We start from the raw sequence: 72089 nt of genomic DNA, 5'->3' as shown, positions 1-72089 counted from the left end.
GGGTGCTTCTTCTGACCCACTGGGGCCAGCAAGTGTGTCTTCTTCATCAGACGACTCCCCCTCTGACTTGACCCATCTGTGAGCTTTCTCCATTATGCTAACAGGAGATGAAGGCTCACTCTTGGACACTCCTTTAACAACCTGTGGAGACGCCCAACCCTGTTCCTGACCCTGATCATGGACCTGGTCCTCACCAACAGGTTCAGCCTCTGGCTCTCCCTCCTCCTCAGATTCAGACAGACAATCTGAGTGAACGTCAGGGCTCGCTTTGCGCCTTACCCAACCATCCTGCTCACAGAACTCAGCATGTTTACTGATCAGAAGCTTGGTCTGATCACCTTCTGGATATGCGAACCTCCACCCCTTTGTCGCAGGTTCATACCCACAGAAGATCATTTCCTGGTACCTTGGGCCACCCTCCTTCTGCTGAAACTTTGGTACAGGCACCAAGGCTTTCGCACCAAACGCACGGAGGAAATGCACCTGCGGTTTCTGTCCGTGGAGTGCAAAATACGGGGTTTCACCTACCACTGCATTTTAGCACCTGTTCATCGTGAAATTTGCAGATTTAATCGATTCAGCCCAAAACCTCTGAGGCAAACCAGAGTCACACAGCTGAATCTCTGATTCTTGAACCAGAGCTTTACTCCTAAGCTCTGCCACGCCCCTCTCCTGAGGAGAAGTCACCTTGTGATGTATCCCTCTCTGGTGAAAAAAACTCTTTAGAGCAGACCCAGTGACCTCTGTACCTCGGTCACACTTGAACCCTTGCACCTTGGTGGAGAACCGTAGTTCCACCTCTGCAATCCAATCTTTGATCAGTTGCGTTGCGTCCTCCTTCGTTCTCAGCGTGAACGCCCATGCGTTCTGAGTAAAATCATCTGACAGCGTCAGCAGAAACCTGGCCCTGCCCAGACTTGGCTGTGGCATGGGACCAAAAAGGTCTGCGTGCACAAGCTCAAAAGGTTTTGTGGTTACTCTCTCCACCCTGGGATAACTGTATCCCTTGGTCTTGGCTTTCCTGCAAGCCCTGCAATTTAGGGGTTTACCACATTCCTTTACTTTGCACCCTTTAGTGCACTCCGGTAACATCTGGATGTCTTCACAAGAACCATGTGACATTCTCTTGTGCCACACGCAAGCACATGAAACATGAGTGTGAACGGTGGCTTTCCCAGCATTCCCTTCACCCTCCAGAGGTGTTTCCAGAACAAAGAGGTTGTTCTGATTTCTCTCAATGCTTACTAGTTGCTTCCCCCCTCTGGAAATTGTACAGACATTCTCTTCAAAACAAACCTTATACCCCTCCTGTAAGAGACAAGGTACAGATAAAAGACAATGTTTTATCCCTGGCGACACGTAGACTTCCAGCTGCACCTGCAAAACAGAAACATAAACATTTCCAACATCAGACAATGGCTTTTGTAAACCATCTGCAAAGCACACTGATTTCCCAGCTGAAACAGGTTTGCAGTTCCACATCTTGACACCAGGTGTCTCAGTTATGAGATGCCTATTGGCAGCAGAGTCCACAATCCAATGCATCACTTTGTCTTCACTGGAGCTGTCCTTCATTGTTGCCTTAGCAACAGACTTCCCGCTGCCCCCGTCCTTGGGGCCTTGGCAGGTGTCCTCTAAAACCGCCAGGGATGCAGATAGCTGATAAGCGCCGTCTTCTCCCTCTGAGCCACGTACTCTCTGCGTCTTCCCACGCCTGCCTCCCTTGCTGGACTGGTTGCCATGGAAACCCAACTGGTTCCCATGGGAAGCGACCTTGGAAACATCCTGCCCTGTCTCCCTTGCTCTCTGGGGGCAGTAGCGACGCAGATGGTCAGGAGAATTGCAAATAAAGCAACGACGAGTGGAAAAAACCTGAACTGTGCCTTCCGCTGGCCTGCCCCCCCCCCCCGCAACTGGATGGGCTCCCTGTGCCAGCTCGGCCCCCTCTTAGGCGGTGTTCCTCCTCGTCACACAAACAACCGGTGGAAAACTTTGCAAACTTGCCTTTGGTCTTCTCTGCCCCCCCCCAACCTTGCCAGCAGCTCTCCTTGAGGCTGTACTGCATCTGGGGATGTGGCTTTTGGCTTCCGCTGTGGTTTCTCGGCAAACCCTCTCCAGCACCTGCCAAACAGCCTGAGCACTATCAAGACCCTCTACCAAAGGTAGCTGTGAGGCCTCCAAACTGAGCACTATAGCTTCCAGGGCTTTCTGGTTCCTCCTCTGCGACGCGTGTGCGTTTGCAACATCTGCTGCCGAATCTCCGGCCGCCGCTTGCTGTGGAGGCCCTCGGACCGCCTCCCACAGACCCTTGGCTACCAGCCATGCCTTCAGCTTCCTGCTCCACTCCTCCCAGTTCTCTCCGTCCAATTTTTCAAATGGGACTGCGTACGATTCATGGCTGTCTGCCATCTTCTCCCCCGGGGCCCAGCGTACTCACGTAACAGCAGTAGCTTCCCAGCTCCCGGTTCAGCAGAGCAGCTCTTCTCCAGCGAGTTCCTCCGCCCTCAGACCCTTGGCAGGACTCCAGCTGGCTTCAGCGTTTCTCCAGCGTCTAGCACACACCGGCAACACACAAACTGCTTCAAAGCGTTTGCGGACCACCCATAACCTATGGAATGTTTGATTTGTAGCTTTTCTTTCTGGAGCCCACACGCTTCCACTCAGCGCTCTGCTTCCAGGACTTCCCACAGCGACTTGTAGCAGAGTGTACGCAGCGTAGAAACTGTTGCTGTGTGTGTGCGTGTAATAAATCAGGCTTAACGCACGGTGCCTTCCTTATCTTCTAATAGTCTTTATTCGTGTAGAAAACCAACTCAGAACCCTCCTGGTGACAGAGCACTCATTTTTGCCCGTCTCTCCTCCAGTAACGGAACAACACACTGAGACACAGGAAAACACTCCCCTCAGTATACTAAACCACGCCTCAGAATGTGAGACGTCACTCAGAACTTCTTAACCCTGTGAGTTCTGATTCTCTCCACAGATTAACCCTCTCCGTCTGGCCATCTGTTTGAGGGTGGTATACGGAAGAGAGGCACCTCTCAATACCCAGTCCCTTAAGGAAGGCTGCCCAGAACCGGGACGTGAACTGGGGACCCCTATCGGAGATCACTGCATCCGGGAGCCCCAGGGGTCTCTGCCGCGGCACCTTGGTCTGAGCATAAGTCTCACAGGACTGCATGTACTTTTTTAATATATATATAAAATTTTTATTAGTTTTTCAACATATAATATAAGACAATACAAACAACAAACACTGACAAACAAACATATAAACATGTATAATTTCATAAATTTTTTTCGTATACCCAATTTCAACGACTTCCCCATGCCTCCCTTTTCTGCATCCCTGTTTTAAACTTTTTTCAGCAACCCCTGGTCTGAATTACTTATAAATTCCTTTCTATAACCCTTTTCTTTCCTCTTATCCAATCATATCGCTATCGCTGCAAATCTGCTATTCTTTACCCATGACATTTTAACACTCAGTAATTTTGCAAGAATTTTTAAGATAAAATTTAAATTTCTTCCAGTCTTCCTCCACCGTCTCTTTCCCTTGGTCATGGATTCTGCTCGTCATCTCTGCTAGTCCCATATATTCAATCACCTTCGTCTGCCACTCTTCCAGCGTGGGTAGTTCTTGTATCTTCCAATACTTAGCTAGTAGAACTCTTGCTGCTGTTGTAGCATACATAAAGAATGTCCTGTCTTTCTTTGACACCAATTGGCCTACTATGCCCAGGAGGAAAGCCTCTGGTTTTTTGTGAAAGGTACACTTAAGCACCTTCTTAATTTCATTATATATCGTTTCCCAGAAGACCTTAATCCTTGGGCACGTCCACCAAAGGTGGTAGAAAGTACCTTCAGTTTCATTACATTTCCAGCATTTGTTATTGGGCAAATGATAAATTTTTGCAAGCTTGACTGGGGTCATGTACCACCTATAAATCATTTTCATAATATTCTCTCTTAAGGCATTACATGCCGTAAATTTTATACCGGTGGTCCATAACTGTTCCCAGTCAGCAAACATAATGTCATGACCAATGTCCTGTGCCCATTTAATCATAGCTGATTTAACCGTTTCATCCTGTGTATTCCATTTCAGCAACAAATTGTACGTTCTAGACAGATTCTTAGTATTGGGTTCTAACAATTCTGTTTCTAACTTTGACTTCTCCACCTGGAAGCCGATTTTCCTGTCCTGTTTAAAAACTTCATTTATCTGGTAATAATGAAGCCAGTCTCTTACTTTAAACTTCAATTTCTCATAACTCTGTAATTTCACATTTCCACCTTCTTGTTCTACAATTTCCCAGTATTTTGGCCATTTAGATTCCATATTAAGTTTTTTAACTTCCTTGGCCTCCATTGGTGACAACCACCTAGGGGTTTTATTTTCCAACAGATCTTTATAACGAATCCAAACATTGTATAATGCTTTCCTAACAATATGGTTTTTGAAACTTTTATGAATTTTTACCTTGTCATACCATATATATGCATGCCAACCAAACCTATTATTGAACCCTTCTAAGTCCAAAATGTCTGTGTTCTCAAGAAGTAGCCAGTCTTTCAGCCAGCAAAAAGCTGCTGCTTCATAGTACAGTTTTAAGTCCGGCAGGGCAAACCCCCCTCTTTCTTTTGCATCAGTTAATATCTTAAATTTTATTCTGGGCTTTTTGCCCTGCCAGACAAATCTCGTTATGTCTTTCTGCCACTTCTTGAAACAGTCCATTCTGTCCACAATCTGCAATGTTTGAAACAAAAACAGCATTCTTGGCAAAACATTCATCTTAATAACAGCAATTCGGCCTAACAAGGAAAGTCTCAAATTCGACCATATTTCCAAATCTTTCTTAATTTCTGTCCAACATTTCTCATAGTTGTCTTTAAATAAGTTCACATTCTTAGTTGTTAAATTAACCCCTAGATATTTCACTTTATTTGCTACCATTAATCCAGTTTCACTCTGAAACTTCTCTCTTTCCTCCACTGTTAATTTTTTCCCCAGTACCTTTGTTTTTTGTTTATTTAGCTTAAAACCTGCTACTCGACCAAAAACTTGTATTATCTCCAAAACTCTTTTAGTACTAGTGTCTGGCTCTTGCAAAGTTAAAACTAAATCATCTGCAAACGCTCTCAACTTATATTGTTTAGCTCCGACCTGAATCCCTTTTACCAGCTGGTCCCCTCTAATCATATTTAATAACACCTCCAGAACAGATATGAAAAGTAATGGGGATATTGGGCACCCCTGTCGTGTCCCTTTTTCAATAGCAATTTCCTCAGTAACCACATTATTTACAATTAGTTTTGCTTTTTGTTCAGAATAAATTGCACCTATACCATTCTCAAAGCCCTGGCCTACCCCCATTCCTTTGAGATTCTTTTTCATAAAACTCCAAGAGATATTGTCAAAGGCTTTCTCAGCGTCCACAAATATTAATGCTGCCTTCGTATTAATATTGTTCTCAAGCAACTCCATAATATCTATTATATTTCTCACATTGTCAGATAAGTGTCTTCCCGGGAGAAAGCCAGCCTGGTCTTTATGAATCTCACCCACCAAAACCCTCTTCAATCTTTTTGCCAAAATGTCTGCAAAAATTTTGTAATCCACATTAAGCAATGATATAGGGCGGTAGTTCTTAATCTGGTTCTTATCAGTCTCAGATTTTGGTATAAGTGTAATGTATGCTTCTTTCCACGATTCAGGTGCCTTCTTCCCCTCTAAAATTTCATTGCAGACTTCCTTAAACGGTTGAATCAACCAAACTTTCAAAACTTTGTAGTATCTGGAAGTCAAGCCATCTGGTCCTGGAGATTTTCCCAATTTCATATTTTGAATGGCTCCCTCTATCTCTTGCTCAGTTATTTTCTGGTTCAAAGTCACTTTACTTTGTTCAGATATTTTTTGTAATCCATATTTTTTAAGAAATTCTTCTATCTCTTTTTCGTCCACCGGCCCTTGTGCATAAAGTTTTCTGAAATAACTCTGAAAGCAGTTTCTAATCTCGTTTGGCCTGAAAATGTTCTTTCCTTCAACCTCTAAGCTTGTAACCATATTCAACTTTTGCCTTTTCTTCAATTGCCATGCCAGAAGTTTCCCACATTTATCTGCCGATTCAAATGTCTTTTGTCTCATTTGTTTTATTTTCCATTCTATCTCCTGGTTCATCAATTCCATATATTGTCTCTGATAAAACTTTATTTCTCTTAAAATTTCATGAGACTTTGGCTTTGATCTCAATTTCTTTTCACCTTCTTTTATTTTTTCCAAAATCTTATCTTTCTTTTCATTCTGTCTCTTCTTTTTTAAAGTATTCTGCTGTATCAAGAATCCTCTCATAACGGCTTTACTTGCGTCCCAAATTGTTCTTTTCTCCACCTCTGTTTTCAGATTTATCTCAAAACAGTCCTTAATAGTTTTCTGGGCCTTTCTGTACACCTCTTCATCTCTAAATAGGGAGTCATTCATCCTCCATCTGAAGGAACCAGCTGTTGTTGTGTTCATTTCCATCTTTACAGCGTTATGGTCGGAGCAAGTCTTTGGGCAGATTTCCACTTTTTTTATCTTGGGTGCCATCCCACTAGTTACCCAAATTTGGTCGATTCTGGTCCAAGTCATTTTTGCTTCAGAGAAAAAAGTTCCCTCTCTCTCCAGAGGGTTTCTTGTTCTCCAAATGTCGATCAAGTCCATATTATCTGTCATTTCAAAAAAAGTCTTAGGTAGTCTCCCATCCTTAGAAACCACCTGTCTTAGTGCTTTGTCCATATTTGTAGAGACCACTCCATTCATGTCTCCCATCATAATTACATTGTAATCCAAATAGTCCATTAATGTCCCATGTAGTTTCTTGAAGAACTCTGACTTCCCTTCATTCGGAGCGTAAATCCCAATTATCAATAATTTTTCTCCTTGGACTTGTATTTCAATTGCCAGGTATCTTCCTTGTTCGTCTTTAAACATCAACTTAGGGGCCAATTTTCCCTTGGCATAAATCACCACTCCTCTTTTTTTCACTTTGTCTGATGAGATAAATTCCTGTCCCAGTCTTTTGTTGACAAGTAATTTTCTATGTATTCTAGTCACGTGGGTTTCTTGCAAACAAATCAAGTCCAGTTGTTCTTTTTTTAGAATATGAAAAACCTCACGTCTTTTTCTGGGAAGGTTCAAACCGTTACAATTCCAACTTAAAAATTGTAGGGCCATCTTGTTGTTTACTTGGTTGCTCCTCCAACAGCCCCCAGCAGTTGTTCTTCCTTTGTTGGAGTTTGAAGTCCAAATGTCAAGTTCGAAATATCCGCTAAGTCCTTTGCCTCAGTAGTCAGGTCCACCACTTCCTTCACGAGGTCCTCTTGGTTTCTTTCCAGAAACTGTTCTTTATCTTGCACTGTTTTTATTTTGGTTTTTTTCCCTTTGTAATTAAAAGACAAGCCTTGTGGGTACTCCCATCTGTATATTATGTTATTCTTCTTCAACAAAGTGGTCAGGTCCTTGTAGTAAGTTCTCGCTTCCAAGATATATTTAGGAATATCCTTGTAGATCTGCACAAAGGAATTTTCAATCTCCAGAGATCTTTGATATTGTAAATTTAATATTTTGTCTCTCTCCTCCTTAGATCTCAAAGTTATCAGGCAATCCCTTGGATTCTTTCTATTTTGTCTTCTGCCCAGTCTGAAGGCCGTACCTATCTTGAATTCCTCCTCTTTCAAATTTACTTGCCAAAATTCCGAGAATTCTTTTGTGAGGAACTCTGCCAAATTGTCCTGTTCACTTTCTGGGACAGTTCTCAATCTCAGATTCCTCTCCTTTCTCTGAAGTTCCATTAAAGACAGGGCCGCCTCATGCTCCTCCAGTTTTTTACAAACTGGTTCTAACTTTACTTGTGTGGATTCTGCTATGGTTTTTGCCTCTTCAGCAGTCTTACGAATTGCAACATTTTCTTCAATTAATTTATTTATAGTCTCTGTATTGGATGCAACACTTTTAGTATTCAAATCTAGCTTCTCTGATAGCTCTGTTAATTGTTTGGAATTTTCTGTGCCTTGCTTAGTCAAAGCTTCTAAGGACTCATTAATTTTTAATAATGCTTGTGTCACTGTTTCCATCCCTTTTTCCTGCCCTTCTACACCTGCAAGGGCTAAGCCTGATATAGAACCTCTTTTCCTTTGTGCAATTTTTGTTTTAGCTCTTGTTTTTATCTCATCTTCTTGGCCACTCATGTCCCAAGGTCGTTCCCACAGGAATTATTTCCAGATGGAAAACTCCACTGACTTGCTCTTTACACACTTAAATTTTCCCTCAACCCTCTAGAGGGAGCAGCTCACAGTTCAAGGTACAGAGAAACAAAGAAAAAAAAGATGGCTACAACTCTTCCAGTAACTTTCCACTAAAAGAGCTGTCAGTTTGTATCCTCAACCAAACTCCCAACAATAGCAAATAAAGTCCCAACTTTGTATCGAACTCACAATGCACCAACTTTGTATCTAATCTCAGATGACAGTTTCCAGTCCCGGTGACTTGCTCTTCTTTTAAAGCAGTCCTTTCCCAAGGGTTTAAAACAGCAGAAAAATCTTTTTCCTTCCACCTCTTTCCGACAGGTAATACAAGTTCAAATTCTTCCCCCCCGCTCCTGCTGCTAAGGGGGGAGGTTCAAATTCAATGTCTGGGTTAAATAGTAGTAAAATTATCTTCCGTCCAATTGCAGCTTGTATGTCATTGCTTTAGCTGTCATGCAGTCCGGGAAAGGCAGACTTCCTTATTTTAGCTCTTTCCCGTTTTCGGCCAAATTTTTGACTTTCTTGCTTTAAATCCCGAAAGTTTCCCAATCCTACTCACGGGTAATTTGTAAATCCAAATGCCAGGAAGGAATCGGCGCTCTCCGTTATGGCGACGCGGCTTCACTCCACGGGCTGGGTAGCGACTCTCAGCACCGCGCTCTCACCCGATGCCGCTCCGGAGCCTTTAAAAAGGCTCCTTCACAGTAACGGGGGGCGCTTCAGGTGCCCACCGAGTCTCCTTGTTCACAGGCTTCCCCGCCTGTGATTTTAGGGGTCCCCGCTTCGCCGTAGCGGTCGGACCCGAACTCGCGGAGTAGTCTCCCTGAGCGGAGCTCAGCAGGAGACCGCCATTAAACGCTGGTGCCGACCGGAAGTCTCAGGACTGCATGTACTTCTTAATGTCCACCCAAACCCCTGGCCACCAGAAAGCTCAGGCCAGTAGCTGCAGTGTCTTCGCGTATCCCCCATGTCCGGCGGTTCACGTGTCATGGCACTGCTCAAGGACCTAGGTCCGGAGCGGCCCCTCCGGAATGTAGAGCCGGCTGCGATGGTACACACACCCATCCCAGACATCAAGTGGCGCACCCCCTGGTCCCAAAGGCACCGGGACAGTATCCAACCAGTCCTTGGTGAACAGATCCTGTCGAACAGCCAGGCGAATCTGTGCCTGAAAGTCCTGCTCCCAGGTTCCCTGGAGAAAATTGGTCGAGGTCAACATGGGTGCTGGCTCTGAACCGTCATCCCCAGAGTCCGAGTCCCTCCAGGAAAGAGCGTTGGCTTTCTGTTCTGGGTGCCAGGGCAATAGGCGATCTGGAAATTAAAACATGTGAAGAACAAAGCCCACCGTGCTTAAGGCATTTAATGGCTTGGAAATATTCGAGGTTCCGATGATCCGTGAGGACCTGAACCGGGTGCACCTGAAGCAGGTGGCACCATTCCTCGAACGCCACTTTAATGGCAAGGAGTTCACTATCCCAAATATCATCATTCCGCTCCGCATAAGTAAGCTGGCGGGAAAAGAAGGCACAGGGGTGAAGCGACTGCTGTGGCCCCTGTCTTTGAGACAGCACTGTTGGGATACTGCCAGGGAGACGGGGGCATCAGGCAGGCCCCCAACTGGCTCCGGACAATCACCGGTCTCCCGTGGAACAGCATCAGTCAATTAGCGACACGAGCCTCAGATACGTTCTGAGACTCGTGCACACTCTTCGTCAGAATATGTAAATCATCCACAACGGAAGAGGCAGACAGAGAGAGCATATTTACAGCTTTTTTCAGCGTAGTCAGGAACAAAGGAAAAACATGACTGCTTGCCTTCGTCTCCGGGAAAAACAGCAGTAATACAAAAGCAACATGCAATGAAAGTTCCCAGAGAGAGCTGGAAGTAAACAGGCATGTGATACACAAACCGTTGGTGTGTCTGCTGGGTTTGCATCAACCAAATTCAGCCTGGTTAATACATCAGCAATGTTCTGTGTTTGGTGTACCAGAAAATTACCTGCTTGGTCCTTCTCCACCTGCAGAGAAAGATAGTTGGATACCTCACCAAGTTCCTTCATGTCAAAGTGCTCCTTCAGCTGAGCTACGGTGCTTTGGTACAAAGCCTGATTCTTCCAAAACAAAAGAAGATCATCAACAAAACATAAACAATACAGTTTGTTTTGCCCCTCCTCTTTGACAAACACACATGGATCAGCTTTACCTTGGTGAAAACCTAGAGAAAGCAATGTCTCAGTGAGTTTCATGTTCCAACACCTGGCACTCTGCTTGAGACCATATAGGGATTTCCGTAGTTTACAGACTATTCCCTTCTGTACCTCCACTCCATCAGGTGGAAGCATATACAGCTCCCCCCCCCAAATCCCGTACAAAAAAGCTGTGTTCACATTGTGTTGAGAAATGTGCAGTTTATCTTCTGCAGCAATCTTGAGCATTAGCCTAATGCTCTCATACTTGATGGTGGGTGAGTAGGTCTCATAGAAATCCTGTCCTGGTGCCTGTGAAAAACCTCTTGCGACCAATCTGGCTTTGTGCCTGGCAACCTTGCCAGTCTGGTCTGTCTTGGCCTTGAAGACCCATTTGCTGCCAACCAGACTCATTCCTGGCACTACTGGGACTAGCTCCCAGGTTTGGTTCCTATTCAAGGAATCAACTTCAGCCTTCATGGCATTAAGCCAGGGCTCATCATCTTTAGAGGTTAACTCCTGTACATCTTTGAAGCTTGCAGGTTCCCACACCTTCTCTGAGCTACCAAGAACAGCAGTTGCTGTCTTAGCAAACTCATCAGCAAATCTCTTTGGAGGTTTGCCATTTGTGGCCATTTCAGATCTGCGTACTAGATGCAAGTCTTCTGCACTCATCTCCTCTTTCTTAGGAGAAAAGTAGCCAATGGTGAACAGTGGTTCTTCCAGTTCAGTGTCAGACGCATCAGATGGTCTGATTGAGGCCTTTGCGCTCTTGTAGTCTGCTGTGTCATCACTGTCGCTGACCACAGCAGCAGCGCCGCCCACTGAGCAGGAATCCGAACTCTGATCAGCTTCCCCTTCTTCCTCATCATCTTCATTCTCCTGTGAGTGACTCTGGAAAATTCCCACATTCCCCCCCCCCCCACTTAGGATTGTACTCAACACTCTTTGTGAAGCTAATGGACTTTGAGTCAGTCATGAATACCCTGTATGCACCCCATGAACAAACCATGTGCCCCATGCTTCCCAGGCTTGCTGCTCTGTGGAGTGTGTACCCACATGTCAGAACCAAAGATTCTCATGTGCTTGATGTAAGGTTTCTTACCAAACATTTTCTCATAGGGAGTACAACCAATAGGTGATGACAGTCTCCTGTTGTATGAATAAACAAAAGTATTCAAAGACTCCGCCCAATAGTTCTCAGGGAGATTGGCATCATGCAACAAGGTTTTTAGTCCTTGCAGCAAAGTTTGACTTGCCCGCTCGCAAAGTCCATTCTCCCACGGAGGTCTGGGACTTGAGAGGTCGTGCTGGATTCCCTTCTCAGTCAGGAAAGCTTCAAACTGTTGAGAAGTGAATTCACCGCCTTGATCTGTAAACAAACAGCTAATGCGTTTACTGTGGGCATTTTCCAACCAAGCACAGAACGCCTTGAACCTAGGAAATGCTTCTGACTTCTGCTGGAACATAAACACATGAATGTACCTGGAAAAATAATCAATTAAAACCATTAAGTACCTCGCTCCACCCAAAGAGGGCGCAAGTGTACCAACCAGGTCTGCGTAGACTAGCTGATAGGGTTTGGAAGCCTGTCGGCTAGACACTTTGCCTTTCGGAGCAAACTTCACCTTGTTTTCTGCGCAAGATACACATTTTATGTGAAACTTACAGGGCTTGATGTCCAAACCTGAACCAACCCAGGCATCTTGGCCAGTGCCTGCCAAGATAAATGACCAAATTTTCGATGCACTTCAAATTTTGTGGCACTTCAGGAGAGAGGCTGTAATCTTCCAGAGGAGGAAAAGGTCTGCAATATTCTAAGTTCTCTCCCTGATAGCTGGGACAATCTCGTTCTCACGCTGGAAGCTATGCGTGAAGAAGATCTGACTCTGGATTATGTTACTGGCAGGCTGCTGGAGGAATGGCAGAGGCGTGACAGAAAGGAGTTGTCAGCTTCAAGTGCTTCGTCAGGCAATCGGCTTGTGAGGAGTGCAGGCAGCATTTCTGAGGAGAAGCAGCCAAAACAACGTACCCGAGCTACGGCTGGCAAAGAGGCTGTGTTTGCTGTTCGGCGTTGTTACCAGTGTGGTTCTACTCGGCATCTGAGGAAGCAGTGTCCGGAGGAGCCCAAAGCAGCGCAAGCAGCAGAAGAAGTTTGCAAAGAAGAAGCAGACGGCGCAACTTGTGATGGCCGTGGTCGAGTGTCCTGATGAGCGGCGAAACACCTGGATTATTGATTCAGGGAGTTCCCGGCATATTGTTGTTTCAGAGGCGTTTTTTGCCAAGAAAGTTGCTACACCACGGAGCCTGGTGGTGTTGGGATATTTCCGTTCCACCTTAAAAGGGAGCAGGCTTTGTGAGTCACAGAGTCTGCGTATTTCCTGTTCACAGGATGTTTATGTTTTCAGTTGCTTTCGTTTCCTTCTTCTTGCCTGAACATACCGATGCAGGCGGTCATGGTTTCTTTGTTCTGACCAACGCTGAATAAACTGTAAATATGCTCTCCTGCTGTGCATCTTTTGCTGTGTGAATTCTGCTGATAGAGTGTGCACCAGCCTAAGAATGTGGCAATCTATTCTTGAGGCTTCGTGTCGCTAATTGCTGATATTGCCTGTCTATGGGAGATCGATGGATCGTCCGGCAACCAAGCTTGGGGGCTCAGATGGACTTTGTCTCCCTGCAGTATCCCAACAACAGGTTTCGGGTCCAGATTCACGGCACTTACAGGAGAGTAAGACTGCGACAGACTGCTGAAAGGTATGTGTTGGAAAAGCGAAAGCAGAGGCTTTTCTGTTTGCCGCGGAAAAGGTCTTTGAACTCCGGCAGACTAATGGGTCTGGGAGCCGAGCCAGAGAATTCGTGATTAATGGGCTGCCGAGATAAGACGTCTTTGAAGGCATAAAGGCTCACGGCTAAAGGAAAAAGCTGGAATGGAGTTTTTCCAAGCTTCTGAGGCCACTGAGTGCCCAAAGTTAAATCGGCACAATTATCAGACCTGGGCAAAATGGTGTGAGAGTTTGCTGCGTCAGTTTGGAGTGTGGCATACTGTGTCTGAAGCCCCTCCAGTTCCTCTGCCAGAGAAATGGAGAGCCCAGAATTCAAGGGCCATAGACGTAATAGTCTTGTCCGTCTCTCTGGAGGAATTAAAGACGCTAGCTGAAAATACGACGGCACGTAAGATGTGGAATGCTTTGAAAAAAGCCCATCTGCCAATCATCCCAGCCCAGAGTTTGAATGCATCGGAGGTCCTGGCTGTTTCCCAGAATGCGAGTGAATGCAGGGATGCTGAGGGCACCGGTTGCAAGCTGCAAGGGGAGCAGACTGTCACGTCATCCCAGGCAGCATTCCAGCCTCCAGGGGGAGCAGAGAAGTCGGCTGCTGAGAGCTCTGTTTCTCGTGAGAACCAAGGTCATCGCCTTAGCAGAGGCCGGAAGGCCAGAGGTAAACAGAGCAAGATGCCTGCAGATGGCCAGAAGCAGAGGGAGGGTGAAGAGCCCATGCCAGTGGAAAACAAGGCTTTGTTTGCTGGCACAGCTTCACCAAAGGCTAAAGGCACGTCTGATGGCCAGGAGCAGGGGGGTGGAAAGCCCAAGCCAGGGAAAAACAAGGCTTTGTTTGTTGGCACAGCTTCACCAAAGGCTAAAGGCTAGCTGCAAAAGCCCACGCCGGTGGGAAACAAGGTTTTACTTGCTGGAAAACCTGCTCCAAAGGCCAAGGCCAGGTTTGTTGTTGACTCTGGTGCCAGTTGCCATCTTTCAAAGGACCGCCATCTGTTTATCTCCTTCACACCTCAAGATGGTGAGATCCACCTGGCTGATGGAAGGACTTTGCAAGTTGCAGGAGTTGGGACTGTGAAACTTGCAAGTCTGCAAACTACCATCAGAGATGTACTTTTTGTTCCAGGAGCTGCGGGCAATTTGCTTAGTGTCCCACAGCTTACTGGGCGTGGTTTTGAGATATCCTTCAAGAGGAGCGTCTGTGTCATCAGGAAAGGCAAAGAGGACATTTTGCATGCAAAGTTTATGGATGGCTTATTCTGTATAACTTATGATAACAATGCTGTTGCTGTCTCAAATGTTGATTCTTGTTGTGTTGCACAAACTAACAAGGTTCTTCATGCAGGATGTATTCACGATGCACATCGAAGATTTTGTCACATGTCTTGGCAAGCGCTGGCTTCCAAACCCTACCAGCTAGTGCACGCAGACCTGGTTGGTCCTCTTGCGCCCTGTTTGGGAGGAGCAAGGTACTTCATGGTTCTAATTGATTCTTTTTCTAGGTACATTCATGTGTTTATGCTCGAGCAGAAATCGCAAGCTTTTCCTAGGTTCAAGGCATTCTGTGCTTGGTTGGAGAATGCTCACGGTAAACGTATCGGGTGTTTGTTTACTGATCGAGGCGGGGAGTTCACTTCTCAGCAGTTTGAAGCTTTCCTGACTGAGAAGGGAATCCAGCATGACTTGTCAACGCCTAGATCGCCATGGATGAATGGGCTTGCGAAGCGAGCAAATCAAACATTGTTGCAAGGACTAAAAGCCTTGTTGCATGATGCCAACCTCCCTGAGAAGTTTTGGGGGGAGGCTCTCTCGTATTTTGTTTATTCTTTTAAAAGGAGACTGTCATCACCTATTGGTTGTACTCCCTATGAGAAGATGTTTGGTAAGAAACCTAACGTCAAGCACATGAGAATCTTTGGTTCTGACATGTGGGTACACACCCCACAAAGCAACAAGCTTGGGAAGCGTGGGGCACATGGTTTGTTCATGGGGTACGAAAAAGGTGCATACAGGGTATGGATGACTAACTCTAAGTCCATTAAGTTCACAAGGAGTGTTGAGTACAATCCTAAGTGGGGGGGAAATGTGGGAATTTTCCAGAGTTACCCAGAGGAAGATGTAGGGGATGTGAAAAAAGCAGATCATGCTGAGAAAGCTGAGGATGAGGATGATGATGATCAGAGTTCGGATTCCAGTTCAGTGGGCGGCGCTGCTGCTGGTGTCAGTGACAGTGATGACACAGCAGACTACAAGAGCGCAAAGGCCTCGGTCAGACCATCTGATGCGTCTGACAATGAACTAGAAGAACCACTGTTCACCATTGGTCATTTTTCTCCTAAGAAGGAGGAGATGAGTCCAGAAGACTTGCGTCTGGTTCACAGGTCTGATACGGCGACCAAAGGCAGACCTCCGAAGAGATTTGCTGATGAGTTTGCTAAGACGGCAACTGCTGTTCTTAGTAGCTCAGAGAAGGTGTGGGAACCTTCAAGCTTCAAAGAGGTTCAAGAGTTAACCTCTAAAGATGCTGAGCCTTGGCTAAATGCCTTGAAGGCTGAAGTTGATTCCTTGAACAGGAACCAAACTTGGGAGCTGGTACCGGCAGTCCCAGGGATGAGACTGGTTGGCAGCAAATGGGTCTTCAAGGCCAAGACAGACCAGAATGGCAAGGTTGTCAGACACAAAGCCAGGTTGGTTGCCAGAGGTTTTTCACAGGTACCAGGACAGGATTACCACGAGACCTACTCGCCCACCGTCAAATATGAGAGCGTTCGGCTGATGCTCAAGATCGCTGTGGAGGAGAAACTCCATGTTACCCATCATGACATTAATACAGCTTTTTTGTACGGGATTTTGGGGGAGGAGCTGTACATGCTTCCACCTGACGGGATGCAGATACAGAAGGGAATGGTCTGTAAACTGCGGAAATCCTTATATGGTCTCAAGCAGAGTGCCAGGTGTTGGAACACAAAACTCACTGAGACGTTGCTTTCTCTAGGTTTTCACCAGGGCAAAGCTGATCCGTGTGTGTTTGTCAAGGAGGAGGGGCAAAACAAACTGTATTGTTTATGTTTTGTTGATGATCTTCTGATGTTTTTGAAGAATCAGGCTTTTTACCAAAGCACCCTAGCTCAACTGAAGGAGCACTTTGACATGAAGGATCTTGGTGAGGTATCCAACTATCTTTCTCTGCAGGTGGAGAGGGACCAAGCAGGTAATTTTCTGGTACACCAAACACAGAAAATTGCTGATGTATTAACCAGGTTGAATTTGGTTGATGCAAACCCAGCAGACACACCGATGGTGACAGCTTACCAGGTAGAAAGTACTGCTGAAGCGTTTTCTGACACTACGCTGTACAGATGCATTCTAGGCAAGTTGAATTTCATTGCTAGATGTTCAAGACCTGACATTGCTGTAAGCACTAACCTGCTTCGCAGACATGCTAACAATCCTACTGTTCAGGATTGGAAAGCTCTGAAGCGCATAGCCCGCTATTTGAAAGGGACTTTGCACTACAGGCTGAGGTTCACCAGTCAGAAGACTGGAGGTCTTGAAATCTTTGCAGATGCGAGTTTTGGAAGTGACACCACGGATGGTACAAGCACTTCTGGAGTATGCTACATGTACAACCACTGCCTGTTTGACTGGTTGTGCAAAAAGCAGACAACAGTTAGCCTAAGTTCCTGTGAAGCAGAACTCAATGCTCTGTCATTTTCACTCATGGATTGTGAATGGTTGATGCAACTGTTTAAGGACATCGGGGTTTCTGTGAAATGTCCTATACAAGTGTATCAAGACAATAGATCTTGTTTGGCTTTGCTGAACTCGGAGAGTTGCAAGCAAAGAACCAAGTACTTGCAGATTAAGCTACATTGTGCAAGAGAGTGTATTCAGAAAGGACTCATTCAGGTGTCCTACATGCCAGGAAATGAAATTCTTGCTGATCTGTTGTCTAAGGTTGTTAACAGAGAACAACTTAAGGTTTACGTACAAAGGTTGCAATTGGGTTGAACCACAGGTACTACAGGTTACACGGAAAGGGGGAGGATGTTGGGATATTTCCGTTCCACCTTAAAAGGGAGCAGGCTTTGTGAGTCACAGAGTCTGCGTATTTCCTGTTCACAGGATGTTTATGTTTTCAGTTGCTTTCGTTTCCTTCTTCTTGCCTGAACATACCGATGCAGGCGGTCATGGTTTCTTTGTTCTGACCATCGCTGAATAAACTGTAAATATGCTCTCCTGCTGTGCATCTTTTGCTGTGTGAATTCTGCTGATAGAGTGTGCACCAGCCTAAGAATGCGGCAATCTATTCTTGAGGCTTCGTGTCGCTAATTGCTGATATTGCCTGTCTATGGGAGATTGATGGATCGTCCGGCAACCGAGCTTGGGGGCTCAGATGGACTTTGTCTCCCTGGCAGTATCCCAACAGGTGGAAGGGCTTCAGACACTGTGCCACACTCCAAACTTTCTCAATTGGCCCTCGCAGTACCTTGCCCAGGTCTGATAATTGTGGCCATTAAGCTTTGGGCACAGAACCCCATCTGAGGCTTGTAAAAGCTCCATTTCAGCTCTTTACTTCAGCAGTGAGCCTCATTCCCTTCAAAGGCTCTTTATCTCTGGCAGGTCGTAAATTAAGAGGCCTGCTTCTCTCTTGGGCCTAATTACTTGGCTTGGAGTTCAAAGACTCTCTGCCGCAACACAGAAAAGCCTTGCTTTTCTCCACATACCTCTGTCGCTGCCAGGATCTCACAGGCATCAGCAGTCTTACTCTCCTGTAAGCGCCGTGATTCTGGGCCCGAAACCATGTTGTTCGGATACTGCCGGGGAGACGGGGGCATCAGGCAGACCCCCAGCTGGCTCTGGATGATCACTGGTCTCCCGTCAGTCAGCGACACGAGCCTCAGATATGTTCCGAGACTCGTGTACACTCTGTCAGCAGAGTATGTAAATCATCCACAACGGAAGAGGCAGACAGAGAGAGCATATTTACAGCTTTATTCAGCGTAGTCAGGAACAGAGGAAAAACATGACTGCTTGCCTTAGTCTCCGGGAAAAACAGCAGTAATACAAAAGCAACATGCAACAGAAGTTCCCAGCGAGAACTGGAAGTAAACAGGCATGTGATACACAAACGTCGTGCCTGTACCCTTTTAAGGTGGAATTGAACTATATCCTAACATCCACGGCCCCAATCGCCTGGTCCGAGGCGTCCACCTCGAGTATGAAAGGTAGTTGTGAGTCCAGATGGGCCAGGATGGGGGCAGAGGTAAATGCCTCCTTCAGGAACTCAAACACCTCTTGCGCTGCCGGTGTCCACTGAAACGTGGCATCCTTCCGGACGAGGGCGCAAATGGGAGCAACCACATGTGAAAATCCCTGAATGAAGTGGCGGTAGAAGTTGGCAAACCCAATGAACTGTTGTACCCCCTTTACATCCTTGGGGGGGGGGCTCCAATCCAGCACCGTCTGCACCTTTCGGGGGTCCATCTGGAGACCTGCAGGGGAGATGATGTATCCCAGGAATTCCATGCGCTCCTGGTGAAAAGCACACTTTTCCAGCTTGGCGTATGTCATGGTATTGCCAGAGAATGAAGGGGAGGAGCAGAGACAGGCAGAGGAAGGGGGGCAGGAAGTGGCGATGGAGGAAAGAAGGGAATGCCAGGAGGAAGGACAGCTCACAGATGTTGGACCAGAGCCTCAACACCACACAGGAAGTTCTGGCACAGACAGCGAAACAATGCCTATTCCGTCTGCCAAAGAAAGGAGAGTGTTAAAGAGGAGGGGACAGAGACATCACATGAAAATTCCACACCTTTTCTGTTGGAGACGGGGCGGGCGTAAGGCACTCCCAGAATCTGAGCCGGAGGATTCAGATGCATGGTTGTAACGTGCTGCTTGTACATATGTAAAATAAAGACTGTATATATGTATCTCTGAGTGAGCAGAGGCATTTCTTGCAGAGAGCGTTCACAAGCCATCTCAGCATTCTGGGAGTCTCAGTTCTCTTCGCAAGGAGAGGGAAGCTGAGCCATGCAAAACCCATCGAAAGACAAAAAAGGTACTGTCAGCGCTGCCCGAGGTCCCAGCTCACAGAAGACCAACGCTGCTTCGTTCTTTAGTATAAAAGTCTTTATTGAAGTTCAGTTTCACTTCCACACGTGCAGCGTGCAACGCTACGTCTCTGACTTTAGACCGCCGAAGCTCCGTCTGAATCTCCTCCCCCCTGACACCAGTTTAAGACTCTAGCCTTACTCCACCTCTTCCTCTGTTCCTTCCTCCTCTGGGTCCGCCTGCCCGTCGGGGTCTCACCCTTCCTAGACTCTTCTGACGCTGAGTCCCCTGACTCTTCCCCCTCCCTCCTTCGGGCTTTAGGACCTGGCTCCCAATCCGGGTTTTCTGCTGTCCCGCGCTCCTGCACATTTGAACTTGGCGCGCGCGCGCAGCCTCCCACTTTCCTTCTGACCGTTACACTTGTGTCACTGCTCCCTCCTTCGGGGAGGCTAGCTGGACCTGACCTCCCCTCCGTTTCCCCACTTTCCGACGGGGGCGTGGTCAGCCCTGACTCATCTTCTCTCCCCGCTGGAGGAGAGGCTGGTCCTGACTCATGTGACTCTGAGTGGGGGAGCTGGTCCTGATCCTCCGCTGCTCCCTTGGGAGTCCCCGCTGGCCCCTTGCTTCTGGTGCGTCCCCCCTGGGACCCCCCTTGCCCTTACCATAGGCGCCCCCTTCTGGGAATCTTCTGATTCGCTGGAGAAGCTCATGGAATCTCTCGGGTCACTGTCATACTCCCCTACGCTCCCCTCGGATTCCTCTCCTTCGCTCTCTATTTGCTCTCTCCCCTGTGCTTCTGCTCCTGAGCCCCTGACAGGTACGTCCGAACAGCCGAAGGGAGCAGCTGGGGGAGCCAGAGGAGGGTTATCGATGGAGGCGGTCTGGCAGCAGAATGTTTTGTTGCAGTCACAAGTTGCGGAACTTGCCAGCAAACTTGACTTGCAAGTTAAATTGTTGGAATCAGAGAGAGCCTCTTCAAAAGAAGGATTCTGGTTTTTCCAATTGCAAACATCCGCGCTTTTAAATGGCACATGTTGCATAGTAAAGGTGCGTGGGGGCCGGTTGCCCTCGGCGTTGAGCGGCTCCAAGGGGTCATACACCTGGCGGAGTGGGGCCACTAAAAAGTGGGGTTAGGCAATGCAGGGTATAATCCCACAGGAATGGGGTTTCCCCGCACAAGTTTTTTCCCCAAATACTTTTATTCATGCCTGAAAAATATTTTATATAACTTGCCCCCTTTCCATCAGCATGATCTTCACTGACACAAAGATGAAGTACGTTAACCAGGTAACACAGGTGATAATCTGGCATCTGAACTCATTCACACAAACAGAAAGCTTAAAAGCACATAAGTATTTGTTTGAGCTATTGTTGTCATCACAGCAAGTGTAAAGTCAGACGTAGTTTTTCTCATTTAACAGTATAAGGTCTCCCTGCTGAAAACATGTACAAGATGCTGGCTTTTCTCAAGGTTAAATGTGATTACAGCATATACACACACAAATTGCAGGCAGAGATTAAATCACAAAATAATGAGATCCTCTGGGAAGGTAGCATACTACTGTGATTATCCTACCTTTGCCTCTAAGATATGCTTCTGTTTTAAATTCTTTCTGCAGAATATTCACTGCAAAAGGGAGTTTTGTTGGGCTGCACTTGAAAGTTGATTGACTTTTTAAATAAACTGTAGGACAGTCTGACAGTTTCCCCCTATTATTATTTATCTGCAAGTAATTTTAATCTTGATATACATATTCATGTACTTAATTGACTTGGGACAGTGGTTCAGTTAAAATTAGGGCACTACAATAGGTTAAGTGCTACCTGCTGTATGGCTGAATTTTCTTATAAGAAAACATCTGATAACAGTTTGAAACGGTATTCCTATTAAACAGGAGGAATAAGCATCTAATGTTGACTTTCAGATAAGTGACATCAGAACTCAAAGAAACAGCAAAGAAAGAGCGCACACTGTATTCAGAATGTTTAAGAACCCACAATAGACACTGACTTGATGACCATGCTGAGTAAGTATAAACTCATTTCTGCATCTGAATGGCACACAGAAGGAAACAGAGTGCAACTCAACTTTTAACACCAACTTTTTGCATATTTACCGTATTTTTCATCCCATAGGACGCTCCGTCCCATAGGACGCACCTAGTTTTTTGGGGGGGAAATAAAGGAAATTCCCCCCCCTTTATTTCCCCCCCAAAAGCAGGTCAGGGAAACCGAACCAGGTCGAGGAACAGCGGGATGGCGGCGCTGCGCCTCCCTGCTGTCCCCCGAGCTTGTGGGGCTGGCCGATGTCTGCCTGGCGCGAGGGGCGCTCTGCTTCAGGGTGCCCCGTCCGCCCGGCGGCAGGCTGCTATCCGCAGCGTGGGGAGCCCTGCGGGGAACTCCTGCAGGGCTCCCCACGCTGCAGATGTCTGTGAATTTAAATGTGAGCAAAATGATGCCAGCACATACAATAAGTTGCACCTGGCACCACAACTGGGTGCAGGTGGACGTCAATTCAGGCCCAATAACTACTACTGAACCATTAGGGCCCAACTGAATGCTTTGGTAAAGGTGTGGCAGAAGATTCTTTGCTTTCTGTCAGCGCCCTCGGCTGCTGAACAAACAAACCCCTGGTGCAGTTGGTGCATGGAGGGGGCCAAATTACTCCTCCCTCCTCTTCTTCTGGAGCTGGCAGGACCGGCGGCTTACTGCTCCAGTAACAGCCAAAGTTTTAAAAACAATAAACGGCACATTTTTCCAAGAGAACATATGTCTTGGAGTTGCATATAATCCCCACCAAGTGTCAGCAACTAGCAGATATTACTCAGAAATTTCAAAATTAATGCCCAAATAGTTCAAAGGGAAAGGGGAATGGTTGCTGCTCACAATTCCTAAAGTTACTCCAAACCAATATATTTTCCTCCCCTGGGTGGCCGCAAATATAAACTTGAAAGTCTTTTGATACATTAATATAAAGGTTCGAATTGCACACCCATTTCTTTGATTTCATTTACACCTTACATACTTCAGATAAAAATAGTTCTGGGGAAAATGCAGTTACAGTCAAAACACAAAATTCTTCCTCTTCCAATTATTCACCATGGTTCAGCAGCATACAGAATCCTAGCCAGTTTTTCAAAACTTGTATAGTTTAAATACAGAAACCAAACCAGAGATAGCTTGCATTTTGAGCATTGCAACAGCTGTGGATTAATTCTTTTAAAAGCTGTTTTTACTCATGAAAACCTCAACCAAGGATCTGAGTGTATTTTAACAGCACATGCAAGACAGTGACTAAGTGTGCTGCTGGTCACACACAGCCTCTATGCAATTCAGCTTTTACTATATTTAGTAAATTCTCTCAATAATAGCATCTGAATATATTAATTTCATTAATACTAATCAGCATAAACACTCAACCGTCTTTGCGTGGCAAGTTTCCTCCCCCAATGAAATGAAGACTCAGACACATTGTGTTAAGGTTAATGGGCGTAAAAGGCCACAACTTTATTGATTACGGAATTGAAGGTATTGGCCTTAGGCATTGGCTCCTATCGACTACCCGGCATGGTGACCGGGAAGGGTTGAACACAAACCGCGGGAGTCCTGTTGAAGTACGCCAACTAGGATCCCACGGGTGTCACCGCTCGGGGGCGTGCCGGCGGCCCTACCTCTCCAGGCTTCGGACAAGGCCACGCCCCCCTGGGAGTCCTCTACCGGACTACCCCTTCTTCTTGGGGGAAGGTGATGGCGCTCCCTTCCCCCCTCCTTCTTCCTCGAATTGCCCCATGCCAATGCCTAGCCGCCACATGAGCAAAGCTTGCCGCCAATACCTTCAGGCCCGTAACCAGCCCCTAATCCCTGCTATGATGTCCCCCAACCAAATGTCATTTCCTGCATCTGAAAGATGCACGCCATCCCATCTGTAGAGGGCCTCATTGCTGTACTGGATGCCTGGGTGGCCGATGACACACCCGCCCAGATCCGCCACTCTACGCGCAACAGCCCGCTCCAAAACCTTTCTTGCTTTATTGATTCCTGCCGGGCTCACACAATCTCTCCATGTCCTCCTCTCAAGCAGCGAGGACCACAAAATGGTAATGTTTGGGTAAACCGCCCTCAAATCAGACAAATCATCAAAAATGCTCCATCTCAAATCGATAGCTTTGCGGTACGCCAAATCATTTTCCCCCAACTGAATTATTAATGCGTCGGGCGGCCCCTCAGCGGCAGCTCTCGCCATAATGGCTGGTTTAAATTCGTTCCAGCGCATTCCCCTACGCGCAATCCACGCCAGTTCAACATTCGACGGCAGGTTCAAATTATGCCCAATTCCGGAACTCATAGCACGGTTTTTGGCCCAGTAGATAGATAGATAGATAGATTCTTTATTGTCATTACACACGTGCAACATTGCACAAGTGCAACGAAATTGGATGCCATCCCTTAAAAACAACAAAAGCAAAACAACAACAACAACCAACAAACCACATTCCAGCCACACCCACACCCATCAATCTCCCAGGTCACACTATCGAGTTACAGCATTCAAAAGGGCCACAGCTCTCGGGTAAAAACTGTTTTTCAGTCTATTTGTCCTTGACTTGATGTTTCTATATCTCCTGCCAGAAGGCAGTAGTGCAAACAGACTGTATCCCGGGTGAGATGAATCCTGCAGGATGTTGTTTGCTTTCCTAAGACAACGGGAACCGTACAATTCTTCCAAAGATGGGAGAGGTTGACCAATAATCCTTTGTGCTGTGGTTATGACCTTCTGGAGCACCTTCCTCTCCCTAGCTGTACAACTGGAGAACCAAGCACAAATACAGTATGTAAGAATGCTCTCTATGGAGCCTCGGTAGAAGGACACCAGCAGTCTCTCACTCAGATTGTTCTTCTTTAAAAGTCTGAGGAAATAAATTCTCTGCTGGGCCTTCTTCACCAGAGCAGTGGTATTTGCGCTCCAAGTCATGCCCTGATCGATAGTTACTCCCAAAAACCTGAATTCCGCCACCCTCTCCACCCGTTCCCCATTGATATGCAAGGGCTGAATGTCCGCCTTTTTTTTCCTGTAATCCACCACTAATTCCTTGGTCTTAGCCGTATTAAGAGCCAGATTGTTCTCTCCACACCAAACACAGAGCCGCTCCACCTCGTCCCGATAGGCGGACTCATCCCCTCCTGAAATGAGCCCTACCACCGTAGTGTCATCAGCAAACTTGATGATTTTGTTGCTGGAATAGGTGGCTGTACAGTCATACGTATAGAGAGCATAGAGCAGGGGACTCAACACACAACCCTGTGGTGAGCCGGTGTTAAGGCTAAGGGCTGTGGACATATGTGACCCTACTCTAACCCTCTGAGAACGTTCTGACAAAAAATCCAAAACCCAGAGACAGGTGGAGTTGGAGAGTCCAATCGCCTCTAGCTTGGACACCAGTCTATGGGGGAGGATAGTGTTAAAAGCTGAGCTAAAGTCCACAAACAGCAGCCTCACATAACTCCCCGGCTGCTCCAGATGGGACAGAGCAGCATGGAGAGTGGTGGTGATAGCGTCCTCTGTGGATCTATTTGCCCTGTATGCAAACTGGTAGTTGTCAAAAGTTGATGGAAGACAGGAAATAATATGACGGCGCATCAGTTTCTCAAAACACTTCATGATGATTGGAGTCAGTGCAACTGGTCTGTAGTCGTTCAAACTACTGATTGTGGATTTTTTAGGCAGAGGGACAATAGTTGACGACTTCAGGCAGGGTGGGACAATAGACTGGTGTAAGGACTTGTTGAAGATCTTAGTAAAGACCCTCGCCAGCTGATCCGCACAGCCCTTCAACACCTTTCCAGTGATGCCATCAGGTCCAGCCGCCTTCCTCGGATTCACCATCCTCAATACCTTTCTCACCTCATGCTCCTCTACCGTGAATGAGGGGCCCCTATGGGCTGGTGGCTGTAATACCGGCGTCTCAGGTGGCTCCTTCTCGAAGCGAGCAAAGAAGAGGTTAAGCTCCTCCGCCAGCAAAGGGTCACCGTCGACAGCACCAAGGTTAGGTTTGTAGTTGGTAATGTGCTGAATCCCCTGCCACATCTGTCTTGTGTTGTTGCTCCTTAAATTGTCCTCAATCCTCAGCCTATAATCCCGTTTTGCCTGTCGAATACCCCTCTTCAAGTTTGCTCTTGCCACACTGTAAAGCTGCACCTCGCCTGACCTGAAAGCCCTGTTCCTTTCCCGCAACAGGCCCTGGACCTCTCTATTCATCCAGGGTTTCTGATTGGGATAAAACCGGATGGATTTGTTTACTGTGACAGTGTCTGTGCAGTGATTGATATAGCACAGAACTGCCGCCGTGTGCTCCTCCAGGTCTGAACGATCGAAAATATCCCAATTAGTTCTCTCAAAACAGTCCTGCAGCTGGTGAATAGCACCTTCAGGCCAGATTTTAACAGATTTTAATATTGTGGGAGCCCGTTTCCTGAGTGGGATATATGCTGGTACCAGGAACAAAGACATATGGTCGGACTGGCCCAAGTGTGGCAGCTGTAAAGCCCTATAGCCGTGATTTACATTCGAATAAACTTTATCTAGTGTCTTGTCCCCTCTTGTGGGACATTTCACATGCTGATAGAGCGTTGGGAGCACTGTTTTAAGTTCTACATGGTTGAAGTCTCCCGCAATGATGTGCACAGCTTCAGGATACTTGTCTTGCTGGCTGCTGATAAGGCTCTGCAGGCATCCCAAAGCCAAGTTGGCATTGGCATCTGGTGGCACGTACACACCAGTTAACATAACAGCTGTAAACTCCCTAGGGAGATAGGCTGGTCTACATTTAACAGCCACATATTCCAAATCCGGTGAACAGTGACTGCCCACAGTCTTAGAATTATTGGACCAGCATTTGTTCACATATACGCACAGCCCCCCTCCTCTGGTTTTTCCGAAGTCCATGCCTCGGTCATGACGATGTACCACCCAGCCTTCCAACTGAATAGCTGTGTCTGGTATGGACGGTTGAAGCCATGTCTCAATGACAAATAAAACGCAGCAATCTTTTACAAGGCTGTTCTTTGCTGCCTGCAACCTCAATTCATCCATCTTGTTGGCAAGAGATCTCACATTGGCAAGAAATATGCTGGGGAGTGGTGGTTTAGATGGACTCCTCTGTAATCTTACCAGGACGCCAGCCCGACAACCCCGCCTTTGCCTCCTGTCTCTACGCCGCCTTCGCCTCCTCCCTGGAGGCATAGTAATCCATGGAGAGCCCGGCGGCCTGGCTACTCCCACCGGAACGTTATCTGGGCGAAAATAATCAGCTCTTACAGCTCGTTCACACTGTAACCCGACCTTCAGAAGTTCCTGCCTGCTGTAAATCTTTCTTGCCCGGTCAGACATACTCGGACCAAGCAAAAATAATAAAAGTAATAAAAACAAAACAAAACGCTAAGGGAGAGCACTAAGCCGCAGCGTCTATGCGCGCCGCCATCTTGATGCTGCCAGATGCGCACCTTCTTGGATTCTGAAAGGGAAGCATACGGAAAAGCCAAGGTCAGGATTATCACTGCGAGTCATAGGTTCTTTCTGACATAAGCTCTGTACGCATTGGATTTCCACCTCCCAAGATCCTTGATCCTTTCAGTGGAGAGTCCTAGATGCATTGCGGTGGTAGCAGCCCCGATGCGGAAGGAGTGGGCTGCAAATTCCGCCGCGGGAAGACCGCAAGCTGTTAGTGCGGTGCGAAGCACGCGCGTGAACTGGTGTCTAGCCAAGAGTGACCCATCCGCATGTATCAGAAATGGGCCGGGGCCACTGGGTCTCAAATAGAGGAAACGCCGTGTATCTCTTACGGGACAGGGTCCACTACCCTGCACGGCCGCTAATCGTAGGAGCGCACCCTTACCATGTTGGTCTGTCTTAGAGCTCCGCACCTGGACGATTAGCTCGGACTCGGACAGGGACAAATCACTTAATAGTATACCTCTCTGGAGGTGAACCGCCCCGCGTTCGCAGACCACCTCCCCAATGCGGAGAGCGCCAAAGAATGCAATGGAATAGGCAGCCGAAAACAGGTGCGCTTCGTATTTTGACCAGCAAATTGCCCGTAACTTCTTATGAATCTGAGTCAAAATGTCTATTGTTATGGGCCTCCTCTTATCCACACTGGGGGGGTGCTGCCGACGCCAACCCTCAAGAGTCTTACGGACGATAAAAGCTGAACATGGGTCTGTGGCGAAAAAGGCTTTACAAAAGTATGCAATCCCTGCGGACTGAATGTTAAGAGTTTTTGGGGCCCTGCCCAACCCCCTCAGATGAGCCAAGTAGCAGAGAACCTCCCTCGTAGAGGGAATGGAAAACAGCCCTGCGTTGGGCCTGGTGCTGCGAAATTTTAAGAAGTCGGCCCAGGCCTTCTTATATAATCTCATCGTGGAAGGGGCCACGGCACCGAATAACCCTTCCATCACTTCTTGCTCCCAATACTCCAGAGATGCTCCGGGAAAGGCATCGATGATTGCTCCGCGTCCGGCGCTAACGATCGGAAGCGCTCCATCTGAAAGCGAGATAAAGCATCCGCGATGTCATTGTTAATGCCAGGAACGAATTTGGCTGAAAAGTATATGTTATGCTCTAAACACCGAAGGACAAATAACCGCAGGAGATTCCCGACCCTGGGGGAACGCGCCGATTATCTAGACAGAACCGCTACCACAGCTTGATTATCCGTGTTGAAACAAACCCTATGATTACGGAACTGCTCTGACCAAAGATGTACCGCTACTACGATAGGGAAGAATTCCAAGAATGTGAGGTCCCGGGTGATGGGTTGGCCCTGCCACTCTGAAGGCCACCTTTGGGCACACCACTGTCCCCGGAAGTAAACCCCGAAGCCCAGAGATCCAGCAGCGTCCGACTGAACTTGGAAGTCGGCCTTTAGGGACATAGACCCTTGCCATAAGGATACGCCGTTGTACTTGTCGAGGAATTGGAGCCACATGCCCAAATCCGCCTTTACTTCCTTGGAAAGGCGAACCCTATGCTGGGGAGCCCTAAGTCCAGCAGCCAATCTAGCCAGGCGGATGCAAAAGGGGCGGCCTGGCGCAACAACTCTACAGGCAAAATTTAGGTGGCCAAGCAGGGATTGGATTTGCCTAAGGGTGATCTTCTTAAGGGGCAGAAGCTGCTGGATCACCGTTCTAAGGGCGGACAGCTTCTCTTCCGGTAGTCGCGATGTTTGCGCCACTGTGTCCAATTCAATGCCTAAATAAACCAAGGAAGTGGCTGGACCCTCCGTTTTTTCGGCGGCCAGGGGGACCCCTAACTCCTCTGACAGGGCTGTGAAAGCCCCTAGGAGGGCGGAACAGCCCTGCCTACTGTCGGCCACTAAAATAAAATCATCGAGGTAATGGGACACGCCCACAGACCCTGTTCTGAAGCGGAGGGCCCAATCGAGGAAAGTACTAAAAGACTCAAAAGCCGCACAGGCTACGGAGCAGCCCATAGGCATCGCTTTGTCGATGAAATACTCCCCTTGAAATTTAAAGCCCAGCCAGCGAAAGTCAGCTGGGTGGACCGGGAGGAGACGGAAAGCTGACTCAATATCACATTTTGCTAGCAGCGCTCCCCTCCCGAATTGCCGAATCATTTTAACTGCTTGGTCAAAAGAGGCATATTTTACCGTACAAAGTTCCTGGGGGATGGCATCGTTGACAGAGCTTCCCCTCGGGTAAGATAGGTTATGGATCATGCGAAATTCTCCTGGAGTCTTTTTTGGAACGATGCCCAACGGGGATAGGTGAAGCCCTTCGAATGGAGGCGCAGAGAAGGGACCTGCCACCCTCCCGGCCTTAATCTCTTTCTCTATCTTCTTCCTGGCTATGTCAGGCCTTTCCCTAACAGACTTTTGGTTTTGCGGATCTCTGGGGGTAGGGGGAACAGCCACAGGGATTCTGAAGCCTTTTGAGAAACCCTCCCACAGGTATTGCGCAGCTTTTTGGTCCGGGTAAAGATCTAGCAGGGCTTTTAGTGGCTGGAGTCGGATAGGGGTATGGGCCAACCGAAGCTCGTGATTACTGGCGGTTACTAGGTCCTTGATGAGATGGTCCGGGGGCACCTCTGGCATTGTTGTGGAAGTACCCCCTGCCCCCCCGAAAGGGCTGCTGCTTATTCTTAAAGCACGAGGAGGCGGGGTGGTTTCCCCAACACCGCTCGCATTCATGGGCATACTTACAAAAGGGGCGAGAACAGACGCCCCGATTGAACTCCCAGCACTGTCGGCGCCTTTTTGCTTCAATCTTACCAGTTTTGGCCGGGTCCTGGTTTTTCTTTTCTATGTAGGGATTGACGTCCTCGCCCCAGTAATTAGGATCAGTTAGGTCCCAACGGGTGGACGGCAGGAGAGAGGCATTCCTACGAAAGTTCTCATCATACGTTAACGCAGCACTTTCTCCTGCAAGTGAGTACGCCCTTCTCACGTGAGCCAGATAGGCCACTAGATCCATGGATCGCCGGGGATAAGCGGCGCAAACGACACCCATGAAAACCTGGTATCCATCTAACCAATTCTCGAAGGTGCGCTCCGCCCTAGGCGTTCTATACCTCCGTTTACCGTAGGAACGCCTCTTTTTGCCCTTTCCCGTTAGTTTGGCAGGGGGTAGGAGGGTAAAGATATCGACATAGTCCCCGTTGAGGATCTTATTCCTCTTCTTTTGGGACAAATGGTTCCCTAATATGAAATCAGTAGCCTGGTTGGTGGATACTTTCACATCCTCGACCAACGCCCCATCCCTCCATTCCAGCACTCCATTGAAAGTTTTGCGGTGGGAGTTAGCCCTCCTTTCATGTGCCCAGAGCGGAACCCCATGGTTGCTCTCGCCTATCCCCCAGTACCCATCCATCTGGTCCTCAGAGTCCGACTCGGAAGAAGACGTACCTGAGTCATCCTCGGTTTCTGACTGCTTGTTCCATTTCCTCTTAGCCGACGTATGTTTCTTCTTAGCTTTCCTCTTACCCCCTTGCGCCTCACTGATTGGCGTGCTCCCGCTGGCCGCCGGCTGAGCACTTGGAGGATCCGGTTGCTCCCCCTCGGAGCCGGAACATGCACTGTCCTCTGTTGAGCTGTGCTGAGGGTGCTGTCCCTGAAAGACACTAGGGATATCTGCAGCCAGTGAGAGGGTATTGCCGCTGGTACCTTTGGTAGGCGCCTTCCCCTTACTGGGACCCTTCGCTGGCGCCTTCGCTCTGCCTGCGTTATGGCTAGCCTTCCTAGCAATAGCTGCCTGGGCACGAGTATTAGGGCGGCTTGCTACTGAGGGCCCGGGATGCGCGCTGACCCCCGGATTTGCCTCAGCACCCTGCTGCCCTTGGATATTCGGGGGCGTATCAGGTATCACGTCTTCTGATGGCTCGGGTGCTGGAAGCGCTAGCGATCCTCTAGACCTGCATTGTCTGTAAAAGGTTTCGAACGCCACAAAAAATTGGGCGAAAGCCTGAGGGTCGCATGGCATGGCTGGTAACTGTTCACCCCCAGAACTATTGGATGCTGGCTGGGTGCCAGAAGTAGATGGCTGCTGGTCACCACCTGAAGCCATTCCTAAATCCAAGGCCAACAACCCACGGTCCAAAGGACAGTTCAGTATGGGCTACACTGACAGTGAATACGCTTCCTTTTCCTCCCCTTTTTAGTTATATTTATTTATTTATTTATTTATTTATTTATTTATTTATTTATTTATTTTTTATTTTTTTTATTTTATTTTTTTTTTTTTAATTTTTATTTTTATTTTTATTTTTATTTTTATTTTTATTTTTATTTTTATTTTTATTTTTATTTTTATTTTTATTTTATTTTTATTTTATTTTTATTTTTATTTTTATTTTTATTTTTATTCAAAACTTTCATTGCCTTATTTAGATTATTTTATTTTATTTATTTATTTATTTATTTATTTTAATATAAATTTAGCTATATAATTATTTATGCATTTAAATATTTATTCTCCTGCTTATCTATTTGTTTATTTATTCACTTAAAATTAAATTTATTTAATTATTCGTTCATTTATTATTAAATTTATTATAATACCTGGCAATTATATATTATATATATTCAACAACCGCAATGGGAAACAGGCAACCCGATCTACCAACAATCACTGGCTGTTGCTGTAAATAAGGGATCTGAAATGCACTGCACAAAAGAAACAAAACAAAAAAACCCCCTGCAAATATATTTCTTGCCGCTAGATGGCAGTGTTCGCCATGAGTTCGCTTAAACCCACTGCAGAAGACGGGAACCTAGCTCCAACCAACGTAACTAAAAATAGAAATTTGTTGTTCACCAAAATGCGAAATAAACAGTAGCTGCCAAATGCAGATGCGATATATATTAGTATTGTCTTCTAGATTTTTACTGATTAGCAGTTAGGAGCATAAGTATGAGGCTTTTATTTTTTATTTATTTATTTATGCTGCTGGGCGAGGGGGAAAAGAGGGCGGTCCCTGGGCGTGCCTGGCCTTAAGTAGCCCAGGCTGCGCCTCCCCTCACCCGCCGATTGGCGGGCTGGGTTGCAGGCACGCCCAGGGATTCCCCAGCTCTCGCGGGGACAAGGGAAGCCCCCGCGAATGTGGGAGGGCCCTGCCCGCAACACCCTCTCCTCTGCAGGCTCGGAAAGGGCTTTACAACACACTAAGCAACTTTTCTCCTGTTCCAACATTCTCACTTCTCTCCTGATCTGCATGATCATGGGATTTAAAATCCCCAATCATCTCCCTTTGTAGCATTCTTCCAATTATCCAGAAAACACACACACACTGCAAGGGGGTCGATTTACTGCTTTGTCCCCCCATGATTTGGGAAACTCCGTTCACCTAATGTAATTTCTCACTCAGTCACCTTTCTCCATGTCCTGTTGGTGGCCTGGACGGACTCGCGTTGCCAGGAACCGCACTTCAAGGACCACACTTCGCTTCGCCAGTGGCCCTGAGCCCCAACGTCTCATGCACTCAAACATTCATTGGAGTGTCCCCATGCACATACAACCCCCATGCACCTCCCCCAATCACCTTTACCCACCAACTTCCCAGAACCGGCGGCACTTTACTGCTCTCTACCGGAAACTGGTGGCACTTTACTGCCCTACCAGTTGGGGCTGATCAGATCCCTGGCTCCCACAAAATAAGCGGTGGAGCTTACCTTTCCCTTGGGTACCCTTTTCCCGTGCGGCCGCTGTCTCTTTCTCTCGCCGCTGCAGCGTCTCCACTCAGGAACGGGGTGGCCGATTCCTCCTGTGAACTGGTAGGATGGAGCCGCCGACGCCGATCCGAGCTGTTCGCCTGCAGTGATGCCTCGGACCTTCATCCCTCATCCTCGGGGAACACGGATTCCAGGCCAATGCACCAAGAAATGTAGCTTTTTTAGACTCTACCGATTGGTGGGGTCTGCATTGCTCCTGGGAGGGAGAAAGGAAGTCAAATGACACCGAGGTGGATTCAGAGAAAGAGTTTATTCTGCTCTCCGGGTAGCAGAAGGCACTGCATGATAGGTTCACAGCAAGAGCACTTAAAGAGCAGTTACACACAGCTTATATACCCTTTCTGGTACCCTTGCCCCCTCCCCAGGAATCCAGCCACGTCAGCTTATACACGTAAGTTGACATCCATGACCATAAACAGATGTTCCTGTTCCTGTACTCTTGACCGTAAAAGGATGTTCCTGTATTCCTTATCTTGGGGTAAGAAGGTCACCAACTCTAAGAGCACTCCTGGCGCCATCCCTGAGTGCGGGGGTGTCTTGCAAGGTCTGTGCGTCAGTGTGTCAGGATATTTACAACCCACAAAATAAGATAAGCCCCAGCTCTGCCATCCTGTCTCCACTTCGGAACTGACAAGGCCATCCATTAAGCGTCACGGACTGATAAAGGAGAGGGCTTTGTTTATACAGCTGGGTTCCTGTTTATACATTTGCTCAAGTGCTCAAGTTAATGGTTTTTAGCTAATGCACCTGTCAGGGAACTGCCATCAGTGCCGGAGGGAGAGAGCAAGCTCCAGGGGGATCCCAGAGAGCGTCCCGGGATTGGGAGAGGCAGCCCATCTTCTGGGGAAGAGAATCAGCTTTTTTTTTTTAATATGATATTTTATTAGGTTTAACAATAGAAAAATAGAACAATAAAAACACAGAGAAACACAGAGAAACACAGAAAAAATATGAAAGACAACAATACAAACTTTCACAATACATAAAATACAAACATTTAGCAAGAGAAATAAAGCAATTGTCTTTTTTTTTTCTCAATACATTTTTATTCAAATTTTTGTAAATAAACAGATTCTTATAAATGTAAGGTACACAAATAAACATGCTAATAAATCTTACAATATATGTACATATCTTTCATTTACATAGTTTATTATATCCCTTCCCTAAACAAACAAACAAAAAACCTTTGGACTCCCCTCTACCCTTTTGGTAAGTATCAAATAAAAATTCTATAATCATGTACTTTGTTTTTAAACTTATATATTAGCTGCTGTTAGCGTTACTCCATCCCCGCTAATATCATCTACAAATTATTTCCAATATATTTCCAATATTTGTTCCAGTTTTTATGAAATTCCTGTTCATCTTGATCTCGTATTCTTGCTGTTATCCTGGCAAGCTCTGCATAATTTACCATTTTAAGCTGCCATTCATTTATATTAGGTATAACTTCCGTTTTCCAGTTTTGAGCCAACATGATTCTTGCGGCTGTAGTGGCATAGAGAAATATTATCTTATCTTCTTTTTTGATTTCTTTACCCAGAATTCCTAACAAAAAGGCTTCGGGTCTTTTGGGAAATGTATATTTAAGAATTTTTTTAAGCTCATTATATATTAGTTCCCAAAAACCTTTCACTTTATTGCATGACCACCATAGATGATAGAGATCGCCCTCCGCCTCACCACATTTCCAACAACTTTTGTTCTTTAATCTATACATTTTGGCCAATTTCACCGGTGTATGGTACCACCTATATATCATTTTCCATACGTTTTCCCTCAGTGCCGTACACGCTGTAAACTTTATATTTTTATTCCATAATTCCAGCCATCTTTCAAATTCAATATTATACCCGAAATCTATCGCCCATTTGGTCATTGCCTCCTTCACCTCCTCGTCTTTTGTATACCACTCGAGTAGTATATCATATATTTTAGACAGTATTTTACTCTTGCCTTCAACAACCTCCACATTAAACTTAGATTTTTTATCCTCAAAACCTGCCTTCTTTTTGTCTTCTTTTAGCAAATCATTCACCTGGTGGTATTGCAACCAACCAGTAAGTGAGTCTTTTATTTCTTCATACGGTCTAAGTTTAATACCTTGTTCTGTTTTACTTATGAGATCTTCATAGGTGGCATTTTTCTCTTCCATATTAGATTTCTTGATAGTTAGCACCTCTATTGGTGAGATCCACCAGGGGGTCTTCCTTTCCAATAAGTTTTTATTTCTCTCCCATACCTGAAATATTGGTCCCCTGAAAATGTGATTTAGAAAGCCCTTGTGCACCTTCACCTTTTCGTACCATAGGTACGAGTGCCACCCGTACCTATTATCGAAGCCCTCCAGATCCAATATATCTCTATTTTCCAGTCTAATCCAATCTCTTAGCCATAGTAGACATGCCGCTTCATAATATATGCTCAAATCCGGTAGAGCAAAGCCCCCTCTTTCCTTTCTATCAACCAATATTTTCATTTTTATTCGTGGTCTTTTTCCCTGCCAAACATACTTCCCCAGGGCTCTCTGCCATTCTTTACATTGTCTTAAACCTTTGAGTACGGGTATAGTTTGGAATAAAAACAGCATTCTGGGGAGAACATTCATTTTCACCACTGCTATCCTCCCCAAGAAGGATAGCCTCATTCTCCCCCAGATTTCAAGATCTTTCTTAATATTCCTCCAAGTGACCTCATAATTATCTTTATAGAGATTAATGTTCTTTACCGTAATCCACACTCCAAGGTATTTCACTTTCTTAGCTATCATAAGTCCCGTCCTTTGCTCTAAATCTAACATTTCTTCCTTTGTCAAATTTTTAACCAACATTTTAGTTTTGTTCTTATTGATCTTAAGTCCTGACACTGCACCAAACTCTTCAAATTTTTTTAAAGCTTCTTTTACACTGTGTTTTGGGTCTTCCAGTGTTAATACAATATCATCGGCAAAAGCTTTTATTTTGTGTTCCTTCTTTCCTACTCTGACTCCTTTAATCTCTGTTGTTTCCCTTAATCTCTTATTGAATATTTCCAATACTATTATAAATAATAAAGGAGACAGAGGACAACCTTGCCTAGTCCCTTTAAATATATCAAAAGATTCTGACATAGTATTATTTATTATGAGTTTTGCCTTTTGTTCATGATAGATTGCTTCGATACCTTTTCTAAATTTTTCTCCCATCCCCATCATTTCCAAGCTTTTCCTCATGAACCCCCATGAAACATTATCAAATGCCTTTTCGGCATCTATAAATACCAGGGCGGCCTGCTTATCTATTCTCATATCCAGATATTCAATAATATTTATCACATTTCTTACATTGTCCCTCAATTGTCTCCCTGGAAGGAAGCCCGTTTGATCTTTATGAATTCTATTATTTAATACCTTTTTTAATCTTTCTGCCATTACGTCTGCGAACAACTTATAATCGTTGTTTAGTAACGAAATTGGTCTATAATTCTTCAGCTCCAACATATCGACCTCTTTTTTAGGAATTAAAGTAATATATGCTTCCTTCCAGGTGTTCGGGATCCTCCCCTCTTTTAAGATACCATTCATCACTTCGCATAGAATTGGGGATATTTGATCGCTTAATGTCTTATAATACTTAGCCGATAAGCCATCCGGCCCCGGCGCTTTTCCAATTTTCATCCTTTTTATAGCCCTTTTTATCTCTTCTTGTGTAATAGTCTGGTCTAGTAACTCTTTTTCTTCTTTTGAGATCTGTGGCATCTGATGTTCTTGCATAAAGCAGTCTATTTCATGATCTGTTTCTTTGCCTCTTTTGTATAGTTCTTTGTAATACTTCTGGAAAGTCCTTTTTATTTCTTTTGGTTCTTCTACAATCCTTTCTCCATCCTTTATCTTGCTAATCATGTTTTGTTTCCTTCTTTCTCTTATTTGCCATGCCAAGTATTTCCCTATCCTATTGGCTGATTCGAAATTTTTCTGTTTCATCATTTTTATTTTCCATTCAATTTCCTGGTTAATTATTACTGAAAATTTGGCTTGTAATATCTTTATGTTTTGTTTTACGTTCTCATCACCGGGATTTATAGTTAATTTTCTTTCATTTTCCATAATCTCAGTTAGAATTTGCTCTTTCTTTTTCTCTTTTTCTTTTCTTAATTGACTGTTTTTCTGGATCAGGAAGCCTCTCATGACTGCCTTTCCTGCATCCCACACTACCTCTAGAGCTGTTTCCCCATTTAAATTCCATTTGAAGTACTCTTCAATTGTTTCCTTAGCAATTGTCACACATAAAATAAAATAAGAAAAACACAAATCACTCTTTTCTAAATATTCATTTTTACTTAACTTATTTTCCTGACTTCCTCACACCTCATTGCATGCCGTAAATTTAATCCCAGTGGTCCACAACTGTTCCCAGTCAGCAAACATAATATTATGACCCATATCTTGTGCCCATTTAATCATAGCAGATTTTACCGTTTCTTCCTCAGTACTCCATTTCAACAGCAAATTATACATTCTTGATAATATCTTAGCATTGGGTTCTAACAATTCTGTTTCCAACTTTGATTTTTCCACCTGAAAACCAATTTTTTTATCTTGGTTATAAACCTCTCTTATTTGAAAATAATGTAACCAGTCTCGCACCTTCCCTTTGAGCTTCTCATAACTCTGCAATTTCAACTTGTCACCTTCCTGTTCCAAAATTTCACAGTACTTTGGCCATTTTGCCTCCATATTAAGTTTTTTCATAGCTTTCGCTTCCATAGGTGATAACCACCTTGGAGTTTTATTCTCCAAAAAATCTTTATATCTTGTCCAGACATTAAATAGTGCTTTCCTGACAATATGGTTTTTGAATGCTTTATGCGCTTTAACCTTGTCATACCACAAATATGCATGCCACCCAAATACATTATCATAACCTTCAAGATCTAGGATGTCAGTGTTCTCAAGAAGTAGCCATTCCTTCAACCAGCAAAAAGCTGCTGATTCATAATAGAGTTTAAAGTCCGGCAGGGCAAACCCCCCTCTATCTTTAGCATCAGTAAGTATCTTAAATTTTATTCTGGGCTTTTTGCCCTGCCAGACAAATCTAGAGATATCTCTTTGCCACCTCTTGAAACAATCCATCTTGTCAATAATTTGTAATGATTGAAACAAAAACAACATTCTCGGCAGTACATTCATCTTAGTGACAGCAATCCGACCCAACAAGGAAAGCTTCAAATTCGACCAAATCTCTAAATCCTTCTTCACTTCTGACCAACATTTCTCATAGTTATCTTTAAATAAATTTGCATTCTTAGCAGTCATATTCACCCCCAAGTATTTTACCTTCTTTACTAGTGTCAGATCTGTCTCTTTCTGAAACCTCTCTCTCTCCATCGGCGTCAAGTTTTTCTCCAAAACCTTAGTTTTTAACTTGTTTAACTTAAAGCCTGCCACATGACCAAACTCCTGGATTAATTCTAAAGCCCTCTTGGTACTAGGTACTGGCTCTTGTAATGTCAATACAAGATCATCTGCAAAGGCTTTAAGTTTATATTGTTTTGCTCCGACCTGAATACCATGAATCAGCTGGTCCCTTCTTATCATATTTAGCAAGACCTCCAGGACCGAAATAAAAAGCAATGGGGAAATTGGGCAGCCTTGTCGTGTCCCTTTCTCAATTTTAAATTCTTCTGTCACTATGTTATTAACTATAAGTTTAGCCTTTTGTTCAGAATAAATCGCACCTATACCATTTTCAAAATTTTGTCCAACCCCCATCCCCTGCAGATTTTTCTTCATAAAACTCCAAGAAATGTTGTCAAAGGCTTTCTCCGCATCTACGAATATCAAAACCGCTTTTGTATTAATATTCACTTGTAACTTTTCCAAAATGTTAATTACATTTCTCATATTATCAGACAAATGTCTACCAGGGAGAAAGCCAGCCTGGTCTTTATGTATCATTTCTGCTAAAACTTTTTTAAGTCTTTTAGCCAAAATATCAGCAAAAATTTTGTAATTCACATTAAGCAGGGATATGGGACGATAGTTCTTGAGATGTGTCTTCTCAGACTCAGTTTTAGGTATAAGTGTGATGAAAGCTTCTTTCCACGACTCCGGCGCCTTTTTCCCCTCCATGATTTCGTTGCAAACCTCCTTTAGTGGTTGAATCAAATAGTCCTTCAAAGATCTGTAATATTTGGAGGTTAATTCATCAGGCCCTGGAGATTTTCCCAATTGCATAGTCTGTATGGCACCTTCAACCTCTTGTTCTGATATTTTAGAGTTCAACAATAGTTTATTTTCTTGAGAAATTTTTTGTAATCCATTGGTTTTCAGAAATTGATCAATTTTAGTCTCTGTCTGTGGCCCTTGTGTATAAAGTTGTTTGAAATATCTCTGGAAGCAGTTTCTAATCTCCAGTGGGTTTTGTATGTTCTTTCCATTCACTTCAAGGTTAGTCACAGTATTTAACTTATGTCTTTTCTTCAATTGCCATGCTAGCAATTTCCCACATTTGTTAGCAGATTCAAAAGTCTTCTGTCTCATATGTTTAATTTTCCATTCTATCTCCTGATTTGTCATTTTCATATATTGTGCTTGGTAAAATTTGATCTCTCTCAAAATTTCCTGCGACTTTGGTTTAACTCTAAGCTTCTTCTCTCCTTTTATTTTTTCCAAGATCTTTCCCTTTTTCTCTTCTTGATATCTCTTTTTTATTGCATTCTGCTGAATCAAGAATCCTCTCATAACAGCTTTACTTGCGTCCCAGATTACCCTTTTTTCCACTGATGTCTTCAAATTTATCTCAAAATAGTCTTTCACCATTTTTTGGGCCTTCCTAGTAATTTCTGGATCTCTAAACAAGGTGTCATTCATCCTCCATCTGAAGGAGCCAGTCATTGTTAGTTTCATTTCCAGTTTCACAGGGTTATGGTCAGAGCAGGTTTTGGGGCAAATTTCCACCTTTCGAATCTTTGGAGCCATTCCTCTGGTTATCCAGATTTGGTCAATTCTTGTCCAGGTCTTCTTGGCTTCAGAAAAGAAAGTCCCTTCTTTACTTAGGGGGTTCTTAGTTCTCCACGTATCAATTAGATCCATATTGTCTGTCATTTCAAAAAAAGATTTCGGTAGTCTTCCATCTTTTGTTATTATTTGTCTGTCTGACTTGTCCATGTTTGTCGATACCACTCCATTCATATCTCCAAGCATAATGATGTTATAATCCATAAAGTCCAACAACGTCTCATGCAGTTTCTTAAAGAATTCTGATTTCCCCTCATTTGGTGCATAAACACCTACTATCAAAAATTTCTCTCCTTGGGCCTGTATTTCAATTGCCACAAATCTTCCTTGTTCATCTTTAAGGACAAATTTTGGGGTAAACTTTCTTTCGCATAGATCACCACTCCTCTCTTCTTAACTTTGTCTGATGAAATAAATTCTTGGCCCAGTCTTTTGTTAATCAATACTTTCCTATGTGTTCTAATCACGTGGGTTTCTTGCAGGCAAATCAAATCCAAATTTTCTTTTTTCAACAAATGAAAGATTGTTTTCCTCTTGTCAGGGGAATTCAGACCCCGGATGTTCCAACTTAGTGCTTGCAGAGACATTGTGTTATTATTCTGTAGTCCCTCCAACTGCTCCCGTCAGTTGTTCTTGATCAGTGGGTGGTGTAATGGGAAATGGTGTTGCTCATGCGTAAAACTCCAAACTGCTCCAAGCAGGTTATATAGCTCAAACTTTCCCTGGTTTGACAGCACCTTGCAAACGCGACTGTCTTAATCACTGCCAGAATCCGTCAGTGGGCGTTTCCTGAACTTCTTCCAACATAAAAATTCTTTCACCCCCAATCTCCGCCTAGCTTCTCTGCGCGGAAGCCTTCTGCGCAGAGTAGGCGTGCCAAGCGGAGGTCCTGCGCTCTCCCCACTGATCTCACTGGAAGAGTCTCGGAGCCTTCCCTCCGAAGTACTCTCAGCCTCCCCTTTCTTCCTGGTGTCACCTTGGTTTCCTTCCCCAGCGGAAGCTCTCCCTCTCTCCTTGCTGGTTCCCTCCCCTGCATCCTCGGAGCGACTTCCCTCTCCGTTGATCTTTGATGTCAGTTCCCTGACAGGTGGTAATGCTTTCTCTGTTTTTTCCAAGCCTGATGTTAAGTTCCCGATGTCCAGGTCTCCTGGTCTTAATGTCTTCAGCTCTTTTTCCGTCTCTTTCTGTAGATCTTCCTCGTGATGGTTCAAGAATCTCACTTTGTCCTCCTCTGATCTTATCTTCATTTTTTCCCCTTTGTAATTAAAGGACAGACCCTGGGGGAACTCCCACCTGAAAATGATGTTGTTTCTTCTTAACAGTTGGACTAGGTCACCGTAGTTAGCTCTCAAATCCAGTAAATACTTTGGAATGTCTTTGAAGATTTCAATTCTCAAATCTTGTATCTCCAATGGATTCTTGTAATGGAGGCTCAATATTTTATCTCTCTCTTCTTTGGATCTAAGTGAAATCAAGCAGTCTCTCACTTTGTTCTTTCTTCCCCCTTTGCCAATTCTGAAGGCACTCACTATCTTGAAATCTTTATCTGACTCAAGGTCCCAAAGTTCCTCAAACTCCTGTGTGAGAAAATCACACAAGTTGCCACCTTCCACGTCCGGTACTGCCCTAATTCTTAAATTGTTCTGTTTGTCTCTAAGTTCAGTTAGAGATAGTTGGGCCTTGTGGTCTTCCAATTGCTTATTAATCGGAGATATCTTTCCCTCTATCTCCGTCACCTTCTCTTTCGCTTCTTCAGCAATTTTCCTTGTCTCTTTAGATTCCTGAAGCAGCCGGTCAATAGCCTGTGTATTGGAGCTGATGGTTGTAGTGTTTAAATCAATTTTAGCTGACAATTTTTCCAAGGCTCCAAATATTTTGTCAAGTGATGCATTTAATGTCTCATCAGGGCCTACTCCCTTTGTTCCTGTCTGCCCAGTATCCTCTTTTTCTGGGAGAGATGGAACTACTATCGACTTTCTTCGTTGCTGCTGCCTAGTTTTTATCCTTGTAGATTTTTCCTGGGGTTTATCTTGATCCATAACTCTATCTTAAGGTCCCAAGGTCGTTCTCACAACTTAACTTGTTTTGTTATGAGAAAGTCTCCAAGCCAGCTGCAGTGGAAATTTCCCAGTTATATCCCAGTCCTCATCTAGGGGAGCACAATGGCAACAGTATTCTTTTCAAAGCAACTTTTGTCTAAAGGCAGCAGTATCTCTTACTTTCCAATTCTCCCATAGAATGGCAACAGTTGCAAAAGGGGGTCCTTCAAATTCAGTTCAAATGCAGGTTAAACACATAAAGTTACAATGTCACTAAACGGTGCAATACTTTCCACTTTCCTGGCAGACCAAAATCAGGGATTAAGTGGTGGTCTCTTCTTTCCTTCCACTTTTCCCTTCAAAAATACTTTCTTCTCCCCCCCCCCCCACTTTGAAGGGGGTTCTTAAATCTGGCATTAAAATTAAATCTTTTTAGTTCAACTTTCACAGTTCTTAGTTCCAATAGTCTTTGCTTTAATACTGTCTATAAAACCGGAAGACGGACTTCCTTTTTACGTCTTCCCCGCTTCAGAGCCTGTGGAGTTTGGAACTGACAGGGTTAAAACTCCGTGGTGTCCTGTATCTGGGAGGAGCTTGACGCAGAGAAGTGCGTCACAGTGTGTGTCTGCATTCAGACTTGCTTTCGATTCTGACTGAGACGCAGCCCAAGCTCAGAGGCTGCGTGTGTGCTTTTGGAGCACGGAGAGATGTCGGAAAGTTCTGATGGAATTACTGCTTTGTAAATAAACACTTCTAGAGATAAGAACCGAACTGTCTCTGGACTTGATTTATCCCTCATCTCACACGGACGCAGGACCGCTGCTACTCTGCTCTCCTGCCAGGTCAGCTCACAAGCAGAGCCACGCAGGGAAGCCTGACTGGACGCAGGATTTATTTTCCCAAAGGTTATGGGAGTTTCGCGTTTCCTGACAAGTGTGAGAAGGGAGGAAGGCTGCCAGCGTTGAGTTGCTGTAATCTCCTGCCAGGAAGGGCAGTGGGAGATGCTGGAGAGCGGAGCCAAAGGCCAAGAAGGACGGCTGCTTCGAAAGTCCAGCTTGCTGGCAAACTTGTGAGTACGCTTGAAGCCCCGGGGGGAGGAGAATGGCTGCTGCACAGGCACAGCAGAGCCAAGACAGCTACCCCGGTGAGAGACTGAATGGGGCCAACTGGGAGGCCTGGTCAAGAAGAGCAAGGGGGTGGTTTGTGGCCACAGGGCTCTGGAGTCCAGTCCAGAAGGAGCCGGCGCCACCCATGCATGCTACTGCTCTGCTGAGTGAGAGAGGGCAGAGAGAGCTTTGCATGTTGAAAGCAAGTGTGGACGCTTTGCTGTTGCCCCACCTGGAGGGCCTTAAAACAGCTCAGGCCACCTGGCGGGTGCTGAGGAGTCTGTGCGAAAGCTCAGCAGGAGCCAAGGGCCAGGAGGAAGCCGAGGGCCAAGGGAGCAAGCCCTGGGTCGCGTGGCAGGCACTGAAGACGGCATGTCAGGCCGCAGTGGGAGCCAGACCAGAGGGGGCTAGAAGATGCCCAGAGGGAGCACCAAGCCCAGAAGGGGCTGGGACTGTGTTGGGAAGCTGTTGCAATGCTTCAACACGTCTGTGTGATGGACTGTGTGCTGGAGAGCGGCTGAGAGCTGGGAAGAGGAAGGCAGTTGCAGTCTGTTCCTCTGGAAGCTGTGCACCCAGGAGTGGGGGTGCAGGCCGATCCAAGAGCTCTGAGAATGCCAAAGGCTCTGAAAGTTGTTTGTGCTTTGAGGCGACGTCCAACAGCGCTGGGAAACATCCGCTAGAGGCCCAGGCTGCCAAGGACACCGGCCGGCGTGGAATGTCAACAAAGCAGGTTCCCAGTGCCGGTTCCCAGCAGAAACGTGGGAAAGCAGCAGGCCAGGAAAAAAACAAAGACAAAGTCTTATCACCTCACAGCTGCGATGGTGTCTCTGAGAAAAGGCAAAAGCCTCAGTCGGGGGGAGGCTGTGGCCATGGCAACCAATGGGAGTGCGAGCAACGCCATGGCATCTTTGGAAAACAGCCAGAGACACTCTTTATCTCTTATTATCGACTCAGGAGCTTCCCATTGCCTTGTGACATCTAGAGGGCTCCTGCGGAACTGCAAGACAGTTAAAACTGAACGTTATGTCACCTTAGCAGATGGGTCTCAAAGACCGCTGACTGAATCTGGGTTTCTTTATTGTTCTTTTATAGATCATTGGGTGCAAGCTTATGTGGTCCCCGAGCTTGCCCACTCTCTTTTAAGTGTGCCAGCTCTCATGGCTGCTGGGTTCGATGTTCTGTTCTCTAACAATTTGTGTTCCTTCTACAGGGATGGGAAGAAGATCTACAGTGTCGAGAGAAAAGACAGGCTCTTTCTGGTGGAGATGCCCATTGAAAATGGGACTGGTGGGAAAATGGGGCTGGTGGAAAATGGGGCTAGTGGAGAGTCCATTGAAGACGCCCAAGGGCAGTGTGCAAATGTCCCACCACACCATGATTGTATACACTTATGGCACAGGAGATTTGGGCACGTAGGGTGGTCATATGTGAGGAAAGCCACTGGCAACACAATTGGATGTAGGTTCAAGGCATGTGACAAATACCTAGATTGTCAAGCCTGTAAGCAATCGAAGGCCACAACATGCACATACCCCAGGTCAGAGAGGAGAACCAGTAAACCCTTTGAACTTGTGCATGCAGATTTGTCAGGCCCCATGCCAACACCTTCTTTAGCTGGGTCTAAATGGGTTCTGGTTCTGATTGGCGATTTTTCAAGACATTCTTGGGTCTTCTCGCTTAAACAGAAATCAGAGGCAGCTGCACTGATCAGGGATTGGATCACAGCGGTAGAGCTACGGTTCTCTACCAGGGTGATTTCCTTTCAATCTGATCGCGGGGGGGGGAGTTCACAGGTTCTGCGCTGCAATCGTTTTTCAGGCAGAAGGGTATCAGTCATCGACTGACGGCCCCCCACTCTCCGCAACAGAATGGGGTTGCAGAGAGAAAATTTCGCACACTACAGGAATCAGCGAATGCTATGTTGGCAGACTCGGGTTTGCCACAGCGCTTTTGGGCTGAGAGTTATAAGACAGCATGTTTTCTGCAGAACAGGGTGTTCAATTCAAGTGTGGGAGACACACCGTACTTTCTGCTGCATGGGAAGCAACCGAAAGTGGGTTTTCTGTGCACTTTTGGGTCTGAGGCTTGGGTTCTCATTCCAAAGGCCATGCGCAGAAAGGGTGAGCCAAGGTCTAGGAAGATGATCTTTGTAGGCTATGAGCCGGGTTCAAAGGCGTGGCGTTTCGCATACCCTACTGGCAACCAGTCCAAGCTGCTTATTAGCAGCAGTGCTGAGTTTTGCGAGCAGAGTGGGTGGAAGCATCTTCACGGGAATCCGGATGTTCTGTTAGACTCAGATGAGGAAGAGGAGGAGGACGAGGCTGAACCTGTTGCTGAGGTGCACAGTCCACAGCCACAGAGTCCAGAGCCGGGATCTCCAAGGGAGAGGCTCCGTATCTCTCCAAAAGGGAGTCCCAGGACCCCTCCACAGGTCTCTGTCAAGTCTGAGCTAAGGAGTGAACCATCCTCGCCAGCAGAACCAGCTGTACGCCCTAAACGGTGCAGCAGGTCAGAGGGGGATGTTTCTGACACAGAGGATAGTAGGGTTGATCCAGGTGATTCAGGCGCAGTTCCAGAATTCACGCTGAGGAGGTCAGCAAGATCAACCAAAGGGAAGCCACCTGAAAGGTATGAAGCCACGAGTGTCTGGGTTGGTGTGGCTAGATGTGAACCTGAATCCTTTGAGGATGTTCAGAAGTTGCCTCGGGAAGAAGCCAGCAAATGGCATGAGGCGATGCAGAAGGAGATGAACTCAATGGAGTCTCTTGGTGTGTTCTCACTCACTCAGCTGCCAGCTAACAAGCAAGCTGTGAGCCGCAGGTGGGTTTACCGACTTAAACCCACAGAAGCAGGAGAACCACAGTATAAAGCGAGGTTAGTGGCTCGAGGATTCACACAGAGGAAGGGTGTCCACTTCACAGAGGTCTATTCGCTGACCTCGAGAGTGGAGACTTTGAGAACGCTTTTGGCGATAGCAGCACAGAGAGGTTGGAAGGTGAACCATTTTGATGTAGATGTCGACTACCTGAACTCAGATCTCCAGGAGGAGTTGTACATGCTTCCTCCTCCAGGATTTGAAGTCAGTGAGCCAGGCGTCGTGTGGCGATTGCACAAATCCATCTATGGATTACGCCAATCTGCCAGGAATTGGAATATGTGCCTACATGAAGCCTTAGAAGAGCTAGGTTTTAAGAGATCTCTTGCAGACAGTTGTCTTTACATTAGAGATTCAGACTTGTAACAGCAAGTGGTTCAGGTGTTTGTTGATGATATCTTGATCATGGCACAGACAGGTGAACAGGTGGAGAAGTTTGCTAAGGAGCTTGGAAAGCGGTTCAAGCTGAAGCAGCTTGGAGATGTCAAATCCTATTTAGGCGTCGAGATCACAAGAGCAAGTGATGGAAGCTTTTTGCTTCGCCAGAAAGGTAAGATTGAACAGTTGCTTGAGAAGTTCAGGATGTCTGATTGTGCAGGTGCCAGATCACCCATGGAGGCTGGATACGTGAAGGAGTGTCAGCAAGTAGAACGCGTGGTGTTCGAAAACACTGAACTCTTTCAGTCAGCTCTGGGTAGTCTGTTGTATCTGTCACAGTGGAGCAGACCAGACATAGCGTTTGCTGTCAATCTGCTCAGTAGAGAGGCTTCAAGTCCTAGTGTGCAGGCCTGGAATGGTATTAAGCGGGTGCTACGTTACCTGCAAGATACCAAAGACTTTTGCCTCAAGATGTCAGCTGAGGGCGATGTCAAGCTGACCGCCTGGGTGGATTCGGATTGGGCTAACCTTGAGGACCACAAATCAGTGTCAGGCCTAGTGGTGAAGTTTGGGGACTCAGTGATTGGGTGGAGGTCCCGGAAGCAAAGTCTCATAGCGCTTTCATCTACTGAAGCTGAGTTCAGTGCGCTATCAGAGGTTTGCAGAGAACTGGAGTTCTATGTGTGTTTGGTCGAGGAAATCTGTGGAGAGAATTGTCTGCCCGTTGTGGTGCATGAAGACAATCAACCATGCCTCAAATTGGCTGAGACGGGGCAATTCAAGGCGAGGACCAAACATTTGGACATACGTTTCCAGAATGTATGTCAGAGCGTTCATGAGGGGCTAGTTGCTCTGAAATACTGTCCCTCAACCAAGAACCTCGCTGATGGTTTCACAAAACCATTAACCTTCCAGAAGCACGAGGAGTTCTGTGAGGGTCTGTGTATGGGGAAAGCATTGTTGGCTATTGTCCCCAGATGCAGGACAAGAGGGGGTGTGGAGTTTGGAACTGACAGGGTTAAAACTCCGTGGTGTCCTGTATCTGGGAGGAGCTTGACGCAGAGAAGTGCGTCACAGTGTGTGTCTGCATTCAGACTTGCTTTCGATTCTGACTGAGACGCAGCCCAAGCTCAGAGGCTGCGTGTGTGCTTTTGGAGCACGGAGAGATGTCGGAAAGTTCTGATGGAATTACTGCTTTGTAAATAAACGCTTCTAGAGATAAGAACCGAACTGTCTCTGGACTTGATTTATCCCTCATCTCACACGGACGCAGGACCGCTGCTACTCTGCTCTCCTGCCAGGTCAGCTTCCAAGCAGAGCCATGCAGGGAAGCCTGACTGGACGCAGGATTTATTTTCCCAAAGAGCCAAGTTCAAGTTCTTTATTCCGATTAAAGGAACAAATCCTTTGATCTTGCCAACTTTAGAAGATCTTACTCACGGGTTGTAGTTTAAAAGCCGAATTTCAAAGAAGAAAGGACAGCGCTCTCCGGCAACAGCTGCAGCGGCTTCACTCCACAGAAGTAGCGATCGACTCTCAGTGCCGCACCACCCCCGTTCCGCTCCGGGGCCCCTCGCGGGGTCCCTTTGCCACTTGGGGGGGGCGCTTTTGGCACCCGCCGAGTCCCACGGCCGCAGGCTTCCCCCGCCTGCGGTTTTTTAAAGGGTCTCCGCTGCGCCGTAGCGGATAGACCCGATTTCTGCGGAGCTTCTCCCTCGTAGTTAGAAGGAGACCGCCATTGCCGTTGGCGCCGCCTCCGGAAGTCCACCGCCTCCGGAATCAGCTTAGCTCCAGTGGAGAAGGGGGGCAGATGGGGGAATCTGAGAGGGGGTCACATGACTCCTTGCTGGGGACCAGCGGGGGGAGGAAGGGTCCTCCGCTGCCTATGCCCTCCTTGCGCAGAAGGCTTCCGCGCAGGGAGAGTAGGAGGAGAATGGGCGTGAAAGAACTTCTTTGTTGGAAGAAGTTTAAGAAACGCCCACTGTCGGATTCTGCCAGCGATTGAGACAGCCACAGGTGAGTGGCTGTCCGGATAGGAAAGGTTCACTTAGGCAACCCAGCCAGGTGTTGTCACCGGCTTACGCACGGGTAACCCCTAGAACCATTACAGCAATCCGTCAGTCTCTGACATTGCTTGTGCGCAGTCCCGGAGAGGCAGCACGATGAGCCACACAGAGCCGGCCGGAGGAACAGAGCAAGAAGCCTTGGTGCGAGGTCTGGTCGAGAAGAACCGAGACCTGGAGGTGCATGTAGCTACCTTGACGGCGCGGCTGGAGGAGAGACGGGCTCAGGATGCACAGGTCAGAGCCACCCTGATTGGGAGGAAGGTTCAGGGGCTGGTACACAAATTTGGTGGAAAGCCCCAGGACTACAATGCATTCCGAACGGAAATCCAGTACGCTTTGGAACTGCAGAAAGATGACTTTGCCGATGACGGGGAGAGGGTGGCTTACATTGTGAGACATCTGCAGGATGGGGTGTGTGAATGGATCAGGTCCCTAATGGCGACCCAGAATGATGCATTGAAAGATCTCAAGAAATTCTACCAGGCGATGGACGCGATGTTCTCCAGCGAGGTTGAGCAAAGCGTGACACGACGGGAACTGATGGGGTGCAAGCAGGGGAGCCTGTCCGTCAGAAACTAGTGGTCGCGGTTCGCGATGTTAGTCCACAAGCTCGGGTGGGATCTGGGCTCTGAACCAATGCAAATGTTGTTTGAAAGGGGTTTGTCCCCTGAAGTGAAAGACGAATTGTCCCGAGCGCCCCGCCCGCAGTCGATGGATGAACTCACAAAGACTGTGCTTGCGATCAGGGTACGCCAGGAAGCGCGGGCTCAGGAGAAGCGGGAGATAAGGGCAGAACGTTTCCATGACAACCACATTCCTGAGATGCTGAGGGAGCCTTCCCAGGCGGCGGAGCCGATGGAAATTGATGCAGCGCGCGTGCGCGAAGTTTCAAACGCCGGTGAAGGTCGGAAAAGGGAGGGAAAGGAGTGGAAAACTACCAAGAAGTGTTTCCTCTGTCAGCGACCGGGACATTTTGCAAAGGTCTGCCCTCAATGAAAGGCCTGGCAAGGCATGATGGGGGCTGCAGGCCACAACGAGAAGGGGGAGGAGGGGCAGGCGCAGGGAAACGCCAACGCCTGGCTGCCAACCAGCGGGGCCGGCAGCCAGGTCAGCAACCAATAGAAGTGCCCCAGCCTGACCCCCCCCCCCAAGGCAGCGGTAGCCCTAGAGGTGGTGCTAGAACTCCCAAACGGGCACCCCGTCAAGGTGGAAGGACTGCTAGATTCTGGCAGCTCGTGTAATTTCTTCAGCAGAGACTTCGCTCTGGAGCACCAACTCCACCTGTTGCCACTAGATTTTCCCTTGCTGGTGACCACCATCGATGGCAGGGAGCTCCTGGGAGGGGAAGTGACACACCAGACACCACCAATGCGAATGAGGGTCGCCAGGCACACGGAAACCATTGCCTTTCACGTGGCCACACTGGCAGGACCCCCAATAATAATAGGAATGAGCTGGCTGGGACTACATGACCTGGTGGTGTCATGGCATCAGCGGTTGCTCACCTTTGGGTCAGCTTACTGCTCAGAACACTGTCTGGGAGGAAAGGAACCCAGAATGACTGTAGCCAGGGTGGCGGGGTTGGCCCTGGAGCAAAAAGGGCAGGTGCTACCACAATATGCTGATTTGAAGGAGGTCTTCAGTGAAAGGGAGGCAGACAAACTGCCCCCCCACAGGCCCTTTGACTGCCAAATCAACCTGCTTCCAGGGGCTCAGTTACCAGTGGGTAAGCTGTATGCCATGTCCGACCGGGAGATGCAGGAGCTGCGGCAGTTTATTGACAAGAATCTGAAGAGAGGTTTCATAAGGGAATCTAAGGCGGTGGGGGGCAGTCCAGTGTTCTTTGTGGACAAAAAAGAGACTAATCAGCCCAGATTAGTCGTGGATTACAGGGCCCTGAACCTGGTATCAGAACCAGTGACTTTCCCAATGCCCAGGATTGACGATATTTTGACACGTGTGAGGCAGGGGAAGATTTTTACCAAGCTGGACCTCAGGGGAGCATACTGTGGAGAGAGGCTCAGAACTCACAGGGTTAAGAAGTTCTGAGTGACGTCTCACATTCTGAGGCGTGGCTTTGTTTACAGAGGGGAGTGTTTCTCTGTGTGTTTTTCTCTTTCGGTTTTGACCGAGAAGCGGAGAGGATGTCTGATTTTTCTCCGGGCTGACATACGATGTTATTCTACTCATTAAAGACTGTTGGAGATAAGAGGAAAGCCTGTGCGCAGTCTGATTTATTGCCCACACAAGCAGCAGTTTCTCCCGTTGTGTAAACTCTGCTACAAAGGCCAAAGAGGCTGGGAAGAGATTATTACCGGCACGGACAGCAGTGACGCAGCTAAGAAGGGTGCCGGACGCCATTGGGCTCCATACATACAATCTGATTAGGATAAGGGAGGGGGACGAATGGAAAACGACCATGTTCACCCCCCTGGGGGCTTTTGAGTACTTAGTCATGCCATTTGGATTACAATCGGGATCGGCCTGCTTTCAAGCCTTCATGCACCATGTGTTGGGGCCCCTGCTGTACAAGAATTGCGTAGCCTTTTTGGATGATGTCTTAATCTATTCGGACGATGAAAGGCAACACGCCAGAGACATCAGGGAGGTGCTACAGAGATTGAAGAAGCATCAGTTGTGGGTCAAGCTGGAAAAATGCCAATTCCACGCCAGGGAGGTCGAGTTCCTGGGATACAGGTTGTCAGACAAAGGACTGGCCATGGATCCAGGCAAGGTGAAGGCAGTGCTGGAATGGAATGCCCCCCAAAACAGAAAGGATGTGCAGAGGTTCCTAGGCTTCAGCAACTTCTACAGGAAGTTCATAAAGAACTTCGCTCACTTGACAGCGCCCATAACGGATTGTCTTAGTAGCAAAAAGAAGTTCGCGTGGACAGAGGATGCGCAGCAATCCTTTGAAAAACTGAAGAAGGCGTTCGCCTCGGAAGAGCAGCTCCTGCACGTGGATCCGGAGAAGCCCATGAGACTGGAGACGGACGCGTCCGACCGCGCGATTTGAGCGGTACTTTTGCAACCCGGGTCTAAGGAGAACTGGAGACCGTGTGCCTTTTTCTCTAGGAAGCTGAGCAAGTCGGAACAAAACTACACGGTGTATGACCGAGAACTGCTTGCGATCTATGCGGCATTTCGGGAATGGAGACATCTTTTGATAGGGGCGCGGCACAAGATCCAGGTCCGAACTGACCACAAGAACTTGGAATACTGGCGGACCGCACGAGTGCTGAACCAGAGACAGATCAGATGGTCCCAGGAGTTCGCCAAGTTTTTCTTCGAGATATGATACGTGCCGGGAGGGGAAAACATGAGGGCAGATGCACTCTCCAGGAAACCGGAGTACATGGAAGGAGAGGGGCCACCAGAGACCAGGCACGTGTTCCCCGAGGACCGGTGGGTGTGTTGGGGAGCGTTGGTAGGGAAACGAGAACTAGCAGGGCTCACCAGAGACGATGAGTTTGCTCAGACAAAAATCAGGGAGCTCAGGGACGGAAAGGAAGACAATGGATGGTTTGAGGAAAAGGAAGGGCTACTGTATGTACCGGGAGAGACTTTGAGGCGGAAGGTACTTAGACAGCTCCATGACAACCCAACAGCTGGGCACTTTGGACAGCACAAGACCATGCTACTTGTCACCAGGCAGTTCTGGTGGCCAAAGGTGAGGGAAGACGTACGAGAATATGTACGAGGGTGCGACCGATGCCAGAGGGCAAAGGGGGAAAGGACTGCCCCGGCGGGGCTACTGGAACCCTTACCTACACCGGAAAGGCCCTGGGAGGTGGTGTCCATTGATTTTATGACAGATCTGCCCATGTCAAGGGGAAAGACAGCAGTCATGGTAGTGGTCGATCTACTGACTAAAATGTGCCATTTCGTAGCTTGCTCGCATGCAGTATCGGCAGAGGAGACAGCCAAGCTGTTTGTGGACCACATTTTTAGACTGCATGGTGCCCCATTGAGGGTAATCTCGGATCGCGGGAAACAATTTACCTCCCGGTTCTGGCGGAGACTCATGAGCTTGCTACAAGTCGAGGTGAGCTTCTCGACGGCGAGACACCCAGACACCAACCGACAGGCCGAAAGAGCGAACGGTATATTCCAGCAGTACCTACGCTGCTATGTCAGCGAGAGGCAGAACGATTGGGTAGAGAAATTAGCATTGGCTGAATTTGCGTACAATAACGCTGAACACGTGTCCACGGGAATGAGCCCTTTCATGGCCAATTACGGGTGTCACCCCAGGGCCTTCCCGGGGCGGGGGGAGGAAGGATGGAGTGTACCTGCGGCTGAGCAATTTGTGGAGGAAATGGAGGCCTTACACCAGCAACACAGGCTGAACTTGGAGCGGGCCAAGGAAGTTTACAAGAGGCAGGCAGACAGGCACCGTCTATATAAAGTTCTGTTCTAAATGTTCTTTAACTTCTTCTGTTGTTTCATTTCCTTCCTTATAGATTTCTCTAAAGAATTCGAGAAATTGTTTCTCTATTTCTTTAGGGTTGTTTATTATTTTGCCTTCGCACTTAACTCTATTTATAAGCCTTTCTGCCTCTCTCTTCTTTAATTGCCATGCTAATAACCAGGCTCAGGTTCTGTTTCAGGCTGTGTCTCTGTTTCAGGCTCCGGCGCTGTATCAAACACTGTTGCAGACTCAGGCTGTGGCACTATGGCTGTAGCTGTGGCTCTGGTTCTGTTTCAGGCTCTGACACTGTATCAAGCACTGTTTCAGGCTCAGGCTCAGGCTCAGGCTCCGGCTCCGGCTTCTGCTCTTTATTAGGCTTTGTCTCAGTCTTTGGCTCTAGCACTTATTCTAGCTCTATTTCAGGTTCGGCCTGTGTCTCAGCCTTTGTCTCTGTTTCACGCTGTTTCTCTGTTTCAGGCTCCGACGCTGTTTCAAGCCCTGTATCTGCCTCTGCCTCTGTTTCAGGCTCTGGCACTCTATCAAGCACTGTTTCTGGCTCTGGCTCTCTTTCAGGCTCTGGTTCTGAAGTAGGGTTTTGTTCTGGCTCTAGCTGAGTCTCTGGATCTGGCTGTGTCTCTGCTTCAGGCTCCTATGCCGTATCAAGCACTGTATCAGGCTCTGCCTCTCCCTCTGCCCCTGGCTACGTTTAAGCGTCAGGCTCAGTTTCAGACAGTGTCTCTGTTTCAGGATCCAGCACTCTATCAAGCACTATTTCAGACTCAGGCTGTGGATTTCGGCTGTGGCTGTGGATCTCGGCTGTGGCTCTAGGCTCCGTCTGTGGCTCTGTCTGTGGCTCTGGCTCTCTTTCAGGGTCTGGTTCTGAATGAAGATCTGGTTCTGACTCTCATTCAGGGTCTCATGATGGCTCTTCCTCTGCCTCTGACCCAGCTATGTTTCAGGGTCTGGCTCTCTTTCAGGCTCTGGTTCTGAATTAGGGTTTTGTTCTGGCTCTGGCTGTGTCTCTGGCTCTGGCTCCAGCTCCAGCTCCGGCACTGTATCAAGTACTGTTGCAGACTCAGGCTGTGGCTCTAGGCTGTTACTGCAGCAATGTTTTGCGCTCCAGCCCTGTATCAAGCCCTATTTCTGGCTCTGGCTCTGGCTCTGGCTTTCTTTCAGCTGTGGCTCTGAATGAGGCTCTGGCTCTGACTCTGATTCAGGGTCTCGCTCTGGCTCTGGCTCTGGCACTCTATCAAGGACTGTTTCAGACTCAGGCTGTGGCTGTGGTTCTGCCTCTGTTTCAGGCTCAGGCTCTGTTTGACGCTATGTCTCTGTTTCAGGCTCCGGCACTGTATCAAGTACTGTTGCAGACTCAGGCTGTGGCTCTAGGCTGTGGCTGTGGCTGTTGCTCTGGTTCTGGCTCTGGCTCTTTCTCAGGCTCTGGTTCTGAATGAGGGCTTGGTTCTGGCACTGATTCAGGGTCTCGCTCTGGCTCTGGCTCTGGCTCTGGCACTCTATCAAGGACTGTTTCAGACTTAGGCTGTGGCTGTGGCTCTGGCTCTGTTTCCATTCTTACAATGGAATGTACACAAAACAATAATCCTTTCTATATAAATTTTCCAATACATTCTGAAAACATAATAAATCCTTAATTGTTGTCCACCTCCTTTTAGTTCCTTTATAACTCGAATGCTAGACCGGAGTCAAAACTATTATTGTATTTTTGAACATATCTTGTATAACCATTCCATTTTTCTGCAAATTTTTGCTTTGAGATTCCTCTGAGTTTGCTAGTCAATTGAGCCGTCTCCACCAATTCCTGTAATTTGATTTGCCAATCTGTTATTTGTGGAGCCTCGTGATCTTTCCATCCCTTGGCCACAAGTATACGAGCTGCTGCGGTTGCATACAAGAATACCTCTCTTAGATTTTTTGGGATCTCTTTATCTAAAATACTTCATAGAAATGCCTCCGTTTTTTTCGTAAAAGTTATCCCCATCATCTTTTTTAATTCATCGTATATTCCCCCCCCCCAAAAAAATCTTAATCTTTTCACACGTCCACCACATGTGGCTCATGTCACCGTTATTTCCTCCACATCTCCAACAAGCATTCGCCAAATTTTGATACATTCTTGATCATCTGGAAGGAGTGAGGTACCACCTATGAGCCATTTTCATCATGTTCTCTCTTATATTATAGCTGGCTGTAAATTTCAAATTTACATTCCATCAGTTTCCCCCATCTTTTTGCATAATTGGACGGCCCACATCTTGGGCCCACTTTATCATTGAAGCCTTAACCTCCTCATCCATTACTTCGTAGTCTAAAAGAAGTCTATACATTTTTGCGATTATTTTGGTTTTACTATTCAGCAGTTTTTTTCAAATCTTGAAGGCTCCTTTTCAAAACCCATCTGCTTATCCTGTCTGAACACTTCATTCACCTGGAAGTAATCTAGCCAACTAGAAAAGTGATCTTTTATTTTCTCATAACTTATCAAGATTAGTTGACCCTCCTCCTCCCCCCCTTAATATTGTGTTATACGTTATCCAGTTCTCTTTGATGTTGTTGCTTTTTGTAACAGCGATTGCTTCTAGTGGAGAGTTCCATCTTGGGGTTTTCTGTTCCAAATATCTTTTGTATTTTCCCCATACCTTATATGTAGCATTTCTTATTATATGATTTGAAAAACTCCTATGCGTCTTTATTTTCCCATAATAAAGATAGCCATGCCACCCAAAACGGGTGTCATGACCTTCTAGCTCTAAAATATCCCAATTTTTTTAATAAATACCAATCTTTCAACCAGAGAAGACATGAGGCTTCGTAATATAGCTTCAAATCCGGTAACCCGTAGCCACCTCTTTCTACAGTATCTGTTAATATCTTATGCTTTACTCTTGGTCTTTTACCCTTCCACAAAAATTTAGAAATTTCTTTTTGCCATCTGTTGATACTGCTGGTCTTTCCTGTAATTGGAATCGTTTGGAATAGAAAGAGTAGCTTCGGTAAAACTATCATTTTAATTACCGAAATACGGCCCAGGAATGATAAATTTAACCTTGTCCATGTCTCCAACTGCCTTTTGATATCTTTCCAACAATTGGTATAATTATCTTCATATAAGTTAAGATTCTTTGGTGTTATCCATAATCCTAAATACTTGATTTTGGGGTAGATTTCAATGTGTATTATTTGTTCTAATTCTGCTTTTTCAGCTGGCGACATATTTTTAACTAATAGTTTTGTCTTGTTGAAATTCATTTTGAACCCCGCAGCTTTACCGTAGCCATATATTATTTCCAACGCCTTTCTTAAACTCTGTTTTGGTTGCTCCGTAGTTATAATTAAATCGTCAGCAAATGCCCTCGTTTTGTAACTTCTATTTCCCAGCATAATCCCTTTTATTTCTTTTTCTTCCCTAATTTGTTTACATAAAACTTCCAATGTTAATATGAAAATTAAGGGGGATAGTGGGCAACCTTGTCTGACCCCTTTACTGATTTCACACTCCTGTGATAAATTTCCATTGATTTTAGATTTTAGCCATTAAGACTGTCTTCTTTTCTATTCTCAAGTCTAAATACGCTAATAAGTTTATAATGTTTCTAGTGTTGCTATAAATGTGCCTCCCGGGCAAAAAGCCAGCTTGGTCATTGTGTATCATCATCTGGAAGACTTTTTTTGATCTTTCGGCACTTTGAACTAGCGAAACACGCCTACAAAACGCAGTCGGACAGGCACAGGAGGGTCGGGGAAGACATCCAGGTGGGGGACTGGGTCTGGTTAGCAGCCCAGGCAGTGCCGGCCAGAACGTTAGCTAAGAAGAAGCTCAGGCACAAGCAACTGGGACCTTACCAGGTTGCGGCACAAATCAATCCAGTGGCCTTCCGGTTGACACTCCCGGAGGGCTCCAGAATGCACCCAGTCTTTCATAGGTCAGTGCTCACTGTTACGAAAAAGGAGCAATGCAGAAGCGAGCTCCAGGTGGCTGGAATGGTAAACAGGAAACTGATGTTATTGGACTGAACCGTGGGAACCAGGGATGGTCTATTCAGTGCACTGAGCACCGGATGTTAGCTCAGAGTGGCACATGACCCTGTACTGGAAGTACATGGGTGGAGTTATTTTCTCTCTCTGCAGTTGGGATGAGAGAGTACAGACATGTTTTCTCTGTACTGCTGGAAAGACAGGAATAAAAGTATGTAGATATATTTCTGTCTGTCTCTTTCCCCTCCCTGGGAGAGGAGGGGGAGGAATGGTGTGTTTTTCTTCACGTTGAGAAGAATCGCCGATTGGAGACCTCCCTTGATCCTGCCGGGAGTCGCTGGCAGGGGAGGTCAACAAGGATTCAAGCCGGGCACCTGGAGGGTGGCCAAATTCCTCAGAGCTTCGCTGGCTCTGCTGGCTTGAATTCGACATCTGGTAGCAGAGCCGATGGATTCTGATCTATGAGAATCAGCATGAGAGGTGAGAGGTCAATGAATCGTTGCCATCCTCTGCACCTAAGGAGATAAAGAAAGCGTCTGCTTGCAGCCAGAAGCTGAAACAGACAGCTGGACACCGAGAGGAGTGTATTTCAAGGCAACGGAGCCCCAAAAGGTATGCTGCATTTCGGGCTAAAGAGAGTGAACGCAGAAAGGTTTAATTCTCTGGTTCACATAAAAGAGCTACGTTTGAAAAAAACAGCTCTGGAAGAAGGGTTGCATACCAGGAATTCTTGTGGTAAGATAAGATTCCCGTCCCGAGAAAGGTTGCTAGGCAACGACCGCCAGTACTTGGAAAGTTACTGAATGGCTGGGAAAGAGCCTGGGAAGTGGAATTGTTTTGAATTCTGCGCAGCTGTGCAAGGATTTTGAAAACAGCCCAAAAGTTTGCCTGCCAGTGAAGCAGTAAACAGCCAAAAGAGGACCTTTGGATTTTACTGGCTTGAGAAAGTGAAAGCTGACCCTTGGATTCAAGAATGAATGCCAGAAAGGGGGGAGCGTTACCTTGTCCACCTCCCCTGAATGCCGTGGTTCTGGGTGAACACAGCCGGCATGCTGCACTGGAAGAAAAGGACAGGGGGAGGGAGGAACGGAGTTCTAATTCCCCCGCAGATGAAGCTACTGGAGAGAAAGCTCTAGCTTTGAACGTTGTCCGATGTTACAATTGTGGACAGGCTGGGCATCTTCAGCGGAACTGTAAGAAGCCACGCCAGCCAAAAGGAGCTAAGGGCCGCTCAGCAAAGCCTGAGGCGTCAGGCAAAGGTCATACCAAGCCTATGGTGAAACCTGGAAAGGCTTTGATGGCGAAAGGAACCACGCCAGATGTTGGCAACTCGTTTGTTATCGACACTGGATGTACCGTTCATATGTCCCCACACAGAGGACTCTTTTCAACGTTTAAGAAGCAAAGCTTCGCTGTGAAACAGGCCAACGGTCAGGAGCTGGAAGCGACCGGCGTAGGGACTGTGTATCTTAAGAGTCTGAACTTGACTATAAACAATGTTTATTTGGTTCCTGAATTGAAGTTCAATCTGCTGAGTGTTTCGCAGATTGCAAAGAAAGGACTGAGACTGTCCTATGATGCTGAGAGCTGCAAGATCTACAAAGATGGAGAGTTATTTCTTTCTGCCAGAGAGAAAGATGGATTATATTTGTTGACTTTTGATCAAAGTGATTACATGGAATGTAATTCATCTGTGTCTAACCTAGTTTCTCTTGCAGGTGTGAGCAAGAAGAAGACCGGGGTCAACAGAGCATTTCAGCGGGTGTATGCTGATGTGATTGGTCCTCTAGAACCATCTAGGGGCAATGCAAGATTTTATCTTGTGTGTGTGGATCATTTCTCTAACTTTGTCTGGATTTATGTGTTGAGAAAGCCACACGAAGCCTTGGAGAGGTTTCAGGAGTTTTGTGACAAGGTTAAGAGTATGCATGATGCTAACATTGATTGTCTATTCACAGACAAGAAGCAGATTTTTCTTTTACAGGATTTCCAGAGGTTCCTGCAGAAGAAAGGGATAAGACACAAGATTGCTGTTTCAGAGGAAGCGTGGAACAGGGGTGTCTGTGTACGGGTGAACAGAGAATTGCAAAAGGGGATGAATGCGCAATTGCTTAGTTCACATCTGCCACATGAGTTCTGGGCCGAGTCGCTGATGTCGTATTGTTATACGAAGATGAGAGAGGTTTCAAAAGAGTTGGGAAGTTCTCCATTTGAGAAACTGTTCCACAGAAAACCTTCTGTTGCCCATTTCAAGGTTTTTGGGTCTCATGTGAGGACAGAAGCTCCAGGTGGAGTAAAGAATGCCAGAGGCATTTTTGTGGGGTATGAAAAGGGTCTCTACAGAGTAATTTTGTCTGAATCTGGTCAGGTGATTCTCACAAAATTTCTAGAGAGTGCTCCTGAACAGGAGAGAGTGATAGTACACACATTTCCCACAGAGGACGATTCAGATGATGATGTTGACTTTACAGATTACAGTGGTACTGAGAGTGAAGACACTGATAGCTCGGAGAGCTCAGTTGTCACAGTCATTGAGAGGAGATCTCACACAATGGATAGGCCTTCACAGGTGAAGGATGAACCACTGTTTACTATTGGAACTAGTTCTCCAAAGAGTCCTGAGACTGGAACAGTGAGCAGAGAGGATCAGCACCTCATACGCAGGTCTGAGAGAGTTACAAAGGGTCAACCACCCAAGAGGTACTCAAAAGAGTTTGCTAACTTAGCTGTTGCATGTGTTGCTGTTGTAAACAACCGAGGACAGGTTGGAGCTGTGTCTAAGTCAGAGACAAAGACACAACAGAGAGTTGCTAGCCAAGGTAATGCAGATGCACTCATTCCTTGGAAGCCAAACAACCAGAGAGGTACACTGGGGAAACCAGTGGCGGGGAGTTCCGAGGGTGGAACTGAAACAACAGGGGAGTGTTATGTGTATAACAACTGTTTGTGTTCTTCTCTGGATCACGCTTTGCTTGCCGCAACACACATTGATTCTTTTGGGGGAGGATGTTACGAAAAAGGAGCAATGCAGAAGCGAGCTCCAGGTGGCTGGAATGGTAAACAGGAAACTGATGTTATTGGACTGAACCGTGGGAACCAGGGACGGTCTATTCAGTGCACTGAGCACCGGATGTTAGCTCAGAGTGGCACATGACCCTGTACTGGAAGTACATGGGTGGAGTTATTTTCTCTCTCTGCAGTTGGGATGAGAGAGTACAGACATGTTTTCTCTGTACTGCTGGAAAGACAGGAATAAAAGTATGTAGATATATTTCTGTCTGTCTCTTTCCCCTCCCTGGGAGAGGAGGGGGAGGAATGGTGTGTTCTTCTTCATGTTGAGAAGAATCGCCGATTGGAGACCTCCCTTGATCCTGCCGGGAGTCGCTGGCAGGGGAGGTCAACAAGGATTCAAGCCGGGCACCTGGAGGGTGGCCAAATTCCTCAGAGCTTCGCTGGCTCTGCTGGCTTGAATTCGACACTCACACCCTACAAGGCACCCCACAGGTTTCAGGCACCAGGGAACGCACCAGACCCACGTAGCAAATCGCCAACAGGGGAAGGGTCCCAGAGGGCGACGACACTCAACGAGGTCACGGAGATTTTGGACTCGAGATGGGGGCAAGAGGGAGTGGAATATCTCCTCGCCAGGGAAGGTACCCCGGCCAGCGCCAACGAGTGGGTACCGTGCTATGCCGTGGAGGAGCACTACCTCAAAGACGAGTTCCATTCAATCTTCCCACACAGACCCATGCCGGCGGAGTATTTCGACGACTGGCTTTTCACACCCACACTTTCAGCCAGTACGTTCCAGGGTTTCTCATCAGCTGAGGAGCCGACGCCAGAAACAAGCTCCCCGGAGGGGTCACTCTCGGGGTTGGTCACAGACCGCTCCTATTGGTGGGACACTCAACCAGAGGTGGGGTGGAGCAGGGAACTGCTGAGGGGGCACACAGCCTCACCCGAGGGACCGGGTGGAGAGGAGGACATGGACGTGTTGGGGGAGGATCCTGGATTTGAGCACGACAGCAGAGAAATGGAAGCAGAGGAAATCGACGTCGACGAACCCATCGCGGGCGGGCCTGATCCCGCTGGCCGGTTGCACACCAGGGGGAGAGAACGGCATCCAGCACTCACACGCACAGCACTGGAGCACCCGGAACCCACACCCGAAGAGGGGGAGGGGGGAAGGGGGGGCTTCGAGGGGGGGATGGATGTCAGGGGCTCAGGAGCAGAAGCACAGGGGAGAGAGGAAATGGAGAGCGAAGGGGAGGAATCCGAGGGGAGCGTAGGGGAGTATGACAGTGACCCGAGAGATTCCATGAGCTTCTCCAGCGAATCAGAAGATTCCCAGAAGGGGGCGCCGATGGTGAGGGCAAGGGGGGTCCCAGGGGGGGCGCACCAGAAGCAGGGGGCCAGCGGGGACTCCCAAGGCAGCAGCGGGGGATCAGGACCAGCTCCCCCACCAGAGCGCAGTGGGGGGGAAGAGTCACATGTGTCAGGGCCAGCCTCTCCTCCAGCAGGGAGAGAAGATGAGTCAGGGCTGACCACGCCCCCATCGGAAAGTGGGGAAACGGAGGGGAGGTCAGTTCCAGCTAGCCTCCCCGAAGGAGGGAGTAGTGACAGCAGTGTAACGGTCAGAAGGAAAGTGGGAGGCTGGGCGCGCGCGCCAAGTTCAAATGTACAGGCGCGCGGGACAGCAGGAAACCCGGATTGGGAGCCAGGTCCTAAAGCCCGACGGAGGGAGGGGGAAGAGTCAGGGGACTCAGCGTCAGAGGAGTCTAGGAAGGGAGAAACCCCGACGGGCAGGCGGACCCAGAGGAGGAAAGAACAAAGGAGGAGGTGGAGCAAGGCTAGAATCTTAAACTGGTGTCAGGGGGGAGGAGATTCAGATGGAGCTTCGGCGGTCTAGAGTTTGAGACGTAGTGCTGCACGCTGCGGCTGTGGAAGTGAAACTGAACTTCAATGAAGACTTTTATACTAAACAACGAAGCAGCGTTGGTCCTTGGTGAGCTGGGACCTCGGGCGGCACTGACAACACCAAACTGGGAGGGGTGGCTAACACCCCAGAGGACAGGATCACACTTCAAAACGACCTTGACAGATTAGAGAACTGGGCCAAAACAAACAAAATGAATTTTAACAGGGAGAAATGTAAAGTACAGTGGTGCCTCGCAAGACGAAATTAATTCGTTCGGCAAGTTTTTTCTTCTTGCGAGTTTTTCGTCTTGCGAAGCACGGTTTCCCATAGGAATGCATTGAAAATCAATCAATGCGTTCCTATGGAAACCGCCTTCAGACCAGGTCGGGGACAATCTGTCCCCCAACCTCTTCTGAAGGCTGGGGGGGGGGACAAGGGCTTTTCTTCCCACCGCCAGCCTTCAGAAGGCTGTTCTGAAGGCTGGCGGTGGGAAGAAAAGCCCTTCTCCCCACCTCCCACCCCTCAAGCTCCGGGGACAGGAGGGCTTTCCTCCCAACTGCCAGCATTTTAAAAGCCCCCAGGACAGCGGAGACTTCTCCGCTGTCCCGGGGGCTTTTAAAATGCTGGCGGGCGGCAGCGAAGCGTTCGCTGCCGCCCGCCAGCATTTTCAGATCGCCCCGGGACAGCAGAGAAGTCTCCGCTGTCCCGGGGGCTTTTAAAATGCTGGCGGGCGGCAGCGAAGCATTCACTGGCGGGCGGCAGCGAAGCATTCGCTGCCGCCCGCCAGCATTTTCAGATCCGAAGGCTGGCGGCGAGAGGAGATCTCCAAAGGCTGGCGGCGGGAGGAGGTCTCTCCGCCCCGCCGCCAGCCTTCGGAGCAGCCATCCGAAGGCTGCCGGTGGGGCGGAGAGACCTCCTCCCGCCGCCAGCCTTCGGAGCAGCCTTCCGAAGGCTGGCGGCGGGAGGAGGTCTCTCCGCCCCACCGCCAGCTTTCGGAGGAGGTTCGAGGACAGTGGGGAAGACGCGCTGCGCTTCCCCGCTGTCCTGGAGATTTCCCTATGGGCTTTCGTCTTGCGAAGGAAGCCCATAGGGAAATTCGTTTTGCGAAGCGCCTCCAAAAACGGAAAACCCTTTCGTCTAGCGGGTTTTTCGTCTTGCGAGGCGTTCGTCTTGCGGGGCACCACTGTATTGCACTTGGGCAAAAAAAAATGAGAGGCACAAATACAAGATGGGTGACACCTGGCTTGAGAGCACTACATGTGAAAAGGATCTAGGAGTCTTGGTTGACCACAAACTAGACATGAGCCAACAGTGTGACGCGGCAGCTAAAAAAGCCAATGCAATTCTGGGCTGCATCAATAGGAGTATAGCATCTAGATCAAGGGAAGTAATAGTGCCACTGTATTCTGCTCTGGTCAGACCTCACTATGGGGCCAAATGGCGTCCGGCACTCTTCTTAGCTGCGTCACTGCTGTCCGTGCCGGTAATAATCTCTTCCAGCCTCTTTGGCCCTCTTAGCAGAGTTTACACAGCGGGGAAAGCTGTTGCTTGCATGGATAATAACTCAGACTGCAACGCAGGCTTTTCTCTTATCTCCAACAGCCTTTAATGAGTAGAATAACATCGTAAATTCAGCCCGGCGAAATGGCAGGCATCCTCTCCGCTTCTCGGCAAAAGCGAAAGAGAAAAGACACACAGAGAAACACTCCCCTCTGTGAACATAGCCACGCCTCAGAATGTGAGACGTCACTCAGAACTGTTTAACCCTGTAAGTTCTGATTCTCCTCACACCCCCTCTCGTCTCGCATCCTGAGGGAAATTGTGAAGACACATCTACAGACCTCTTTGAGTTCAACTCCTTTCCCATTGCCTCTTGCCCCTTCCTGGCTTTTGTCTCAGGCAACTGTTGAACCTCCTCAAAACTCCCAGGTTCGCACTGTGTGAAACCAACCCATGCGCTGGTGACCTGAAACCTCTCAGGTGGTACCCCCTTCGTGGTGCGTGCGGACCGTCTGAGCACAGTCTCAGGTGCTCCTTCTGTCCCACTGGGTCCAGCAAGTGTTTCACTGGTACCAGAAGACTCCCCCTCTGACTTACTGCGTCTTCGGGCCTTCTGCACTTTGCTAACGGGAGACGAAGGCTCACTCTTGGGCTCTCTTTTAACAACCTGTGGAGATGCCCAACCCTGTTCTTGACCTTGGTCAGCGACCTGGTCCTCATCAACAGGTTCAGCTTCTGCCTCTCCCTCCTCCTCAGAATCAGATAGACATTTTGAGAGAACGTCAGGATTCGCATGGATCCTTGACCAACCATTCTGCTCACAGAACTCAGCATTTCTGCTAACTAGAATCCTGAACTGATCACCATCTGGATATGCAAACTTCCACCCCTTTGTCCCAGGCTCATACCCACAAAAGATCATTTTCCGGAACCTCGGGTCACCTTCCTTTTGTTGAACCTTTGGCACCAGCACCCAGGCTTGGCAACCAAACACACGGAAGAAATGCAGCTTCGGCTTCTTTCCGTGGAGCAAGAAATACGGGGTGTCACCTACCACTGAATTGTAGGACCTGTTCATCGTGAAATTGGCCGTCTTTATCGCCTCCCCCCAAAAACTTTGAGGCAAACCAGAGTCACACAGTAGAATGTCAGTAGCTTCAGCTAGTGCTCTACTTCTGTGCTCCGCCACACCAATCTCATGAGGAGAAGTAGCACCCGTCAACCAGTGACGTATTCCCTTCTGGCGGAAGAAACTCTTCAGAGCAGACCCAGTGACCTCTGCGCCTCGGTCACTCTGAAACCCCTGCACCTTGGTGGAAAACTGTAGTTCCACTGCCGCAACCCAATCTTTGATCAGTTGCGCTGCCTCGCCTTTGCGTTTCAGCGAGAAGACCCATGCGTTCTGGGTAAAATCATCTGTCAGCGTCAGTGCAAATCTGGCCCCGCCCAGACTCTCTGGCATGGGCCCAAAAAGGTCTGTGTGCACAAGCTCAAAAGGCTTTGTGGTTACCCTCTCCAACCTGGGATAACTGCTGTCGGAATCCAAGCCAAAAGAGCAGAGCCCCCAGCTTAGCTCTTAGTCCAGAGGAATTTGGCCACCCTCCAGGTGCCCGGCTTGATTCCTTATGACCTCCTGTCGGCGACTCCCGGCAAGATCAAAGGAGGTCTCCAATCGGCGATTCTCCTCAACGTGAAGGAGAACACACCAGTCCCCCCACTCCTCTCCCAGGGAGGGGGAGAGAGACAGACAGAAATATATTTACATTTCTTTATTCCTGTCGTTCACCAGTACAGAGAAAACATGTCTGCACACTCTGCTTCCCACTGCAGAGAGAGAAAAAACTCCACCCATGTACTTCCAGTACAGGGTCATGTGCTGCTCTGAGGTAACATCCGGCTCTCAGAGCACTTTACAAACTGTGCCTGGTTCCCACGGTACAATCCAATAACACCCGCATCCTGTTTACCATTCCAGCCACCTGGTGCTTGCTTCTGCATTGCTCCTTTTTCGTAACATCCTCCCCCAAAAGAATCAATGCGTGTTGCAGCAAGCAAAGCATGATCCAGAGAAGAAAACAAACAGTTGTTATACACATAACACTCCCCTGTTGTTTCAGTTCCACCCTTGGAACTCCCCGCCACTGGTTTCCCCAGTGTACCTCTCTGGTTGTCTGGTTTCCAAGGAATGAGTGCATCTGCATTACCTTGGCTAGCAACTCTCTGTTGTGTCTTTGTCTCTGACTTAGACACGGCTCCAACCTGTCCTCGGTTGTTTACAACAGCAACACATGCAACAGCTAAGTTAGCAAACTCTTTTGAGTACCTCTTGGGTGGTTGACCCTTTGTAACTCTCTCAGACCTACGTATGAGGTGCTGATCCTCTCTGCTCACTGGTCCATTCTCAGGACTCTTTGGAGAACTAGTTCCAATGGTAAACAGTGGTTCATCCTTCAGTTGTGAAGGCCTATCTATTGTGTGAGACTTCCTCTCAATGACTGTGACAACTGAGCTCTCCGAGCTATCAGTGTCATCACTTTCTGTACAGCTGAAATCAGTAAAATCATCATCATCTGAATCGTCCTCAGTGGGAAATGTGTGTACTATCACTCTCTCCTGTTCAGGAGCATTCTCTAGAAATTTTGTGAGAATCACCTGACCAGATTCAGACAAAATTACTCTGTAGAGACCCTTTTCATACCCCACAAAAATGCCTCTGGCATTCTTTACTCCACCTGGAGCTTCTGTTCTCACATGAGACCCAAAAACCTTGAAATGGGCAACAGAAGGTTTTCTGTGGAACAGTTTCTCAAAAGGAGAACTTCCCAACTCTTTTGAAACCTTTCTCATTTTCGTATAACAGAACGACATTAGAGACTCGGCCCAGTACTCATGTGGCAGATGTGAACTTAGCAATTGCGCTTCCATCCCCTTTTGCAATTCTTTGTTCACTCGTACACAGACACCCCTGTTCCACGCTTCCGCTGAAACAGAAACCTTGTGTCTTATTCCCTTCTTCTGCAGGAACCTCTGGAAATCCTGTAAAAGAAAAATCTGCTTCTCATCTGTGAATAGACAATCAATGTTAGCATCATGCATACTCTTAACTTTGTCACAAAACTCCTGAAACCTCTCCAAGGCTTCCTTTGGCTTTCTCAACACATAAACCCAGACATAGTTAGAGAAATGATCCACACACACAAGATAATATCTTGCATTGCCTCTAGATGGTTCTAGAGGACCAATCACATCAGCATACACCCGCTGAAATGCCCTGTTGACCCCGGTCTTCTTCTTGCTCACACCTGCAAGAGAAACTAGGTTAGACACAGATGAATTACATTCCATGTAATCACTTTGTGCAAAAGTCAACAAATATAGTCCATCCTTCTCCCTGGCTGAAAGATATAACTCTCCATCTTTGTAGATCTTGCAGCTCTCAGCATCGTAGGACAGTTTCAGTCCTCTCTTTGCAATCTGCGAAACACTCAGCAGATTGAACTTCAATTCAGGAACCAAGTAAACATTGTTTATTGTCAAGTCCAGACTCTTAAGATAAACAGTCCCCACGCCGGCCGCTTCTAGCTCCTGACCATTGGCCTGTGTCACAGTGAAGCTTTGCTTCTTAAACGTGGAAAAGAGTCCTCTGTGTGGGGACATATGAACGGTCGCTGCAGTGTCGATTATAAACGCGTTCCCAACATCTGGCGTGGTTCCTTTCGCCATCAAAGCCTTTGCAGGTTCCACCATAGGCTTGGTATGACCTTTGCCTGACGCCTCAGGCTTTGCTGAGCGGTCCTTCGCTCCTTTTGGCTGACGTGGCTTCTTACAGTTCCGCTGAAGATGCCCAGCCTATCCGCAATTGTAACACTGGACAGCGTTCAAAGCTACAGCTTCCTCTCCAGTAGCCTCATCGGTGGGGGAATTAGAACTCCGTTCCTCCCTCCCCCTGTCCTTTTTTTCCAGTGCAGCATGCCGGCTGTGTTCATCTAGAACCACGGCACTCAGGGGCACTCCCCCCTTCTTGGCATCCATGCTGAATCCAAGAGTCAGCTTTGCACTCAATCTCAAGCCAGCTTTCACTTTTCAAGCCAGTAAAACTCCAAAAGTTCTCTTCTGTTTACTGCTTTTTACAGGCAGGCAAACTTTACGCTGTTTTCAAAATCCTTGCACAGCTGCGCAGATACACTTTCGATTTCCCAGGCTCTTCTTAGGCCACTCAGTAACTGGCAGACGTTGCCTAGCAACCTGCTCAGGACGGAACTCCTTATCTAAACCACAGGAATTCCTGGTATGCAAGCTTGCTCTTTCAGAGCTGTTTTTCTTACGCAGCTTGTGAACCAGAAAATAAATCTTTCTGCGTTCATTCTCTCTTGCTCAAAATGCAGCATACCTTCTCCGTTGCCTTGAAACACACTCCTCTCGGTGTCCAGCTGTCTGTTTCAGCTTTCTGGCTGCAGGCAGACGCTTTTCTTTATCTCCTTAGGTGCAGAGGATGGCAACGATTCATCGACCTCTCACCTCTCATGCAGATTCTCATAGATCAGATATCCATCGGTGTGCTACCAGTTGTCGGAATCCAAGCCAAAAGAGCAGAGCCCCCAGCTTAGCTCTTAGTCCAGAGGAATTTGGCCACCCTCCAGGTGCCCGGCTTGATTCCTTATGACCTCCTGTCGGCGACTCCCGGCAAGATCAAAGGAGGTCTCCAATCGGCGATTCTCCTCAACGTGAAGGAGAACACACCAGTCCCCCCACTCCTCTCCCAGGGAGGGGGAGAGAGACAGACAGAAATATATTTACATTTCTTTATTCCTGTCGTTCACCAGTACAGAGAAAACATGTCTGCACACTCTGCTTCCCACTGCAGAGAGAGAAAAAACTCCACCCATGTACTTCCAGTACAGGGTCATGTGCTGCTCTGAGGTAACATCCGCCTCTCAGAGCACTTTACAAACTGTGCCTGGTTCCCACGGTACAATCCAATAACACCCGCATCCTGTTTACCATTCCAGCCACCTGGTGCTTGCTTCTGCATTGCTCCTTTTTCGTAACAACTGCACCCTTTCACCTTTGCCCTTCTGCATGCCCTACAATCTAGGGATCGGTCACATGCTTTTATCTTGCACCCTACAGTGTACTGGGGCAACTTCTGGATACCTTCCCAACAGCCATGTGACATTCTCCTGTGCCACAAATGAGCACATGAATCATGAGGTGGAACATTCGCACACTTCGCCTGTGCTTCCTCAGCGTCCCCCTCACTCTCCAGAGGTGTCTCCAGAACAAAGAGGTTGTTCTGACATGCAACACTGACCAGTTGGTCCCCACCCCTGGAAATAGAACAGACATTGTTTTCAAAGCAAACCTTGTACCCCTCCTGTAAGAGACAAGATACAGATAAAAGACAATGTTTCATCTCAGGCACAACGTAGACCTCCAGCTCCGCCTGCAAGAAAGAAAGAAACACATTTCCAACAGTGGTTAAATGTCTCTGTGGAATACAGGGGGGGGGGAGGAGCCCGAAGATGGCGGCTGTAACAACTTCTCCTTCATGAACCCTCCGGATTACAAATCTTTTATAGCCTTTTATAGCCTTTTACAGCCGCCTTTATAGCTGTTTTTATTAGACTTTTAAATCATTTTACCTCTGTTAGAAGTTTTAATCGTTTTACTTCTATGGTTGGCCAATATACGTATCAACAAGGATATTCAAACCTTCTGCTGATTAGTAACGCCGCCTTGAAGACTGGGTTATGTTGAGCAGTGGAGGAGGAGTAGCAGAGGAGTTGTGTCCATAAAAGATAAGTTCTCTTTTATCTCCGTTTACCTCTACTTTGAACCTCCGTAGTTAGTGAGACAGCGACAAATGGGTCATGGCAAGCGACCAAGATCTGCTGAGAAAGGTTGTTCACCTCCAAGAGTAAAGCAGTCAAAGCTTGAATCTCCCCCACCATCTACTAACAATAACAGCAAAACGGAGCAAGTAAGCTGATCCAGCGGGGGATGGAAGCCATAGGGAAGCCCTCCTCCCCGACACCTTAATTACCCCTCCGTCACTGAAACGGGAAGCATTAGGGCAAACTGCCCATGAATTAGTACCTGATCAAATACAACTGGTAATCAGGACTTTAAGCTTCATTTTCAAGGAATTGGAGGGGATTTCTTTGTCATTGAACAAACTTTCACGGGCCCTTCTGGCTCATCTACCTTCCTCAACTGAGCTATCTAATTTGCATCAATCTCCTGTGCAGCTTGTAAGTGCCTTAAAGATCAGAAATCTCTCCTTAAGGGCCTAAGATGCAGGGTGCCACTGCTCCAAAGGAATAAGCAATCTTTGATTTTTCAACCTAATAAAATATGTTTATCCATTTTTTCCCGTGACGCCCCCAGTCTTAGGTGGAATAACCTGAGGATGGCTAAAGGGTACCTACGTGATTTGTTAAATATTCCTTTTTTCCAGATAGATCTTATATCTGTAGCACCCCTAAATGCCACGCCCTGGCAAGGAAATTTATGCTCTCCTTCCAGTCTGCAAGGATCCCACATCTTCTTGCAAGACAAAAAGATCGGCTGGCACCCTGGGAGATTGTAACAACAAGAGTCTTTAAGGACACGAGTGTTAAACCTCTTTTTGCCAACATCTTAACTGGCAATGAACGCTCGTTTCCTTCTTCTGTTCCTATAATAACGGGAAAAACACCTAGCCGGGTATCCCCTGTTCCACCTGCGACCCCAAGTGCCCATCTAGTTACGTTGAGGAATGATCCAATTGCAAGCGGAGATTGGAATATCCCTGAAGAGAGAAATCTTATCTCCTCTTATGGAAAACTCCCTTCAGAAGAACAGCAGGCTATTCTCGATAGATTGGATCTACTCAAACAAAGACTCCTATCGCAAGGGGACCCCTCTATACCGATGAGAGAGGAGAGCAGGCGCTCCACGTCCCACATGGCGTCTCCATCAAATGCCTTGATAATTTCTCAACCTGCTACCTTGTTACCCCCTACTGATCTGAATCAGCAGTCACCTGTTGACCAACAGCACCATTCTACCGTGGAGGAAGTCGATAAACTCAATACTCCCGTCTCAGACCTTATGCCCAATCAAAATATGGAAGTTGATGACTCCTTTGCCTCAATGCCTGAGCTAGAATCTACCCTGCCTGAAGATCACCAGGAAATGACTATGCATGCACCATCCTCACGTTCATGTCCTTTAATACATCTGCGTGATAATTCTTCTCCATCTGCGCAGCAACTACAAGTGATGGCTGGAACACCTCTTAGCGCTACCCTGGTTAAGACTGATAACTCTGACGGATCTACTAGTGTAGCCCATCAAAGACTTGTTACTACTCACCTCAATGAACAGCATCCGACCTCACCAACTTTGCCTAATTCTTCCTTCCCGGCAAAGCCCTTCCTGCCTGTTAATGTTACCAAATCATCGATACAATTAACACAGAAGAAGACCTTATCCGCACAAACTAAAATTACCGATTTCCTTATGGGTCCTCGTTCTACCTCCAAGAACCCATTAAACAACTCAAAGTGACAATTACCGGGACAGCACAAGGACCCGACATTATCAATACTTAGCTGGAACATTGCTGGTTGGAGAACCAAAAAATCAGACCCCGAATTCAGGAAGTACATAAATTCATTTAAAATCATTCTATTCCAAGAAACATGGGATGAGGAAGAGATTACCATAGACGGCTTTGATCTTCTAACACTTCCGGCCTCCCCTTCTTTGAAAGGTGGACGCCCCAAAGGGGGTCTTTTGATTGGGATCTCACTCCAACTTCGCGCCAAATTCACTCTGGTACGGGCTTCCCCGCCTTTTGCTCTATCTGGACTGATCACAGAAGGGAAGTCCTCATTACTAATTACTAATGTTTATCTCCCCCCCGAAGGCTCAGCGCCTGATCTTGATTGGAGATGGGAATCATTTGAAAATCACCTACTGTCATGTCATACCAAATGCCCCAACTCGTACTCCTTAATTGGGGGAGACTTTAATGCTCGTATTGCCACAAATTGGGACCTACTAACCAAGTCCAAATGGTGGACTCCCCCATGTTTGGACAATTTTGACTTGGAACATGCCAGAATTAGAACTTCAAAGGACAACAGAGTAAACAAAGCAGGAGTGACCCTTTACCAAATGGCTATTCGCCTGAATCTAGTATTTTTGAACGGCACCTTCCCCCCCCCCGATATACCGGGGGAGTTCACTCACCTGGGACTAACATCTAACAGTGTTATCGATTACTTCTTGATCTCCGCAAATCTGGCCGTTAATGTACTTTCCTTCCAAGTTGAAAACCAACATTTCAGTGATCACCTCCCAATAGTGACCACTTTGTCATTGTTCCGGTGCCAGAACGACAATAAACACTCAGTCCTTCTGGAAACCTCATCATCGTTCAAAATAAGAGGGATCAAATGGTCGGAGGCTGTGGCCCAAAAATACCAGGTTTTTTTCCATAGGGAAATCACTGCCTACTTACCTCAAATAACTACTGATTTACAAGATTCCAATTCGGTTTTGAAACTTTTTAACCTTCTTATAACAAACCTTACCACTTTTTTTACATCACCTCCTCAAAAGGCGAAAGTGGCGCATTGCAGTGCTGGGGCCCCTTGGTTTAACACCTCTTGCAAACAAGCAAGATCCCTTCTTCGTTCCATCTATAATGAATACAAAAACTCTAATGCCCAGGCTCTACCATTCTCCTATTTACAAGCCAAAAGAGCATACAAACAGACTTTAAAGCTGGCCAAACGCGAGTGGTATCAAAAGCGTTGGCGAGCCTTGATTGCGGCCTCGAGATCCCGCAGACCACAGGAATTTTGGGCTCTGATAAACAAAAGAGGAAGGAAGTACCCACTGACGATTATCCCTGCGCCCACATGGGAAAAATTCTTGAGTAAATATTTCTCCTTGGCAGAGGAATCCAACTCATCCACGGAATTCCGAGCCGACCATCTACCTTTGTGGCCCTCCACCGACCCAGACCTGATAATGGACTTGATATTAGATCTGAAAACGGGCAAAGCCCCCGGGCCGGATCTAGTCCCTGCTGAGGCTATTGTTGCGCAACCGAGGTGGTGGGCTGAAATTCTGGCCAAAGTCTTTGATGTAATTAATTCTACGGGGCTTATCCCTAGGTCATGGAAGGAGGCCGTGATCGTGCCAGTCCATAAAAAGGGTCCCCCTGCTGACCCGAAGAACTATCGGAACATCAGCCTTTTGTCTATCATCG

The sequence above is a fragment of the Podarcis raffonei genome, chromosome W (assembly GCF_027172205.1).
Source record: "Podarcis raffonei isolate rPodRaf1 chromosome W, rPodRaf1.pri, whole genome shotgun sequence".
Lineage (NCBI taxonomy): Eukaryota > Metazoa > Chordata > Lepidosauria > Squamata > Lacertidae > Podarcis > Podarcis raffonei.
The sequence above is the reverse complement of the archived record's forward strand: the minus strand, read 5'-3'. Positions refer to the sequence as shown.